The sequence below is a fragment of the Moschus berezovskii genome, chromosome 4 (assembly GCF_049115385.1).
Source record: "Moschus berezovskii isolate FMDL1 chromosome 4, NW_MosBer_1.0, whole genome shotgun sequence".
Classification (NCBI taxonomy): Eukaryota; Metazoa; Chordata; class Mammalia; order Artiodactyla; family Moschidae; genus Moschus; species Moschus berezovskii.
The window spans coordinates 90,181,778-90,253,866 of record NC_142463.1 but is presented as its reverse complement, the minus strand read 5'-3'; the positions used below and the strand labels follow the sequence as shown (position 1 = coordinate 90,253,866).

Below are 72,089 nucleotides of genomic sequence, written 5' to 3'. Positions count from 1 at the left end.
CTTAATTTAATTGAAACCTCTACTCATCTCAAACTGTGGTACTGGAGAAGACTCTTGAGAGTCCTGTGGACAGCAAGATGGTCAAACTAGTCAATCCTGAAGGAAATCAACCCTGAGTACTCATTGGAAGGACTGATACTAAAGCTGAAGTTCCAATACTTTGGCCACCTGATGTGAACAGCCCTGGAAAAGACGAGGGCTTCTGGTCTTTTGGAAAAGACCCTGATGCTGAAAAAGACTGAAGGCCAAAGGAGAAGAGAGTGGCAGAGGATGAGATGGTTGGAAAGCATCACCAACTCAATGGACATGAACTTGGACAAACTCCTACAGATAGTGAGGGACAGGGAGGCCTAGCGTTCTGCAATCCACAGAGTTGCAAAGTGTCAGACGTTACTTAGCAACTGAACAAAAACACTCATCTCCCAGATTATACAAAGACTTTAAAACACTTTAACTTCATATATACCTCTATTTAAATGCTATTGTTATATGACAATTGAGTATATCTTTTAAGTAAAATTTTAAAATTCCAGTAAACACTAGTATTATTGTTTCATACACTCATGTTCACTTACATTTTCCCACTTTCTTTTCTCATCATTAATTTGTACATCTGAGATCTTCTGTCTAGTATCACTGTACATGCTTTAAAGTACAAATCTCCCCAACTCCTCAGCCTCCCACCCCTTGGCAACCACTTTTATACTCTTTGTTTCAATGATTTATAAGAAAATATTTCACATATCAGTGACATCATACAGTATTTGTCTTTTTCTTTCTGTCTTATTATGGTTAGCATAATGCACTCCAGGTTCATCCATCTTTCTATAAACAATAGGATTTCTTTTTTTTTAGACTTCAATAATATTCTGATCTGTATGTGTTTATCACATTTTCCTCATCCATTCGTTCATAATGAATACTTAGGATCTAGGGTATTTACATACTTTTGCTATTGTAAGTAAGGCTGCAATGAACATGGGAGTACAGATATTTTTCCAAGATAGTGGGTTTGTTCCTTTACACATAGACTCATGAGAGGTATCACTGAGTCATATGATATTTCTAATTTCCTGAAGACCCTGCATACTGTCTTCCACCATGGTTTTACCTGTTTACATTCTCAGCAGCAGTCAGTGTGCAAAGATCCTCTTGTTTCCACATCCTCCTCAATATTTTTGTTTCTTGTCTTATGATAATAGGCATCTTAATAGACACAAAAGGATATATCAATGTGGTTTTGATTCACATTTCCCTGATGATTATTGTTGTTAGGCACCTATTTCTTGTACCTGATGTATTTTTTTTTTAATTTTTATTTTAATTGGAGGCTAATTACTTTAAAATATTGTAGTGGTTTTTGTCATACACTGATAAGAATCAGCCATGGGTTTACATGTGTTCCCCATCCTGAACCCCTTTCCCACCTCCCTCCCCATTCCATCCCTCTGGGTCATCCGAGTGCACCAGCCCCAAGCACCCTGTCTCATGCATTGAACCTGGACTGGCAATCTGTTTCACATATGACAATAGACATGTTTCAATGTTATTCTCTCAGATCATCCCACCCTAGCCTTCTCCCACAGAGTCCAAAAAACTGTTCTGTACATCTGTGTCTCTTTTGCTGTCTCACATACAGGGTTATCATTACAATCTTTCTAAATTCCATATATATGCGTTAGTATACTGTATTGTTGTTTTTCTCTCTGGCTTACTTCACTCTGTATAATAGGCTCCAGTTTCATCCACCTCATTAGAACTGATTCAAATGTATTATTTTTAATCACTGAGTAATATTCCATTGTGTATATGTACCAAAGCTTTCTTATCCATTCGTCTGCAGATGGACATCTAGGTTGCTTCCATGTCCTGGCTATTATAAACAGTGCTGTGATGAACATTGGAGTACATGTGTCTCTTTCAATTCTGGTTTCCTCAGTGTGTATACCCAGGAGTGTGATTGCTGGGTCATATGGCAGTTCTATTTCCAGTTTTTAAGGAATCTCCACACTGTTCTCCATAATAACTATACTAGTTTGCATTCCCAACAACAGGGTAAGGGGGTTCCTCCACACCCTCTCCAGCATGTATTGGTAGTAGATTTTTGGATAGCAGCCATTCTGACCAGCATGACATGGAACCTCATTGTGGTTTTGATTTGCATTTCTCTGATAATGAGTGATGTTGAGCATCTTTTCATGTGTTTGTTAGCCATCTGTATGAGTTCTTTGGGGAAATGTTTGTTTAGTTCTTTGGCCCATTTTTTGATTGGGTCGTTTAATTTTCTGGAATTGAGCTGCAGGTGTTACTTGTATATTTTTTAGATTAATCCTTTGTCTTTTGCTTCATTTGCTTTATTTTCTGCCATTCTGAAGGCTGTCTTTTCACCTTGCTTATAGTTTCCTTTGCTGTACAGAAGCTTTTAAGTTTAATTAGGTCCCATTTGTTTATTTTTGCTTTTATTTCCGCTTCCCTGGTGGCTCAGAGGTTAAAGCATCTGCCTCCAATGCAGGAGACCCAGGTTCGATCCCTGGGTCGGGAAGATCCCCTGGAGAAGGAAACGGTAACCCACTCCAGTATTCTTGCCTGGAGAATCCCATGGACGGAGAAGCCTGGTAGGCTACAGTCCACGGGGTCGCATAGAGTCGAACACGACTGAGTGACGGAACGGAACAGAACGGAACGGATAAGTGAGTCATAAAGGATCCTGCTGTGATTTATGTCAGAGGTGTTTTGCCTATGGTTTTCTCTAGAAGTTTTATAGTTTCTGGTCTTACATTTAGATCTTTAACACATTTTGAGTTTATTTTTCTGTATGGTGTTAGAAAGTGTTGTAGTTTCATTCTTTTACAACTGGCTGACCAGTTTTCCCAACACCACTTGTTAAAGAGATTGTCTTTTCTCCATTATATATTCTTGCCTCCTTTGTCAAAGATAAGGTGTCCATAGCTGCGTGGGTTTATCTCTGGGCTTTCTATTTTGTTCCATTGATCTATATTTCTGTCTTTATGCCAGTACCATACTGTCTTGATGACTGTGGCTTTGTAGTAGAGCCTGAAGTCAGGCAGGTTGATTCCACCAGTTCCATTCTTCTTTCTCAAAATTACTTTGGCTATTCAACATTTTTTGTATTTCCATACAAATTGTGAAATTATTTGTTCTAGCTCTGTGAAAAATACCGTTGGTAGGTTGATAGGGGTTGCATTGAATCTATCGATTGCTTTGGGTAGTATGCTCATTTTCACTATATTGATTCTTCTGATCCATGAACATGGTATATTTCTCCATCTATTAGAGTCCTCTTTGACTTCTTTCACCAATGTTTTATAGTTTTGTATATATGTCTTTTGTTTCTTTAGATAGATACATTCCTAAGTATTTTATTCTTTTTGTTGCAACGGCGAATAGAATTGTTTCCTTAATTTCTCTTTCTGTTTTCTTATTGTTAGTGTATAGGAATACAGGGGATTTCTGTGTGCTAACTTTATATCCTGCAACTTTACTATATTCATTGATTAGCTCTAGTAATTTTCTGGTAGAGTCTTTAGGGTTTTCTATGTAGAGGATCATGTCATCTGCAAACAGTGAGAGTTTTCTTCTTTTCCAATCTGGATTCCTTTTATTTCTTTTTCTTCTCTGATTGCTGTGGCCAAAACTTCCTAAACTATGTTGAATAGTAGTGGTGAGAGTGGGCACCCTTGCCTGGTTCCTGACTTTAGGGGAAATGCTTTCAATTTTTCACCATTGAGGATAATGTTTGCTGTGGGTTTGTCATATATAGCTTTTATTATGTTGAGATATGTTCCTTCTATTCCTGCTTTCTGGTCAGTTTTTATCATAAATGGATATTGAATTTTGTCAAAAACTTTATCTGCATCTATTGAGATAATCATATGGTTTTTATTTTTCAATTTGTTAATGTGGTGTATTACATTGATTGATTTGCAGATATTGAAGAATCCCTGCATCCCTGGGATAAAGCCCACTTGGTCATGATGTCTGAGCTTTTAAAGTGTTGTTGGATTCTGTTTGCTAGAATTTTGTTAAGGATTTTTGCATCTATGTTCATCAATGGTGTTGGCCTGTAGTTTTATTTTCTGTGGATTCTTGGTCTGGTTTTAGTATTAGGGTGATGGTGGCCTCATAGAATGAGTTTGGAAGTTTACTTTCCTCTGCAATTTTCTGGAAGAGTTTGAGTAAGATAGGCATAAGCTTTTCTCTAAATGTTTGGTAGAATTTAGCTGTGAAACAATCTGGTCCTGGGCTTTTGTTTGCTGGAAGATTTCTGATTACAGTTTCAATTTCCATGCTTGTGATGGGTCTGTTAAGATTTTCTATTTCTTCCTGGTTCAGTTTGGGAAAGTTGTACTTTTCTAAGAATTTGTCCATTTCTTCCATGTTGTCTGTTTTATTGACATATAGTTGCTGATAGTAGTCTCTTACGATCCTTTGTATTTCTGTGTTTCCTGTTGTGATTTCTCCATTTTCATTTCTAATTTTGTTGATTTGATTTTTCTCCCTTTGTTTCTTGATGAGTCTGGCTAATGGTTTGTCAGTTTTATTTATATTCTCAAAGAGCCAGCTTTTGGCTTTGTTGATTTTTGCTATGGTCTCTTTTGTTTCTTTTGCATTTATTTCTGCCCTAATTTTTAAGATTTCTTTCCTTCTACTAACCCTGGGGTTGTTCATTTCTTCCTTTTCTAGTTGCTTTAGATGTAGAGTTAGGTTATTTACTTGACTTTTTCTTGTTTATTGAGGTATGTCTGTATTGCTATGAATATTCCCCTCAGCACTGCTTTTACAGTGTCCCACAGGTTTTGAGTTGTTGTGTTTTCATTCGTTTCTATGAATATTTTTATTTCTTTTTTGATATTTTCTTTGGTTTGTTGATTATTCAGCAGTGTGTTGTTCGGCCTCCATGTGTTGGAATTTTTAATAGTCTTTCTCCTGTAATTGAGATCTAATATTACTGCATTGTGGTCAGAAAAGATGTTTGGAATGATTTCAATTTTTTTGAATATATGAAGACTATATTTATGGCCCAGGATGTGATCTATCCTGGAGAAGGTTCCATGTACGCTTGAGAAAAAGGTGAAATTCATTGTTTTGGGGTGAAATGTCCTATAGATATTAATTAGGTCTAACTAATCTATTGTAACATTTAACGTTTGTGTTTCCTTGTTAATTTTTTGTTTAGTTGATCTATCCATAGGTGTGAGTGGGGTATTAAAGTCTCCCACTATTATTGTGTTATTGTTAATTTTCCCTTTCATACTTGTTAGCATTTGTCTTACATATTGCAGTGCTCCTATGTTGGGTGCATATATATTTCTGATTGTTATATCTTCTTCTTGGATTGATCCTTTGATCATTATGTAGTGTCCTTTGTCTCTTTTCACAGTCTTTGTTTTAAAGTCTATTTTATCTGATATGAATATTGCTACTCGTGCTTTCTTTTGGTCTCTATTTGCGTGGAATATCTTTTTCCAGCCCTTCACTTTCAGTCTGTATGTGTCCCTTGTTTCGAGGTTTGTTTCTTGTAGACAACATATACAGGGGTCTTGTTTTTGTATCCATTCAGCCAGTCTTTGCCTTTGGTTGGGGCATTCAACCCATTTACATTGAAGGTAATTATTGAGAAGCATGATCCTGTTGTCATTTACTTTTGGGTTCGTTTTGGGTTCGAGTTTATAGACCCTTTTTGTGTTTTCTGTCTAGAGAAGATCCTTTAGCATTTGTTGGAGAGCTGAATTTGTTGGTGGTGCTGAATTCTCTCAGCTTTTGCTTGTCTGTCAAGCTTTTGATTTCTCCTTCATATTTGAAAGAGATCCTTGCTGGGTACAGTAATTTGGGCTGTAGCTTATTTTCTGTCATCATTTTAATTGTGTCCTGCCATTCCCTTCTGGCTTGAAGAGTTTCTGTTGAAAGATCAGCTGTTATCCTTATGGGAATCCCCTTTTGTATTATTTGTTGTTTTTCCCTTGCTGCTTTTAATATATGTTCTTTGTGTTTGATCTTTGTTAATTTGATTAATATGTGTCTTGGGGTAGGTAGTTCACCTTGGGTTTATCCTGTTTGGGACTCTGTGGGTTTCTTGGACTTGGGTGACTATTTCATTATCTCCTCAAGTATTTTCTCATGGTCTTTCTTTTTGTCTTCTTCTTCTGGGACTCCTATGATTTGAATGTTGGGGCGTTTCACATTGTCCCAGAGGTCTCTGAGATTGTCTTAATTTCTTTTAATTCGTTTTTCTTTTTTCCTCTCTGTTTCCTTTATTTCTACCATTCTATCTTCTACCTCACTTATCCTGTCTTCTGCCTCTGTTATTCTACTGTTTTTGGTCTCATTTATTTCATTATTCATTTTATACTGACTCTTTTCTATTTCTAAGTCCTTGTTAAACCTTTCTTGCATCTTCCCAATCCTTGTCTCCAGGCTATTCATCTGTAACTCCATTTTGTTTTCAAGATTTTGGATCATTTTCACTATCGTTATTTGGAATTCTTTGTCAGGTAGATTCCCTAACTCTTCCTCTTTTGTTTGGTTTTGTCAGCATTTATCCTGTTCCTTTCCCTGATGGGTATTTCTCTGCCACTTCGTCTTGCTTTATTGCTGTGTTTGGGGTGGCCTTTCCGTCTTCTGGCAGTTTGTGTGGTGTTTCCTCGCTGTGGGTGGGGGTGGACTGGTGACTTGTCAAGGTTTCCTGGTTAGGGAAGCTTGTCTTGGTGTTCTGGTGGGTGGAGCTGGATTTCTTCTCTCTGGAGTGCAACGAAGTGTCCAGTAATAAGTTTTGAGATGTCAATGGGCTTGGTGTGACTTTGGGCAGACTGTATATTGAAGTTCAGGGCTATGTTCCTGTGTTGCTGGAGAATTTGCGGGGTATGTCTTGCTCTGGAAGTTGTTGGCCCTTGGATGGTGCTCGGTTTCAGTGTAGGTATGGAGGCGTTTGATGAGCCCCTATCGATTAATGTTCCCTGGAGTCAGGAGTTCTCTGGTGTTCTCAGGATTTGGAGTTAAGTCTCTTGCCTCTGGTTTTCAGTCTTATTCTTACAGTAGCCTCAAGACTTCTCCATCTATACAGCACCAATGATAAAACAGCTAGGTTAAAGATGAAAAGTTTCTGCACAGTGAGGGACACCTGGAGAGGTACACAGAGTTACCTGGAGAAGAGAAGAGGGAGAAGGGAGATAGAGGTGACCAGGACGAGAAGAGGGGGAATGAAAAGAGGAGATAACAAGCTAGCCAGTAATCCCTTCCTTATGTGCTCTCCACAGTCTGGACCCCTCAGTGATGTTCACACAGTTCCACAGAGAAGAGGAGCGGGAGGAAGGGGACAGAGGTGGCCAGGAGCATAGAGGGGGAAATCAAAAGAAGCGAGACTGATCCAGTAATCAGTTCCCTAAGTGTTCTCCACAGCCTGGAACACACAAAGGGATTTGCAGAGTTGGGTAGAGAAGACGAGGGGGAGGGAGGAGATAGAGGCGACCTGGTGGAGAAAAAAGAGTCAAAAGAGGGAGAGAGCAATCAGGCCAGTGATCTCACTCCCAAGTAAAAATGGGTACTGAAGATTGGGTTCTTAAAGGTACAAAATTGTTAACAAATACCAAAAATCAAAGATTAAAAATCTAGAGTAGAGGTTGGCTTCTCAAAATTTCTATATTAAAAAAAAACCCAAAGTCACAAAAATTATAAAATATATATATGAAGTTTGTTTTAAAAAATAGGGTCTTTTTTTTTTTTTTTTTTTTACAAAGTCATCAGTCAGTTCACTTCAGTTCAGTCACTCAGTTGTGGCCGACTCTTTGCGACCCCATGAATCACAGCAAGCCAGGCCTCCCTGTCCATCACCAACTCCCGGAGTTCACTCAAACTCATGTCCATCGAGTCAGTGACGCCATCCAGACACCTCATTCTCTGTCATCCCCTTCTCCTCCCGCCCCCAATCCTTCCCAGCATCAGAGTCTTTTCCAGTGAGTCAACTCTTCGCATGAGGTGGCCAAAGTATTGGAGTTTCAGCTTTAGCATCAGTCCTTCCAATGAACACCCAGGATCGATCTCCTTTAGAAAGGACTGGTTGGATCTCCTTGCAAAGTCATAGTAGGTTATAAAAATGAAAATTAAAGGAGTAATAGAGGACTTAAAAATTAATTTTTTTTAATTTAAAGAATGAAAATAGTAAAAATATATCTAGGACCTTCTCTGGTGTTGTTGTGGACAGTGTGAGGTCAGTTCATTTTCAGATAGTTCTTTGATCCGGCTTCAGTTCAGTTCAGTTCAGTTCAGTCGCTCAGTCATGTCTGACTCTCCGCGACCCCATGAATGACAGCACACCAGGCCTCCCTATCCATCACCAACTCCCGGAGTTCACTCAAACTCATGTCCACAGAGTTGGTGATGCCATCCAGCCATCTCATTCTCGGTCGTCCCCTTCTCCTCCCGTCCCCAACCTTTCCCAGCATCAGAGTCTTTTCCAGTGAGTCAACTCATCCGGCTTATACTTCTCAAAATCTATAGGCCCCTTCCTGTGTAGTCGATGCTAACTACAGGGTTTTAATCTATTGCACCTGTCACTTCCAAAGCGGTTCCCTCTGTTTGTTTTAGCTTCTTCTGTTTGCTGGTCTCTTTAGTGTCTAATTTCCTCCCTGACTCAAGGGGGTGGTGGATACATTTTTAGGCGCACTTGTTCAGTTGTGCTGTGGGGAGGGAGGAACACTGCAAACAAATAACCCTGGCATGTGCTCGCAGTGTCTCGGCCACACTGGGTTTTCCCCTGCCCACAGCGTGTGTGCTTTCCCTTTCTATACTGCTTAGGCTCTAGGTTGCTCTGCCGGGAACTGTCTGAGGCCGGCCCTGGGTTGTATGCACTTCCCAGGTCTAAGCTGTTCAGGTTCAGGTACTCAGGCACTCCAAAACTCCACAAAGGCGCAGACTCGGTTGGGCCTGCATTTTGTGCCCTTCCCAGGTCCAAGCAACTCAGGTGACCAGGTGATTGGCGAGCGCGGTCACTGCGACTTATTGCCTTCCCTGTCCCAGCTGCTTGGTTTTCTGGGTGTACAACTGTGCACCTTCTCAGGTGTGCCGTGTGTCTCTTCTGGGAGTTGATCTCTGGCTGCAACCCTCCTGGTGAATGTCAACTGTACAGAATCCCAAGAAGTCTTGGTTAGCAATGAAGCCTGCTTGCAGTTTGGTAGATGATGCCTGTCTGGGGCCTCGATTGCCCCCTTCCGACTCTGGCTGCCCTCACCTGCCTGTCTCCGGTGGGGGATACGCTGGTCCACAGCCAACTAGCTCTGCTCAGTCCTTTGTTCTGTGAGCCTGCCTGGCGGTGTCTTAGGTTAGGGCTTTTCGCGGGATAGCTATCCCACAGTCTGGTTTGCTATCTCAAGTTAGTTCCCTCAGATTGCCCTCGGGGCATTCAAGCCCAGTCCTTACTCTAAGCAATGCAGTGGGCGCCTCTCTGCCCAGCCCCTGCTATGCGGACATATGCACTGCTTCTCCACTGGGAGTTACCATTGGGCACGTAATCTGTGGGTTTTAATTATTTCTTTGCTTTTCCTCCTAGTTATGTTGCCTTCTGAGGTGCCAAGACTTGCCACAGACTCACCAGTAAGAGTATTTCCTGGTGTTTGGAAACTTCTCCTTTTTTTAAGCCTCCCTTCCTAGGAAGAATTTCTGTCCCTACCTCTTTTGTCTCTCTTTTTATCTTTTATATTTTTTCCTACCTTCTTTCAAAGAGAGTGGGCTGCTTCTCTGGATGCCTGATGTCCTCTGCCAGCATTCAAAGTTGTTTTGTGGAATTTACTCAGTGTTCAAATGTTCTTTTGATGCATTTGTGGGGGAGAAAGTGGTCTCCCCATCCTATTCATCTGCCATCTTAGGACTGCCCCCCCCCTTTTTCTAACATATGTATTTAAGGTTGTAATTCTCTCCAAACTGTAGCTGCTTCCCATATATCTTTATATATCTATATATAGATATATATATAAAGTGTTAGCATTCAAAATATTCTCTAATTTTTAGTATGATTTCTTCTCTATTCCATGGGTACTTCCTAAACTCTGAATAAATGAAAGTCCTTTTTTGTCTTTCTTTAGTAGATTTCCAGTATAAATGGATTATGAGCAAAGGACATATTCTATATATATTCAGGTCTTTGTAATTTTAGATATTTCTCTTGTAAATAATATATAATTTGATGTTCAAAAAATTCAGTATGATACTTTGTCTTTTGACTAGTTCATATCATTCATTTACATTTAATTTCAGTTCAGTTCAGTTCAGCCACACCATAATGTCTGACGCTTAGTGACCCCATGGACCACAGCACGCCAGGCCTCTCTGTCCTTCACCAGCCCCCAGAGTCTAGCCAGAATCATGCTCATTGAGTCAGTGATGGCATCCAACCATCTCATCCTCTATCGTCCCCTTCTCCTCCTGCCCTCAATCTTTCACAGCATCAGGGTCTTTTCTTTTCTATCTTTTCTTCAAATTTTATTTTAATTGGAGGCTAATTACTTTACAATATTGTGGTGGTTTTTGCCCAACATTCACAAGAATCAGTCATGGGTTTACATGTGTTCCCCATCCTGACACTCCCACCCACCTAACTCCCCATCCCATCACTCAGTGTCATCCCAGTGCAACAGCACTGAGCACCCAGTCTCATGCATCGGACCCGGACTGGCAATCTATTTCACATATGATAATATACATGTTTCAATGCTATTCTCTCATCCCATCCTTGCCATCTCCCACAGAGTCGAAAATTCTGTTCTGTACATCCGTGTCTCTTGTTGTGTCTTTTGCTGTCTCTCACATGTAGGGTCATCATTACCATCTTTCTAAATTCCATATATATGTGTTAATATACGACATTGGTGTTTTTCTTTCTGATTTATTTCTCTCTGTAAAATAGGATCCAGTTTCATCCACTTCATTAGGACGGATTCAAATGCATTCTTTTCAATAGCTGAGTAATATTCCATTGTGTATATGTACCACAGCTTTCTTATCCATTAGTCTGCAGATGGACATCTAGGTTGCTTCCATATCCTGGCTATTGTAAACAGTGCTGCAATGAATATCGGCATACACCTTTCTCTTTCAATTCTGATTTCCTTGGTGTGTATGCCCAGAAGTGGGATTGCTGAGTCATACAGCAGTTCTATTTCCAGGTTTTTAAGGAATCTCCACACTGTTCTCCATAGTAGCTGTACTAGTTTGCATTCCCACCAAGAGAGTAAGAGGGTTTCTTTTACTCCGCACCCTCTCCAGCACTTATTGCTTGTAGACTTTTGGGTAACAGGCATTTTGACAAGCGTGAGATGGTACCTCATTGTGGCTTTGATTTGCATTTCTCTGATAATGAGTGATGTTGAGTATCTTTTCATGTGTTTGTTAGCGCTCTTAGCATCAGGAGGCCAAAGTATTGGGGTTTCACCTTCATCATCAGTCCTTCCAATGAACACCCGGGACTGATCTCCTTTAGGATGGCCTGGTTGGGCCTCCTTGCTGTCCAAGGGACGCTCAAGAATCTTCTCCAACAACCACAGATCAAAAACATCAATTCTTCAGCATTCATCTTTTCTTATAGGCCAACTCTCACATCCATACATGACTACTGGAAAAACAATAGTCTTGACTAGATGAATCTTTGTTGGCAAAGTAATGTCTGTTTTTTAATATGCTGTCTAGGTTGGTCATAACTTTTCTTCCAAGGAGTATGCGTCTTTTAATTTCATGGCTGCAGTCACCGTCTGCAGTGATTCTGGAGTCCAAAAACATAAAGTTTGACACTGTTTCCACTGTTTCCCAATCTATTTCCCATGAAGTGATGGTACAGGATGCCATGGTCTTAGTTTTCTGAATGTTGAGCTTTAAGCCAACTTTTTCACTCTCCTCTTTCACTTTCATCAAGAGGCTTTTGAGTTCTTCTTCACTTCTGGCCATAAGAGTGATGTAATCTACATATCTGAGGTTATTGATATTTCTCCCAGTAATCTTGATTCCAGCTTGTGCTTCATTCAATCCAGCGTTTTTCATTATGTACTCTGCATATAAGTTAAATAAGCAGGGTGACAATATACAGCCTTGACGTACTCGTTTCCCAATTTGGAACCAGTCTGTTGTTCCATGTCCAGTTCTAACTGTTGCTTCCTGACCAGCATGCAGATTTCTCAAGAGGCAGGTCAGTTGGTCTGGTATTCCCTTCCCTTTCAGAATTATACACAGTTTTTTGTGATCCACATCGTCGATGGCTTTAGCATAGTCAATAAAGCAGAAATAGATGTTTTCTGGAACCCTCTTGCTTTTTTGATGATCCAACAGGTGTTGGAAATTTGATCTCTGGTTCCTCTGCCCTTTCTAAAACCAGCTTGAACATCTGAACGTTCACGGTTCACGTATTGCTGAAGCCTGGCTTGGAGAATTTTGAGCGCTACTTTACTAGTGTGTGAGATGAATTCAATTGTGCAGTAGTTTGAGCATTCTTTGGCATTGCCTTTCTTTGGAATTGGAATGAAAACTGACCTTTTCCAGTCCTGTGGCCACTACTGAGTTTTCCAAATTTGCTGGCATATTGAGTGCAGCACTTTCACAGCAACAGCTTTTAGGATTTGAAATAACTCAGCTGGAATTCCATCACCTCCACTAGCTTTGTTTGTAGTGATGCTTCCTAAGGCCCACTTCACTTCACATTCCAGGACATCTGGCTCTAGGTGAGTGATCACAGCATCGTGATTATCTTGGTCGTGAAGATCTTTTTTGTACAGTTCTTCTGTATATTCTTTTCACCTCTTCTTAATATCTTCTGCTTCTGTTAGGTCCATACCATTTCTGTCATTTATTGAGCCCATCTTTGCATGAGATGTTCCCTTGGTATCTCTAATTTTCTTGAAGAGAACTCTAGTCTTTCCCATCCTATTGTTTTCCTCTATTTCTTTGCACTGATCACTGAGGAAGGCTTTCTTATCTCTCCTTGCTAGTCTTTGGAACTCTACATTCAATTGTGTTTATCTTTCCTTCTCTCCTTTGCTTTTCACTTCTCTTCACAGCTATTTGTAAGGCCTCCTCAGACAGTCATTCAATTTAATTACTGATAAATTAGGATTTCTTTCTACCCTTTTATTTTGTCCTTTACATTTATTATATGTGTTTACTGTGTTTTATTTCTCTTCTTGACTTTGCTTTAAATGACTAAATATTATCCTTATTATATTCATTTATTCAACATAATTATTTAATAATTATGTCCAATTATTATCAGTATTATAGTCTTTTGGAAGCTTAAAAATGTTCTTTCTGCTCTTATGGTGCCTACCCTAGAAATTATAACCTGCACACTTAAAAGTCTAAATTTAAAAATATTTACCCAATTTCTAGGTATAAAATGAACATTTAACTCCATTTATCCTCTTCTTGATTTGTTGTCTAGTGTTTTAAAACTATATTTTTTTCATCCCAACAATGCACTATAATAATTGCTTTATAGAATCAATGGTCATTTACATTTTCCCACATATTTACTAAGCTTTTTCTCCTTGATTATTTTTCTATTTCAGATCCTCCATCTAAGATCACTTACCTTAGGCCTAAAATTTATCCTTTGGAATTTTCTTTAGTGAATACCTGCTGATGACACATTCTTTTCACTATTATTTTCCTAAAAATATTCTTACCTCAGACTCAGCACTTTGAAGTCCACTCTCTTCTGGAGAGAGTTACTACTAATATGTCAATGGTCAATCTGTCATTTCTTCAGAAGTAAATTTTCTTTGACTGCTGTTAATATTTTTCTTCATCTTTGTTTTTCTTCAGTTTTCCTATGATACTCATGACTGCAGATTTATTTTTACTTATCCTTTAGATTAAATGAATCTTTTCAATCTATGCATTGGAGTCTTTCACTAATTCTCAGATACATTCTCTTCAAATATTTCCTTTGGTTCATTTCTCTCTATTCTTTCCAGGACTCAGATCAAATAGATTCAAACTATTTTTATCTATCTTTTATCCTCTCTACATTTTTGCTATGCTGCATTCTCAATATATTTTTCTGTTTTATCTTCCTAGTCACAAATTCCGTCTCTTATTTCTATTAAATCTATTGCCACATACATCTGTTGACGTTTTTAATTTTAATTGTTGCTTTTTTCATTCTAGATGTTATTTGATTCCTTTTAAAGTCTATGTTTTTTATGTTTTTTTTTATTTCCAGTGAAAAATTTTAAGTTTATGACTTACTTTTATTACACATTAAGCATAATTGCTTTTAAAGATGCATCTGAAAAGTTCAACATCTTAAATCTGTCTCTGCTGACTCTCATTTATGTTGGTTCTTGCTCGTGTTATGGTGTCGTTTTCTTTTATGGCTCAGAAATTTGAATTGCTTGCTGGCCATTGTCCTTTAAAAATTATCTGGGGGCATTTCCTGAGGCATAAGACAGATTTCCGCTCCTCCACAGAGGTTTTTGGTTTACCTCTGTTAGGTCTCTGGGCATGTTTAGCTGGGACAACTCAAATCAACATTCTGTGAGTCATTAGTCCACCTAGACCTTGTATACACAGCGTGCAAAGACATGTGAGACTTGATTAGCTGTTACAACAACACAAGTAGGTCTCTTTGCTTTTCCTGTTCTTTTTCTCTTCCTACTTGCTTCAAAACCTCAGCAACCCATTCCATAATTAATCAGAGTTTGTAGGAAATTTCTGGTTTGTTATGACTGAGGATGTGGTTCAATATAGAGGTCTCTCACCTTTACCCACCCCCTTACCTATAATGGTGGTCTTAGAGAATCTAAACACAAGTACTTGTGGCATTAGCGGGTATCTTCTGGACAAGGGAAAATTTGGTGTTCTAAATTACACATTTGTTTGCCCATTTCTGGAAATGCAACTTCTATGGCTATATTCAAGTTTTTTTCTTTGTTCTTAATGAGGGTCGCCATGATATGTCTAAGAATAATTTTGTATTTTCCTTCAGAAAATAATTCATTGGGCTTTAATTAGTAATTGTATTTTTCATCACTTCTGGAATATTCTCAGCCATTATCACTTCAAGTATCGTGTCTACCAATTTTTGTATCTCCTCTCTCTTGAACTCCAGTTACACTTATGTTAGACTCTCTAACTTAATCCTCAATTCAGTCAGTTCAGTCGCTCAGTCGTGTCCGACTCTTTGAGACCCCATGAATAACAGCACGTCAGGCCTCCGTGTCTATAACCAAATCCCGGAGCTCACTCAAACTCATGTCAGTCGAATCGGTGATGTCATCCAGCCATCTTATTCTCTGTCGTCCCCTTCTCCTCCTGCCCACAATCCCTCCTAGCATCAGAGTATTTTCCAGTGAGTCAACTCTTCTCATGAGGTGGCCAAAGTATTGGAGATTCAGCTTTAGAGTCAGAGATTCCAAAGAACACCCAGCTCTGATCTCCTTTAGAATGGACTGGTTGAATCTCCTTGAAGTCCAAGGGACTCGCAAGAGTCTTCTCCAACACCACAGTTCAAAAGCATCAATTCTTCGGAGATCAATTTCTTCACAGTCCGACTCTCACATCCATACATGACCACGGGAAAAACCAAAGCCTAAACTAGATGGACCTTTGTTGGAAAAGTAATGTCTCTGCTTTTTAATATGCTATCTAGGTTGGTCATAACTTTCCATCCAAGGAGCAAGCGTCTTTTAATTTCATGGCTGCAATCAGCATCCACAGTGATTTTGGAGCACAAAAAATAACGTCTGACACTGTTTCCGCTGTTTCCCCATCTATTGCCCATGAAGTGATGGGACCAGATGCCACGACCTTTGTTTTCTGAATGTTGAGCTTCAAGCCAACTTTTTCACTCTCCTCTTTCACTTTCATCAAGAGGCTTTTGAGTTCCTCTTCACTTTCTGCCATAACGGTGGTGTCATCTGCATATCTGAGGTTATTGATATTTCTCCCAGCAATCTTGATTCCAGCTTGTGCTTCTTCCAGCCCAGCATTCCTCATGATGTACTCTGTATATAAGTTAAATAAGCAGGGTGACAATATACAGCCTTGACCCACTCCTTTTCCTATTTGGAACCAGTCTGTTGTTCCATGTTCAGTTCTAACTGTTGCTACCTGACCTGAATACAGGTTTCTCAAGAGGCAGGTCAGGTGGTCTGGTATTCCCATCTCTTTCAGAATTTTCCACAGTTTGTTGTGATCCACACAGTCAAAGGCTTTGGCATGGTCAATGAAACAGAAATAGATGTTTTTCTGGAACTCTCTTGCTTTCTACATGATCCAGAGGATGTTGGCAATTTGACCTCTGGTGCCTCTGCCTTTTCTAAAACCAGCTTGAACATCTGAACATTCACGGTTCACGTATTGCTGAATCCTGGCTTGGAGAATTTTCACCATGACTTTACTAGCGTGTGAGATGAGTGCAATTGTGTGGAAGTTTGAGCATTATTTAGCATTGCCTTTTTTTGGGATTGGAATGAAGACTGACCTTTTCCAGTCCTGTGGCCACTGCTGAGTTTCCAAATTTGCTGGCATATTGAGTGCAGCACTTTCACAGTATCATCTTTCAGGATTTGAAAGAGCTCAACTGGAATTCCATCACCTCCGCTAGCTTTGTTCGTAGTGATGCTTCCTAAGGCCCACTTGACTTCACATTCCAAGATGTCTGGCTCTAGGTCAGTGATCACGTTATCGTGACTATCTTGGTCTTGAAGATCTTTTTTGTACAGTTCTTCTGTGTATTCTTGCCACCTCTTCTTAATATCTTCTGCTTCTGTTAGGTCCATACCATTTCTGTCCTTTATTGAGCCCATCTTTCCATGAAATGTTCCCTTAGAATCTCTAATTTTCTTGAAGAGATCTCTAGTCTTTCCCATTGTGTTGTTTTCCTCTATTTCTTTGCATTGATTGCTGAGGAAGGCTTTCTTATCTCTCTTTGCTATTCTTTGGAACTCTGCATTCAGATGCTTATATCTTTCCTTTTCTCTTTTGCTTTTCGCTTCTCTTCTTTTCACAGCCATTTGTAAGGCCTCCTCAGACAGCCATTTTGCTTTTTTGCATTTCTTTTCCACGGGGATGGTCTTGGTCCCTGTCTCCTGTACAATGTCACAAACCTCTGTCCATAGTTCATCAAGCACTCGATCAGATCTAGTCCCTTAAATCTATTTCTCACTTCCACTGTATAATCATAAGGGGTTTGATTTAGGTCATATCTGAATGGTCTAGTGGTTTTCCCTACTTTCTTCAATTTAAGTCTGAATTTGGCAAATATGAGTTCATGATCTGAGCCACAGTCATCCCCTGGTCTTATTTTTGCTAACTGTATAGAGCTTCTCCATCTTTGGCTGCAAAGAGTATAATCGATCTGATTTCGATGTTGACCCTCTGGTGATGTCCATGTGTAGAGTCTTCTCTTGTGTTGTTGGAAGAGGGTGTTTGCTATGACCAATGCGTTCTCTTGGAAAAACTCTATTAGCCTTTGCTCTGCTTCATTTTGTGCTCCAAGGTCAAATTTGCCTGTTACACCAGGTGTTTCTTGACTTCCTACTTTTGCATTCCAATCCCCTATATGAAAAGGACATCTTCTTTGGGTGTTAGTTCTAAAAGGTCTTGTAGGTCTTCATAGAAACTTTCAACTTTGGCTTCTTCAGCATTACCGGTAGGGGTATAGGCTTGGATTACTGTAATATTGAATGGTTTGCCTTGGAAACAAACAGAGATCATTCTGTCGTTTTTGAGATTGCATCCAAGTACTGCATTTTGGACTCTTTTTTTGACCATGATGGCTACTCCATTTCTTCTAAGGGATTCCTGCCCACAGTAGCAGATATAATGGTCATCTGAGTTAAATTTACCCATTCCAGTACATTTTAGTTCACTGATTCCTAGAATGTCTTCGTTCACTCTTACCATCTCCTGTTTGATGATTTCCTATTTGCCGGATTCATGGTCCTAACATTCCAGGTTCCTAAGCAATACTGCTCTTTACAGTATTGGACCTTGCTTCTATCACCAGTCACATCCACAACTGGGTATTGTTTTGCTTTGGCTCCATTCTTTCATTCGTTTTGGAGTTATTTCTCCACTGATCTCCAGTATCTTATTGGGCACCTGCCGACTGGGGAGTTCCTCATTCAGTATCCTTTCATTTTGCCTTTGATACTGTTCATCGGCAAGAATACTGAAGTGGTTTGCCATTCCCTTTCCAGTGGGCCACATTCTGTCAGATCTCTCCAGCATGACCCGCCCGTCTTGGGTGTCCCCACACAGCATGGCTTAGTTTCATTGAGTTAGACAAGGTTGTGGTCAGTGTGATCCTCACCATTTCTTAACTCCACCTTTATATTTTTCATTCTTTCTATGTGCTATTGTGTTCATTTCCCAGAGCTGTTGGAACAAACAACCACTAATTCCGTGTCTTCAAACCACAGAAGTTTTATTCTCTTGTAGTTCTGAAGGCAGAAGTTCTGTGTCTTCAGGGTTTATTCCTTCTGGATGCCCCCATGTCACTCTCTTATCTTCTGGTGGTTGTTGGCAAGTCTTGGTGTTCTTTGGCTTGTAGATTCATCACTCCATTCCCTACTTCTGACTTCACATGTGATTCACCTATGGGTCTTCCTCTCAAATCTATGTTTTGAATATTCCTCCCCCTTCTCTTATAAGGATGACAGACATTAGATTGAGGGGCTTCCCTAAAACTAATGTCTTTTGTCCTAAATCTAGGATGATCTCATCTCAAGATCATTAATTTAATCCCATCTGCAAAACCCTATTTCTGAATAAGGTCATATTCATAATACCAAAGGTTAAAATTTGAACATATCTTTTGTGGGATCAAAATTCAACAGGCTGCAGCTACATTCTGATTAATTTACTTTTATAAATCTGACTCGATGGACATGAGTTTGAGCAAACTCCACGAACTGGTGATGGACAGGGAAGCCTGCTGTGCTGCAGTCCATAGGGTTCCAAAGAGTCAGACACGACTACGTCACTGATCTGAACTCATATATCTTCCTGTTTATTAATCTATCTTTAGTTGTATTTCAAATCCTGAAAGATGATGCTGTGAAAGTCCTGCACTCAATATGCCAGCAACTTTGGAAAACTCAGCAGTGGCCACAGGACTGGAAAAGGTCAGTCTTCATCCCAATCCCAAAGAAAGGCATTGTCAAAGAATGCTCAGATTGCACTCATCTCACACGCTAGTAAAGTCATGGTGAAAATTCTCTAAGCCAGCCTTCAGCAATCCATGAACTGTGAACATTCAGATGTTCAAGCTGGTTTTAGAAAAGGCAGAGGAACCAGAGATCAAATTGCCGACATCCCCTGGATCATGGAGAAAGCAAGAGAGTTCCAGAAAAACATCTATTTCTGTTTCATTGACTATGTCAAAGCCTTTGACTGTGTGGATCACAATAAACTGTGGGAATTTCTGAAAGAGATGGGAATACCAGACCACCTGACCTGCCTCTTGAGAAACCTATATGCAGGTCAGGTAGCAACAGTTAGAACTGGACATGGAACAACAGACTGGTTCCAAATAGGAAAAGGAGTACATCAAGGCTGTATATTGTCACCTTGCTTATTTAACTTATATGCAGAGTACATCATGTGGAGCGCTGGGCTGGAAGAAGCACAGGCTGGAATCAAGATTGCCGGGAGAAATATCAATACCCTCAGATATGCAGATGACACCACCCTTATGGCAGAAAGTGAAGAGGAACTCAAAAGCCTCTTGATGAAAGTGAAAGAGGAGAGTGAAAAAGTTGGCTTGAAGCTCAACATTCAGAAAACAAAGATCGTGGCATCTGGTCCCATCATTTCATGGGCAATAGATGGGGAAACAGTGGAAACAGTGCCAGACTTTATTTTGGGGGGCTCCAAAATCACTGTGGATGCTGATTGCAGCTATAAAATTAAAAGACACTTACTCCCTCCTTGGAAGGAAAGTTATGACCAACCTCGATAGCATATTAAAAAGCAGAGACATTGCTTTGCCAACAAAGTTCCGTCTAGTCAAGGCTATGGCTTTTCCAGTAGTCATGTATGGATATCAGATTTGGACTGTGAAGAAAGCTGATCACCGAAGAATTGATGCTTTTGAACTGTGGTGCTGGAGAAGACTCTTGAGAGTCCCTTGGACTGCAAGGAGGCCCAACCAGTTCATCCAAAAGGAGATCAGTCCTGGGTGTTCATTGGAAGGACTGATGCTGACGCTGAAACTCCAATACTTTGGCCACCTCATGGGGAAAGTTGACTCATTGGAAAAGACTCTAATGCTGGGAGGAATTGGGGGCAGGAGGAGAAGGGGACGACAGAGAATGAGATGGCTGGATGGCATCACTCACTCGATGGGTATGAGTTTGAGTGAACTCCGGGAGTTGGTGATGGACAGGGAGGCCTGGCGTGCTGTGATTCATGGGGTCGCAAAGAGTCGGACACGACTGAGTGACTGAAGTGAACTGAACTGAATTGTATCAAATCTGCTGTTAAACATATTCATTTGTGTTTTGGTTTGCATTTTTTAATATATATTTTTAAAATTTCATTTATTAAATTTTCATTTTTAAAAATGCCTAGTCTTTTTTTAGTGTCTTCTCTGCACATATTTAAACATTGTCCTTAGTTTTTATAAACATATGAATACAATGCTGTTTATATTTTGTGTCAAGTTATTCCAATATCTGAAGTTTCATGAGCCCTCTCCTATCTTGTTGCTTCTCTTGGTTGAGAGTGCTTTGTTTTCTAATGCATTTAGTAAATTTTGACTGTGAATGGTTGAATTTCATAGAAAATTTGCTGTTTTAGATTCATGGAGATCTGTTATTATGTGTGTTCCTCCAGAAATTGTGTGCATTTTTCATCTGTGAGGACTCCAGATAACTTTTCATTTGGAACTATGTTAAACTAAATTTTTAGTTTGAGAGTCTGGATTTGGACACCGTAAATTTGCACCTTGAATCAATATGATAACCAGACTGTGAATTCAGGGTTTTTTGTTGTTCGTTTGTTTATAGTGTTATTTTTTGTTTTCTTTTGTTTTAATTTTATTTACTTATTGATTTTTCGCTGTGCTGGGTCTTTGTTGCTGCTCAGGCTTTTCTCTAACTGTTGCAAGTGCAGCTAGTCTCTTGTTGTGGAACCTGGGCTCTAGGGTGCAAGGGCTTCAATAGTTTCAGTTCCGAGGCACTAGAGAACAGATTCAATGGTTGTGATGCTCAGGCTTAATCACTCCTAGGCATGTGGGATCTTTCCTGGATCAGGGATTGAACCCATATCTCCTGAATTGGCAGGTGGATTTTTTTGTTTTTACCACTGAACCACCAGGGAAACCCCTGAATTCAGTTTTTTAGGGCTGTTGCCTTCCTCTGTTATACTGCCAAGTTTCAGGCAATTTTCATATAACCTTTGGTAAATGTGAACAGTATTTTTAGTACTCTCTTACACTAAAGTGGAACCCTTTGGTGTCTTTACTTAAAGGAGGGAAGATCGCTTCTTATACTCTCCACGTGATCCCCAAGTTTTCCTCCTCTACTCCATGTGCCGTGAGACTATGAAAATGATACCCAAGTTCATCTAGTTTGGCAAAGGTCCTCAAATTCCTCTTATTTCTCTGATTCAAACCATCACTATGTCTTCGACTTGAGAATTTCTTGCTTTCTTTGCAGCTCAACAGTGTTTGTTTGCTTTCTTTCTTTTTTTAATTGGAAGTCTTCATTAACTTTCATATCATCCTTACACAGAGGGCATGCTAACATTCCGTGTATCATTCCTATTCTAGCATTTGTGCTGCTGAAGACAGCACTCAACAATGCTCTTAATAAAACATTTTAAAGTTTTTATCTAGCATTTTAGTTATTTAAAATGGAAAGTTTAGTCTAGTAATATTCCTGTTGTCTAATCAGAAACAAAAATCCTCTTTTCTTTTTGAATCAATTTGGATGATTTCTGCTGTTTTAGAAAATTATCTCTACCACTATATTTTAAAAGTTGTTTGACCTATTTTTTTTTAACCATATTCCCTCAAGGACTTTATATCTGTGGTTATGGCCCAATTTTTATGTGTAGTTAATTTGTACCTTTTCCATTTCTTTTTCTAACATGATCAGTTCAGTTCAGTTCAGTCACTCAGTCGTGTCCGACTCTCCACGACGCCATGAATCACAGCACACCAGGCCTCCCTGTCCATCACCAAATCCCGGAGTTCACTCAAACTCATGTCCACAGAGTCGGTGATGCCATCCAGCCATATCACTCTCGGTCGTCCCCTTCTCCTCCTGCCCCCAACCTTTCCCAGCATCAGAGTCTTTTCCAGTGAGTCAACTCGTCGCGTGAGGTGGCCAAAGTATTGCAGCTTCAGCTTTAGCATCAGTCCTTCCAATGAACACCCAGGATTGATCTCCTTTAGAATGGACTGGTTGGATCTCCTTGCAGTCCAAGGGACTCTCAAGAGTCTTCTCCAGCACCACAGTTCAAAAGCATCAATTCTTCGGCGATCAGCCCTCTTCACAGTCCAACTCTCACATCCATACATGACCACGGGAAAAACCATTGCCTTGACTAGACGGACCTTTGTTGGCAAAGTAATGTCTCTGATTTTCAATATATTATCAAGGTTGGTCATAACTTTCTTTCCAAGGAGCAAGCGTCTTTTAATTTCATGGCTGCAGTCAGCATCTGTAGTGATTTTGGAGCCAAAAAAAATAAAGTCTGACACTGTTTCCACTGTTTTTCCATCTATTTCCCATGAAGTGATGGGACCAGATGCCATGATCTTTGTTTTCTGAATGTTGAGCTTCAAGCCAACTTTTTCACTCTCCTCTTTCACTTTCATCAAGAGGCTTTTGAGTTCCTCTTCACTTTCTGCCATAAGGGTAGTGTCATCTGCATATCTGAGGTTATTGATATTTCTCCCTGCAGTCTTTTTTCCAGCTTGTGCTTCTTCCAGCCCAGCGTTCCTCATGATGTACTCTGCATATAAGTTAAATAAGCAGGGTGACAATGTACAACATTGACGCACTCCTCTTCCTATTTGGAACCAGTCTGTTGTTCCATGTCCAGTTCTGACTGTTGCTTCCTGACCTGCATACAGGTTTCTCAAGAGGCAGGTCAGGTGGTCTGGGATTCCCATCTCTTTCAGAATATTCCACAGTTTATTGTGATCCACACAGTCAAAGGCTTTGGTATAGCCAATGAAGCAGAAATAGATGTTTTTCTGGAACTCTCTTGCTTTCTCCATGATCCAGCGGATGTTGGCTATTTGATCTCTGGTGCCTCTGCCTTTTCTAAAACTTGCTTGAACATCTGGGAGTTCACGGTTCACATATTGCTGAAGCCTGGCTTGGAGAATTTTGAGCATGACTTTACTAGCGTGTAAGATGAGTGCAATTGTGCGGTAGTTTGAGCATTATTTTGCATTGCCTTTCTTTGGGATTGGAATGAAGACTGAGGCCAATATAATTAATAAAGACAAATGATTGATTAAAAAAGAGAAATATGTGATAAAAGAAAATGTTATAAAATCTATGAAATTTCTATGTGTGTTATGGAAGTACACACAAGAGACATTTTGGCAAGATTTAAATGGGAAGAATTTAAATGTATGTAAAACTCTCATGCTTGGTAATGCCTCAAATAGATTGTGATACCAAAAGCTTGGCCTCTGTGCATCAGTGTCAAATTGAATCTCAAAGACAAGAGTTTTGAGTGAAGTAGAAAATACATTCCAGGCTTCAGCAATATGTGAAACGTGAACTTTCAGATGTTCAAGCAGGTTTTAGAAAAGGCAGAGGAACCAGAGATCAAATTGCCAACATCTGCTGGATCATGGAAAAAGCAAGAGAGTTCCAGAAAAACATCTATTTCTGCTTCATTGACTATGCCAAAACCTTTGACTATGTGGATCACAAGAAACTGTGGAAAATTCTGAAAGAGATGGGAATCCCAGACCACCTGACCTGCCTCTTAAGAAACCTGTATGCAAGTCAGGAAGCAACAGTTAGAACTGGACATGGAACAACAGACTGATTTCAAATAGGAAAAGGAGTACATCAAGGCTGTATATTGTCACCCTGCTTATTTAACTTATATGCAGAGTACATCATGAGGAACGCCTGGCTGGAGGAAGCACAAGCTGGTATCAAGATTGCAGGAAGAAATATGAATAACCTCAGATATTGCAGATGACACCACCCTTATGGCAGAAAGTGAAGAGGAACTCAAAAGCCTCTTGATGAAAGTGAAAGAGGAGAGTGAAAAGGTTGGCTTGAAGTTCAACATTCAGAAAACAAAGATCATGGCATCTGGTCCCATCACTTCATGGGAAATGGATGGGGAAACATTGGAAACAATGTCAGACTTCATTTTTGGAGTTCCAAAATCACTGCAGATGCTGACTGCAGCCATGAAATTAAAAGACGCTTACTCCTTGGAAGGAAAGCTGTGACCAACCTAGATAGCATATTAAAAAGCAGAGACATTACTTTGCCAACCAAGGTATTGGAGTTTCAGCTTCAGCATCAGTCCTTCCAAGGAATATTCAGGACTGATTTCCTTTAGCATTGACTGGTTTTATCTCTTTGAAGTCCAAATGATTCTCAAGAGTCTTCTCCAAACCACAGTTCAAAAGCATCGATTCTTCGGCGATCAGCTTTCTTCACAGTCCAACTCTCACATCCATACATGACCATGGGAAAAACCATAGCCTTGACTAGATGGACTTTTTTGGCAAAGTAATGTCTCTGCTTTTTACTATGCTCTCTAGGTTCATCATAACTTTTCTTTCAAGGAGTAAGCATCTTTTAATTTCATGGCTGCAATCAGAATCCACAGTGATTTTGGAGCCCCAAAAAATAAAGTCTGACACTGTTTCCACTGTTTCCCCATCTATTTGCCATGAATTGATGGGACAGGATGCCATGCTCTTAGTTTTCTGAATGTTGAGCTATAAGTCAACTTTTTCCACTCTCCTCTTTCACTTTCATCAAGAAGAGGAGTGGTGTCATCTGCATATCTGAGGTTATTGATATTCCTCCTGGCAATCTTGATTCCTTCTTGTGCTTCATCCAGTCCTGCGTTTCTCATGATGCACTATGCATATAAGTTAAATAAGCAGGGTGACAATATATAACCTTGATGTACTCCTTTTCCTGGTTTGGAACCAGTCTGTTGTTCCATGTCCAGTTCTAACTGTTGCTTCCAGACCTGCATGCAGATTTCTCAGGAGGCAGGTCAGGTGGTCTGGTATTCCCATCTCTTTCAGAATGTTCCACAGTTTGTAGTGATCCACACAGTCAAAGTCAATGAAGCAGAAATAGATGTTTTTCTGGAACTCTCTTCCTTTTTCCATGATCCCACAGATGTTGGCAATTTAATCTCTGATTCCTCTGCCTTTTCTAAAACGAACTTGAATAGCTGGAAGTTCACGGTTCATGTATTGCTGAAGCCTGGCTTGGAGAATTTTGAGCATGAATTTACTAGCATGTGAGATGAGCGCAACTGTGCGGTAGTTTGAGCATTCTTTGGCATTGCCTTTCTTAGGGATTGGAATGAAGACTGACTTTTTCCAGTCCTGTGGCCATTGCTGAGTTTTCCAAATTTACTGGCATATTGAGTGCCACACTTCCACAGCATCATATTTTAGAATTTGAAATATCTCAACTGGAATACCATCACCTCCACTAGTTTTGTTTCTAGTGATGCTTCCTAAGGCCCACTTGACTTTACATTCCAGGATGTCTGGCTCTAGGTGAGTGATCACACCATCATGGTTATCTGGGTCATGAAGATCTTTTTTGTTTAGTTCTTCTGTGTATTCTTGCCACCTCTTCTTAATGTTTTCTGCTTTTGTTAAGGTACATACAATTTCTGTCCTTTATTGAACCCTTCTTTGCATGAAATATTCCCTTGGTATCTCTAATTTTCTTGATGATATCTCTAGTCTTTTCCATCTGATTGTTTTCCTCTATTTCTTTGCGCTGATCACTGAGGAAGGATTTCTTATGTCTCCTTGCTATTCTTTGGAACTCTGCATTCAAACGGGTATATCTTTCCTTTTCTCCTTTTTTTTTTCACTTCTCTTCCTTTCACAGCTATTTGTAAGGCCTCCTCAGACAGCCATTTTGCTGTTTTGTATTTCTTTTCTTGGGGATGGTCTTGATCACTGTCTCCTGTACAATGTTACGCACCTCCGTCCATAGTTCATTAGGCACTCTGTCTATCAGATCTAGTTTGTTAAATCTATTTCTCACTTCCACTGTATAATAGTAAGGGATTTGACTTTGGTCATAGCTGAATGATCTAGTGGTTTTCCCTACTTTCTTCAATTTAAGTCTGAATTTGGCAATAAGGATTTCATGATCTGAGCCACAGTCAGCTTCCCATCTTGTTTTTGCTGACTACAGAGAACTTCTCCATTTTTGGCTGCAAGGAATATAATCAATCTGATTTCAGTGTTGAGCATCTGGTAATGTCCATGTGTAGAGTCTTCACCTGTGATGTTGGAAGAGGGTGTTTGCTATCTGTGAATAGTGTGGTCTCTTGGCAAAACTCTGTTAGCCTTTACCCTACTTCATTCTGTACTCAAGGCCAAATTTGCCTGTTTCTCCAGGTATCCCTTGACTTCCTACTTTTGCATTCCAGTCCCCTATAATGTAAAGGACATCTTTTGGGGGTGTTAGTTCTAGAAGGTCTTGTAGGTCTTCATAGAACCGTTCAACTTTGGCTTCTTCAGCATTGCTGATTGAGGCATAGACTTGGATTACTGTGAAATTGAATGGTTTGCCTTGGAAATGAACAGAGATCATTGTGTCATTTTTGAGATTATATGCCAAGTATTGCATTTCAGACTCTTTTGTTGACTATGATGGCTACTCCATTTCTTCTAAGGAATTCTTGCCCACAGTATTAGATATAATGGTCGTCTGAGTTAAATTCACCCATTCCTGCCCATCATAGTTCACTGATTCTTTAAATGTTGACGTTCACTCTTGCCATCTCCTGTTTGACCACTTCCAATTTGCCTTGAATCACCGACTTAACATTCCAGGTTCCTATGCAGTATTTTTCTCTACTATACAATACTGTTCTTACAATTGGACCTTGGTTCCATCGCCAGTCACATCTACAATTGGGTGTTGTTTTTGTTTGGCTCTGTATCTTCATTCTTTCTGTAGTCATTTCTCCACTGATATCCAGTAGCATATTGGGCACCTACTGACCTGGGGAGTTCATCTTTCTGTGTCCTATATTTTTGCCTTTTCATACTGTTCATGGCGTTCTCATGGCAACAATACTGAGGTGTTTTTCCATTCCCTTCTCCAGGTGACCACATTTTGTCATAACTCTCCACCATGACCCATTTGTCTTGGGCTGCCTTACATGGCATAGCTTATAGTTTCATTGAGTTAGACAAGGCTGTGGTCCATGTGATTAGATTGGTTAGTTTTCTGGGATCGTGGTTTTCAGTCTTTCTGCCCTATGGTGGGGAAGGATAAGAGGCTTATGGAAGTTTCCTGATGGGAGCGACTGACTGGGGGTGAAAACTGGGTCTTATTCTGTTGGGCAGGGCCAGGCTCAATAATTCTTTAATCCAATTTTCTGTTGATGGGTGGAGCTGTGTTCCCTCCCAGCTATTTACCTGGGGCCAAACTTCAGTATACTTGCCTTGAGAACCCCATGAACAGTATCAAAAGGCAAAATGATAGGATACTGAATGAGGAATTCCCCAGGTCGGTAGGTGTCCAGTATGCTACTGGAGATCAGTGGAGAAATAACTCCAGAAAGAATGAAGAGATGGAGCCAAAGCGAAACCAAACCCAGTTGTGGATGTGACTGGTGATAGAAGCAAGGTCCGATGCTGTAAAGAGCAATATTGCATAGGAACCTGGAATGTTAGGTCGATGAATCAAGGCAAATTGGAGTGTGGTCAAACAGGAGATGACAAGAGTGAACGTCGACATTCTAGGAATCAGTGAACTAAAATGCAGTGGAATGGGTGAATTTAACTCAGATGACCATTATATCTACTACTGTGGGCAGGAATCCCTAGAAGAAATGGAGTAGCCATCATGGTCAACAAAAGAGTCCGAAATGCAGTACTTGGATGCGATCTTAAAAACGACAGAATGATTTCTGTTCGTTTCCAAGGCAAACGATTCAATATTACAGTAATTCAAGTCTATGCCCCAACCAGTAACGCTGAAGAAGCCGAATTTGAACGGTTATATGAAGACCTACAAGACCTTTTAGAACTAACACCCAAAAAAGATGTCCTTTTCATTATAGGGGACTGGAATGCAAAAATAGGAAGTCAAGAAACACCTGGAGTAACAGGCAAATTTGACCTTGGAGCACGAAATGAAGCAGAGCAAAGGCTAATAGAGTTTTGCCAAGAGAACACACTAGTCATAGCAAACATCCTCTTCCAACAACACAAGACAAGACTCTACACATGGACATCACCAGATGGTCAACACCGAAATCGGATTGATTATATTCTTTGCAGCCAAAGATGGAGAAGCTGTATACAGTTAGCACAAACAAGACCAGGAGCTGACTGTGGCTCAGATCATGAACGCCTTATTGCGAAATTCAGACTGAAATTGAGGACAGTAGGGAAAACCACTAGACCATTCAAATATGACCTAAATCAAATCCCTTATGATTATTCAGTGGAAGTGAGAAATAGATTTAAGGGACTAGATCTGGTAGATAGAGTGCCTGATGAACTCTGGACGGAGGTTCGTGACATTGTACAGGAGACAGGGACCAAGACCATCCCCATGGAAAAGAAATGCAAAAAAGCAAAATGGCTGTCTCAGGAGGCCTTACAAATAGCTGTGAAAAGAAGAGAAGTGAAAAGCAAAGGAGAAAAGGAAAGATATAAGCATCTGAATGCAGAGTTCCAAAGAATAGCAAGGAGAGATAAGAAAGCCTTCCTCAGCGATCAATGCAAAGAAATAGAGGAAAACAACATAATAGGAAAAATAAGAGATCTTTTCAAGAAAATTAGAGATATCAGGGAACATTTAATGGAAAGATGGGTTCGATAAAGGACAGAAATGGTATGGACCTAACAGAAGCAGAAGATATTAAGAAGAGGTGGCAAGAATACACAGAAGAACTGTACAAAAAAGAGCTTCACGACGAAGATAATCACAATGGCGTGATCACTCACCTGGAGCCAGACATCTTGGAATGTGAAGTCTAGTGGACGTTAGAGAGCATCACTATGAACAATGCTGGTGGAGGTGATGGAATTCCAGTTGAGCTATTTCAAATCCTGAAAGATGATACTGTGAAAGTGCTGCACTCAATATGCCAGCAAATTTGGACAACTCAGCAGTGGCCACAGGACTGGAAAAGGTCAGTCTTCATTCCAATCCCAAGGAAAGGGAATGCCAAAGAATGCTCAAACTACTGCACATTTGCACTCCTCTCACATGCTAGTAAAGTCATGCTCAAAATTCTCCAAGCCAGGCTTCAGCAGTATGTGAACCATGAACTTCCAGTTGTTCAAGAAGGTTTTAGAAAAGGCAGAGGAACCAGAGATCAAATTTTCCAACATCATGAAGAAAGCAAGAGAGTTCCAGAAAAACATCTATTTCTGCTTCATTGACTATACCAAAGCCTTTGACTGTGTGGATCACAATAAACTGTGGAAAATTCTGAAAGAGATGGGAATACCAGACCACCTGACCTGCCTCTTGAGAAACCTGTATGCAGGTCAGGTAGCAACAGTTAGAACTGGACATGGAACAATGGACTGATTCCAAATAGGAAAAGGAGTATGTCAAGGTTGTATATTGTCACCCTGCTTATTTGACTTATATGCAGAGTACATCATGAGGAACGCTGGGCTGGAAGAAGCACAAGCTGGAATCAAGATTGCCGGGAGAAATATCAATAACCTCAGATATTCAGATGACACCCCCCTTATGGCAGAAAGTGAAGAGGAACTAAAAAGTCTCTTAATGAAAGTGAAAGAGGAGAGTGACAAGGTTGGCTTGAAGCTCAACATTCAGAAAACAAAGATCAAGGCATCTGGTCCCATCACTTCATGGGAAATAGATGGGGAAACAGTGGGAACAGTGTCAGACTTTATTTTTTTGGGCTCCAAAATCACTGTGGATGCTGATTGCAGCTATGAAATTAAAAGACGCTTACTCCTTGGAAGGAAAGTTATGACCAACCTAGATAGCTTATTAAAAAGCAGAGACATTACTTGGCCAACAAAGGTCCGTCTAGTCAAGGCTATGATTTTTCCAGTGGTCATGTATGGATGTGAGAGTTGGACTGTGAAGAAAGCTGATCGCCAAAGAATTGATGCTTTTGAACTGTGGTGTTGGAGAAGACTCTTGAGAGTCCCTTGGACTGCAAGGAGATCCAACCAGTTCATTCTAAAGGAGATCAATCCTGGGTATTCATTGGAAGGACTGATGCTAAAGCTGAATCTCCAATACTTTGGCCACCTCATTGGAAGGGTTGACTCACTGGAAAAGACTCTGATGCTGGGAGGGATTGGGGGCAGGAAGAGAAGGGGACGACAGAGAATGAAATGGCTGGATGGCATCACCGACTCGATGGACATGAGTTTGAGTGAACTCTGAGAGTTGGTGATGGACAGGGAGGCCTGGCGTGCTGTGCTTCATGGAGTCGCAAAGAGTTGGACACGACTAGCGACTTAACTGAACTGACTGAACTGAACCCAAAAATTCATGATGTGGCTGGTCACCTCTAAGACAGATCCCAGTGATCTCTACCCCATAGTTTCTGTATGCTGTATAATTTCCTCCTTTCAAGTGTAAACTCTTCAAGTTACTTCTAAGGAATAGTGTAGAGCAGGACAGTTGTGATGGCACTTCTGAGTTAGCTTATAAAAGGAGTTAATGGTTTGTTTTGGGCGCGGTATTTTATGCTGTCTCTTGAATGTCTTGCTCTTTGGGAGAGTCAGTTGCCATGTCATAACACAATGCTGTGGATAGGTACATGTGACAAAGAACTGATGCCTACCAGGAGCCATATTGAAATTGTGTAACTCAGACTGAGACTTGAAATCAATCTTTTAACTGAAATCCACACCCGGTTTCAGGAGTTAATGAAGTTCAGGTTCTTGATGTCTTATCACAGAAAGAATTCAGTGAAAGACAAAGTGATAGGTAAGAAGTGGATTTATTTAGATAAAAACACTCCACAGACAGAGTGTGGGCCACCTCAGAAAGCAAGAGTGGCCTCACAATGTGGTGTGGTTAGTTTTTATGGGCTGGGCAATTTTATAGGCTAATCAGTGGGAGGATTATTCCAATTATTTGGGGGAAAGGGCAGAGATTTCCAGGAATCAGGTCACCTCTCACTGTTTGATCTTTGATAGTCAGGCCCAGAACTGTCATGGCACTATTGGATGTGTCACTTAGCTTATGTTAAGGGATTACAATAAATGTACGATGAAGCTCAAAGTCCACTGGAAATTGAATATTCCACCATCTTGGACCTAGTTGGTTCTAATCAGTTTTTGTCATATCCTATGGTTATGTCATTCTTCTAAAAGCTGTGCCCTGCCCCTTTCCCTCCTGTTTCAATATGAGAACTTAGAAGTGTTCTTCTTCTAGTTAAGACTTGAGATGACTGCAACTGACATCTTGACTGTAGTCACGAGGGTGATCACAAGCCAGAATCAGCCAGTTAAGCTGCTCTCAGATTTATGATCCACCAAAACTGTGAGATAATAAATATTGTTTTCAGTGACAAATTTTATAGTAATTCATTTTTAGCAATAGATAACTAATATCCCTAACTTGCAGGCAGGACAATCAGGCTGGGTCATGAAAACTATATTTTAGACAAAGGAAAGAGAATATAGTGATTGAGAGATCATAAGCTATTTTATTTATTGAAGAATTAAAATATTACATTAAGAAAAAACTTATCTGAAAGAGAAATAACACCAGAACTCTTTTGAATGTGATTATTACCTCAACCACCAGAAATACTGATCCTGCTGAATTCCTTCATAATAATGTAAATCAAAGTCTAAGCAATTGGCTGAAATCAGGATGTGAGTCATTGGACAGTTCCTCTTGGAAAGACTTAGATGAATCAATAAAGAAATTGAAATGAAACCTAACCTTTGGAGAAAGAGTATTTTTGTCATTCCTGTAGCCAAGCTCCCTAGTCAAAAGGAAACAGAGGATTGTGATAATGATCCAGTGAATCTGCCCCCAGAGCTCCCTTAAGCTTATCTCTTGTTTGACCTTGGAGAGTGGACTGTGTGATTTAGAGGCCAGAGACTTTTTGGCAATGGAAAGATGCAGAAAGTCAAGCTACAGACCCATCCTTTGATTTTTAGCCATTAATACCACAGGTTCTCTTGCCCTTTCATGTCTGACAAGTGCTCAGGTATTAATGAATGATAAGGCTACTGCCATGAATGAGTAGAGGATTGTCTTGCTGTCTGATGGGAAGTGCCTGACCAACAACCTCTTCTCTGGTTGTGTAAGACAGGGACCCCATAGGGAATATATGGGAGGGAGAACAAAGACACCAATTCAAGAGGTGGTCATTTAGGACTTCATGATACAAGTTGTTTGGATTTCCAGCGAAGAAAGAAGTCTCTCCAGCATATGGCAGCAGCAGGTCAGAGTCCTAGGACCTGACTGGTTTTGTCAATCTGGCAGTTCAAGGTCAGTGCAAAGGACATCCCTAATACCTGAGGAAAGAGTTGGTAAAAAGTGAGGTCTTTACAGGTAAAACATCTCACCCACAGTCCCTAGGATGAGTCCCAGAGGAAAAGAAAGTGTCCATCACACTGAAACTACCCTTCCTAATATTACTTCTAATTCCTTCTCAAGAGTTTTCTCCTTTAGCTTTAGAATGGCAGTGGGAGAAAAATGAGGGTGATTGATGATGGCAAGATAGTAGAGTATTAAGTGCTGGTACACCTTTTGTCTCCTTAAGAGACCACAGAAATCCTGCTGATGGTATAGTCAAGTTCTACACAGGTCAATACTTTGTTCACTGAGTCTTCTCTATCCATGCCTTAGGCTTTCTTGGTTTCCAAGCAAAGAAAAATCATTTCTCTTTGAGCTTACTAAATAGATCTTAGCTAATCTGTGATACACTCAAGACACTTGGGTATAAAAATAGTAGGAATATCACATAATAAAAAAGAACAAGAAACTATCCCCATTCACCCCTGACTTGTCAAGATAAGCAGAGAAGCAATGAGGAAATTGATTATAGTTTCATCACCAACTCCTCCTTAGCACACGAAGCCAATTTTTCAAGTGAAATGTTTTATTTAACAGGCTTTTCCTGATGAGCTGAATGAAGGACCAAAGTAAGGTTCCACTTAGTGATTTTTAATTTGACCATGATACATTCATTTCTATTAGGGATAAACTGACCAGATAGATCTTACAGCATTATTTTCTGTATGCCTTAAACTGGTAATATAATTTTCTACTTGAATAGGGGAGCTCATATTTATCAAGCACATACTTTAAAAATTACATGACTTAACTCATTTAATTCTCAAAATAGTCCTCTGATTAAGCTCTTACCTGGATTACACATACACAGATAGTGGTGATTCCAATATACAGGAAATTAGAGTGAAACCACTGTTTTGCTTGTATATAGCAACCCTAGAAAAAATTACATGTACAAATGACACTACTATATTATTCAACTTTATTAAGAGGCTTATTTGGAATGATAGTTTGTCTTTTGCCAAGACACTTAGGACAGGCATTTTATATATATATACATATAAAGTAAAGTAAATAAAGTGGAAGTCTTATATATTTACACACTGCATTAAACTAGCTCCCAAGAGGCAGGTCAACAACATATGTCCTTGTATTTTTTTGAACATTCACTACTGTCTTTAGTTAGTTAGTTAGTTCAGTCGCTCAGTCGTGACCAACTCTTTGCGACCCCTGAATCTTGGTATTGACAAATAGGAATATAGGCTATGCAATCCTATGACTGGTTACATTTCAGCTTCTGCTTCAAAAGCCAGTAATCATATCATAGCCCTACCAAGCTGCAGGGCAGTTGCTGGTTGGTGGGTTTTCCATTCTTTCTTCACAGACTGCCCACCCGCCCAAATTCCAGAGACTTCCAAACAACATTAAGTGGGTGACATGGGTAACAGGACCTTAGGAGCTTGGTCTAGTTGGAAGATGATTTGGGCTTCTTCTCTGGGTCTAGTCAGAAGTTCCATCAACTCTTTCACCCCCAGCTCCTCACTCTTCACTTATAATTAATCCTGCTAAGGGGTTCGATGCTGCCATCTCCAAGAAAGTAGAGCAGGGAAATAAGTAGAAAAAGAAACTTTTCTGCTTCTACCTTACAACTTTCACTTTCAACCATAAGAAGACCTAATTATTACTCAAGAAAAATCTCGACACAGTCTTCTGCCACTATCACATAAACTTTTCCCCGCTAATGTAATAGTTCAGAGTAGCACGATTCTTAATGGCATCTCTAGTCTAGATAAACTTGTTCGTTTTTTTTTTTTGCTTATTTTTCTTTTTTGTTTTTCTTATTTTCTAGTTATATGTTTCCCTGGACTCTCTTTTGTTTGCGGTTTCCTGTTTATGGCTGAGAGGACTAAGCCCTGTATGACTGGATTTCTAAGGGAATTAAAGGTTTAATCACAGTGGCCAATAGCAGAAACGTTTCCAAAAATAAATTACCTTAACATTTGAGCCTTTGGGGCAAGATGCTGGTGGTCCGGAAGTCCAGTCACTTGTACCATTTATACCACAACATTGCAGCTGAAAGCCAAAGCCCCGAAAAGCAATGGTTAGTCAGATAACAGAAAGAAAACCATGGGCCTTGGAGAAAAGGTGAAACCTTCCAATTTGACTCTATAGCAGAAAATACAGAACTGACTTGTTTAGTATGGCCCCTTAGAACTGAGTACTTTCAAACCTGTTATATCATTTTATTCACAAACATGTTATACCATTTTATTCACATAAAACTTCTTGAAGTAGAGAGGGCATATTTAACTTATTCACATTTTACAGACCAAAAATTAGGCACACAGGGGACTTTATAATGTAGGGATCAGGCTAATCACACCTAGACCCACTGTATGTCTGTTAGCATAGCTGATGCCATCTTGGGCCCTTACAGTTTCTCCTGTCCTACACTGACCCTAACCCTGTGCAGTGAATCACTTCTATGTCATTAAGGGCTTTATAAATAATAGGTATTGTGGCCTTCATGCTCCATTAGTTCCCAAACAATGATGAAAACTTTTGCTGATGTATTTTTGGCACCCAGATGACTAGTTACCATTCATCTTGACTTAGGAGTGCATGTCCTGTTTCCAAGCACCTATCTCCATACACTAAGTTAACTATAAAATCCTCCTAACAGCCCCTTGGCAGTGTGGAGTGTAGATGTGAATGCTTCCAGATTGTTGTCCACCTGATCCTGATACCACCCTATGAGTAAGTTACTGTTTAATAAACTGACCTAGTGATTATATGGAGCTACCCAACTTGTTTTTGTCTCAAGATGCTTTCTCAGTTCACTGGGCATTTTCTGTTCCCTCCATCCTTAGACAATTGGCAAGCTAGGCAGGAGACTGAAAACGATGCAAGAATGGGTGAAGGGGTGAAGCAGGGTAAAGCTTGCTGTTGTGGGGGAATTCCCAGGTTGGCCAACCATTTCCATGTGGGGTGATCTGGATAAATTTATGGAACAATTCAGGCTGATGCAAGTGTACAGGGACACAATGGAAACACCAAAGGACTTACTAAATACATTAACCAAAGAGGTAGCAAAGCAAAAGTGGGGGGCAAAAGTGAGCAATCTATTGCAGCTGTTGCATGGCCTTTGTTATGCACTCTAAAATTTAGCACAGAAAAGGAATTACAGCTCAGTTGGGCACTAGAGAGAGATGTATGCATGGTATGTTTTCCAACTTAGGACATTATGTCAAAGACAGTACAACAGGAAGAACCTATTGAAATGATGGAATGTAAGATGGCTAAATGTAGGGCCCTAGGCTACTCCATTCAAAGGTGAGGACTATTATTTCACCGGACAACTGGCACCCCAAGAGGTGGAATTCTTGGGCTCATGACTCCTCAGAAGATGAGGACATAATTATAGAAGAAGAAGAGGACCTGCAGTCACAGCCTCTGTTTCAAACTAAAGTACAGTATGCTAGAGAACCAAGAGATAATAGGAAGGAAAAGGCAACTCACTCCAGTATTCTTGCTTGGAGAATCCCATGGACAGAGGAGCCTGGCAGGCTACAGTCCATGGGGTCATAAGAGTCGGATATGACTTAGCAACTAAACCACTGCAACAGCTGAAAAACAACCCCCTGAGATTTTTCCTCCCTGAACTAGTAGAAATAACCAGAATATTTAAACAAAAAAAGTAGAGAGGGCATTTCAGCATAGGTAAGATACTGGGGACTCCATTTGTGGGATACTGGGGACAACGGCACTGTGTTAAATGGGCCACAAATGTGTTAAATGGGCCACAAATGTGTAAAATGGCTTCTGTTACAGCACCAACTGCCTTCTGGCAATATTTGTATGGGACTGGGGTAGGAGAAAAATGAGGGCACCCAGCCAACTTAATTAAATGGATATTTGCAGGTATACCCTGGATTCTGAAGGATTAGGGATGGGATCAAGGGTGCTCCTTGGTGTGCAGGCCCCAGGTTGAACAGACTATTTATTGGCCCTGCACCAATAAACAGATTGTTCTAGCAAATAGTGTACAAAATGCACCATGATTTATTGAAATTCATCTAAGTTCCAAGGGGAAGTAGCAACCATTGATAGGATATGAGGTCAAACATTGTAAAGTGAAACAAGTGAGTTTGTATTTACAAATCAGAAGATTGCCTCCCCCTACTTTCCTGGTTTATCTTCACCCATATCTGAGTATATTTTGGGTGTGAATGTCCTATAGGACCTGGACCTTAAACCACCATGGGTGAGTTAGACTTATGGAGCAGACACTCAAGCTTATAATGGTTAGTCATGCTAAATGGAAATTGCAAAGTTGCTTATCTCCCCAGAGAGTAGTAGCAATAAAAAAACAATAATGGGCACCTCAGTCAGTCAGTTCAGTTCAGTCGCTCAGTCGTGTCCGACTCTCCGCGACCCCATGAATCACAGCACGCCAGGACTCCCTGTCCATCACCAACTCCCGGAGATCACTCAAACTCATGTCCATCGAGTCAGTGATGCCATCCAGCCATCTCATTCTCTGTTGTCCCCGTCTCCTCCCATCCCCAATCCCTCCTAGCATCAGACTCTTTTCCAGTGAGTCAACTCGTCGCATGAGGTGGCCAAAGTATTGGAGCTTCAGCTTTAGCATCAGTCCTTCCAATGAACACCCAGGATTGATCTCCTCTAGAATGGACTGGTTGGATCTCCTTGCAGTCCAAGGGACTCTCAAGAGTCTTCTCCAGCACCACAGTTCAAAAGCATCAATTCTAGGGGATAAGAAAAACTAACTTCTACCATTAAGGAATTAGAGAAAGTGGTGGTTATAATACCAGCACAAAGCCTGTTAAGTAGCCCCATGAAGCCAGTGAAAAAACCAAATGGTACCTGGTGTATGGCAGTAGACTATAGAGAATTAATCAAGGTAAGACCCCCTATCTATGCAGCAGTTACAAAAACTCTTGGATGTAATTGCCACTTCTCTCAAGGCATAACCTCTTCTCAAGACAGTGTCTTAGATTTGTCTGATGCCTTCTCTTAGCAAACACTTAGATAAGGGGTCCCAGGACCAGTGTGCCTTCATGTGGGAAGGGGGGACAATGGTCTTTTACCATCCTACCCCAAAGTCATCTCACTATATGTCATGGGATGGTGGCCCTGGACTTGAAGAAATGGACTCGCCTTCTTTCTATAGTTCTCTATCATTACATTGATGATACTAGGTTAACCTGTAATGACTTGTTTTCTCTTTCCCAAGCCTCTTCTGGAACATTTAAGCATAAAGATGGGAGTTCAGCACCAATGAGCTCCAAGGACCTGGATAGTCAGTAAAGTTGCTAGGAGTTATCTAGTCTGCTAAGACTGAAGGGATGCCCAAAGCTGCTATTGATAGACTATAGATAAACCATGCTCTACAATAGAAAAGAACTACAATCCTTTATAGGTGTGCTAGGGTATGGGTGGCCTTTTATTCTCCACTTTGTCCAAATATTGAGAACCCTATATTCTTTGGGGTTTCCCAGGTGATTCAGCAGCAAAGACTGCCTGCAATATAGGAGCCGTGCGAGTTGCGAACTTGGGTTCGATCCCTGCGTTGGGAAGATCCCTTTGAGGAGGAAATGACAACCCACTCCAGTATTCTTGCTGGGAAGATCCCAACGGACAGAGGAGCCTGGCAGGCTGCTGCATCCATCCAGGTTGCAGAGTCAGAACACTACTGAGCACACAGCACATATGATTTAGTGAAAAAGGGAAATACCTGGGTTAGGAATACCCCACCCCACAAGCCCATAAGAGGCTTTTGAAAAGGCCAAACTGATTGATTGTCAAATAAGTCCAAGGAATGGAGGTGTTAATGCCAGACACAAGTGAGTTGGATGTAAGTCTGTACCCAGGAGGCTTTGGATAAGGACTGTGGTAGCGACAAAATGGGAAATGAGTCAAACTAGGATTTTGGTCTCAATTTTGGGAAGAGGCAAAGAATTGATATAGTGCTATGGAGATACAATTGTCAGCAATATATCTAGACTTACAACAAACTGAGGGTCTAACCACTGACTTGCCTGTTAGTGTACAGACGTCCCTGCCTATGGGGGAATGGATTAAGTAGTAGTAGTAGTAGTGTTCTTGCCTGGAGAATCCCAGGGACGGGGGAGCCTGGTGGGCTTCTGTCTATGGGGTCACACAGAGTCGGACACGACTGAAGTGACTTAGCAGCAGCAGCAGTAGTAGTAGTAGTTAAGTCGCTAAGTTGTGTCTGACTCTTACGACCCCACAGACGGTAGCCTGCCAGGCTCCTCTGTCCATGGGATTCTCCAAGCAAGAATACTGAAGTGGGTTGCCATTTGCTTCGGATGGATTAAGGACATGTTTTTAAAGCCTATGAATGCCTGTGCACAACTGAGTACCTTACAAAGGTGGTACGCATACCTTCAAGAGAGAAGCACTTATAACACTGGTCCACTTACTCAGGAGTTGCATATAGTGACCTATATCTAGGTCACAGCAGAGATGCCAGTGACATCACCTGTTGGACCCAATTTACTTCAAGTACAGGAAGGTACCTGGATGTCCCTGTGGATACATGGTACACCAAGGGCAGCTATAAGGGTGGTCTACCTTGGTAATACATCATAGCTGTTCTTTTGGATTCAGATGTCATCTGGTTCAAGGAAGGGACTGGACATAATAGTCAATGGGCAGAACTCAGAGCAGAATGGCTGGTGATTGCTTACAATCCCACACCCCTCAACCTTGCCACTGACATTTAGGCACTATGGAAAGGCTTGACAATATGGATGTCTCAATGGCATCAAGATAATTGGAAATAGTAAATGAACCTCTGTGGAAGTCTGAGTTATGGGCTGATATCTGAACTGCTTGCACACAACCTGGTGCCAATGTGACCATATGGCATGTTTCCACTCACTCACCCTCAACTCTGTCAAGCAACTGCAAAGCAGATACACTAGCAAGGACAAGAGGCTTGTGTCTGCAAGAATGACAGACCTCCTCCAATGCAGCAGAATGACTCCACCAAAAGTCAGACATAGAATTCCCAAAGCAACTTGGGAAATAGTAAAAAGGCTTCATTTGCCTCTCAAATCTATGGGCCTCCAAGTTACAGATAAGGACTGCCTTATGCATCATTTGAGGTGGTGCCCTCTTCTGGTTACCAGATGGCGAGTGGACCACATAGGCTTTTGACTGTGTCAGAAGGGTATAAGTATGCCCTTTCCTGTGCTGACACAGCCTCTGGGTTGGTGCTAGCCTTTGCTAGTAGGAAAGCCAGTCAGACTGCTATTAATACAATCAAAGGCAAAATTGTCAAACTATCCAAATTGGAAGTTATGTGTGGAACACCAGCCCAAATTGGCAGAGGTCAGGTGACTGGACAGGAAAGATAAGAGTGAGCAGAAGCCCAAGAAATTCCTTGGACTCTCCATCTACCATATAACCCCACCATTGTTCAGTCGCTCAGTTGTGTCTGACTCTTTATGACCCCATGGACTGCAGCATGCCAGGCTTCCTTGTCCTTCACTATCTCTGAGAGTTTGTTCCAACTCATGTCCATTGAATTTATGATGTCATCCAGCCATCTCATCCTCTGTCATCCCCTTTTCTGCCTGCCCTCAATCTTTCCCAGCATCAGGGTCTTTTCAAATGAGTCAGCTCTTCACATCAGGTGGCCGAGGTATTGGAGTTTCAGCTTCAACATCAGTCCTCCCAATGAATATTCAGGACTGATTTCCTTTAGGATTGACTGGTTTGATCTCTTTACTGTCTAAGGGACTCTCAGGAGTCTTCTCCAACACCACAGTTCAAAAACATCGATTCTTTGGCACTCAGCCATCTTATGGTCCAACTCTCATATTTGTACATGACTACCAGAAAAACCATAGCTTTGACTATAGCTTTGTTGGCAAAATGATGTCTCTGCTTTTTAATATGCCAAGTTTGTCACAGCTTTTCTTCCAAGGAGCAAGAGTCTTTTAATTGCATGGCTGCAGTCACTGTTCAGTTCAGTTCAATTCAGTCGCTCAGTCGTGTCCAACTCTTTGCGACCCCATGAATCACAGCACGCCAGGCCTCCCTGTCCATCACCAACTCCCGGAGTACACTCAAACTCATGTCCACAGAGTCGATGATGCCATCCAGCCATCTCATTCTCTGTCGTCCCCTTCTCCTCCCGCCCCCAACCTTTCCTAGCATCAGAGTCTTTTCCAGTGAGTCAACTCATCTCATGAGGTGGCCAAAGTATTGCAGTTTCAGCTTTAGCATCAGTCCTTCCAATTAACACCCAGGATTGATCTCCTTTAGAATGGACTGGTTGGATCTCCTTGCAGTACAAGGAACTCTCAAGAGTCTTCTCCAGCACCACAGTTCAAAAGCATCAATTCTTTGGCGATCAGCTTTCTTCACAGTCCAACTCTCACATCCATACATAACCACAGGAAAAACCATAGCCTTGACTAGACGGACCTTTGTTTGCAAAGTAATGTCTCTGCTTTTTAATATATTATCAAGGTTGGTCATAACTTTCCTTCCAAGGAGTAAGCGTCTTTTAATTTCATGGCTGCAATCAGCATCTGCAGTGATTTTTGAGCCCCAAAAAATAAAGTCTGACACTGTTTCCACTGTTTTTCCATCTATTTCCTATTAAATGCCTTGGACCAATAATCTGCATGTGAATGGCTGGCTAGATGGACAATAAAATGGAAGCTGAGAGTGCAGGTTCAAAAGGGAGGTCTTGTCCTAACATATAGCACAGGAACTCTGCTCAATGTTATGTGGCAGTCTGGGTAGGAGGGGAGTTTGGGAGAATGAATATGTGTATATGTATGGTTGAGTCTCTTTGCTGTTCACCTGAAATGATCACAACACTGTTAATCAGCCTTGTTGTTGTTCAGTCATTAAGGCATATCTGACTCTTTGCAACCCCTCGGACTGCAGCATGCCAGGCTTCTCTGTCCTCCACTATCTCCTGGAGTTTGCTCGAATTCATGTCCATTTGAGTTAGTGATGCTATCTAACAATTTCATCCTCTGCCACCCCCTTCTCTTTTGCCTTCAATCTTTCCCAGCATCAGGGTCTACAACCCAAAATAAATTTAAAAGTTTTTTTAAAAAAGGAAGCCTTGGGCCTATCAGGTGGGATGAAGATCTTGTGAGGTTTTTGTTTTGTTTGTTTGCTTTTCAGGGGGATGCCACAGGACATCCCACCTGGTGTTGCTATAATTCATTGGCATTTAAATTGTTCTCCCCATTCCAAGTGGCTTGGTATCCTAACACCTTGGGAGATAGGATTTCCTTCCAGTATCACCTTCAGTCCAGATGGACAATAAAAAGTTTTATAGAAAACTTTTATATATAAAGTTTATATAGAAATGGGCCCCGTTCAGGCCCAAATCACCTCTCCAGAAGCATTAGCACAGTGAGCTAAACCCAAAAGAAGTAGGTTTAATCAGGTGGATTCCCACTGAGCCCCTATCTGCAATTTGAGTTTACCTCTTGGAGATATTAAAGGACAAATTGTGTAGTACTGTTAGGTAGTTAGAATAGGAAAAAAAAAGAGTCCAAAATGGCGGTGGCTAAAAGACAAAGAAAGGAAGAAGCCCAGGAAAATGGAACAAAAGAAAATCCAAGGACTGGAGTGAGAACCCCAGGTGAAACAAACAGCCTTCCTGGCTATCCCAGTTTACATAGGGTAGGTTCATGGGGAGGAGACAAAACATATAAAAAGAGAAGCCAGGATTGAGCCTCCTTTTTTGGGTTGGCCAGCCCTCATGCCTCAAGGATGTACTATCCTTCGCTTGCCAAATGAAACTGAACTGTAACAGAGCTGTAACACTTGTCCACTGTTTCAAATCTTTGCTGCAACGAGACAGAACCAAGGAAATTACACACTCCCCTGACAGTATCACCCACTGGGAAAAAAGCCAAAATTGGGGATAGTTTTCTCCAATGCTACTCATGAATGAAATTTTTCCTTATCTTTTACCCCTAAAACATTTCTGTTGTCACCCACAGTGTTTGCCTCATGGACTATTTGGCTCAAGTTACTGGAAATATGTTCCTCTCCTGTGGCTCAAACATATACGGAAGTCCACAACTATTATTACTTCTGGGTCTGTGGCCTGTCTCCAGTACCAAGGGGATTCTGTGAAAACTTCAGCCACTCATCTGCACCAAATGTAGACAGTGGCTTGGACTGGTGACCAAAAATCCCCTTGCTATATGACTCCTGTTTATGGAAGCTTTATGTTTAACTACAGTGACTCTAAATAGTATGTTTTTCCCCTGCTGTGAAGTAGATCAAATAATCTCCAGATTCCCACGGTTTGTCAAATTTGGGATGGCTTAGGGTAGATGGGCGGTGAGTATGGAGTCTTGATGTCCATAGCCCGCATCTACATAGAAAGGAACAGTCATACCCAAACAAGGGCTTCCCTAGTGGCTCAGATGGCAAAGAGTCTGCCTGCAATGCAGGAGACCTGGGTTCAATCTCTGGATTAGGAAGATTCCACTGGAGAAGAGAATGGCAACCCACTCCAGTATTCTTGCCTGGAGAATCCCATGGACAGAGGAGCCTGGTGGGCCATGGACCATGGGGTCACAAAGAGTTGGACACAACTGAGTGACTTTCACTCTCAAACTTTCATACCCAAACAAATAATAGACACATGGAGGTGTCCCTACTGTCTGTCAAGTAACTCACAAGATATTACATTCTAAATGGAAGGAAAAGAAGAAGCTCCCTACAAAGCAGGTGGCTCTCTGGTTCCCAAACAAGAGATCTGAATATGTGGAGTCTCTCTGTGAGCTTTTCTACCCTATGAGTGGACAGGTTGATGCACCTTGAGATTTCCTTCCCTCTGGTCTGCTATATATACCCCTTTACTGGAAGTTCCCCATAACCTTCCTGCTATTAAGTCCAGGTGGTAGGCCTGTGGTAGTATGTCATGGTGGGAATGGTCAACATTTATTTTCCTTCCCTAAAACATAGGTATAAGTGCTAAACTAGAAATCCAGGAGTTAGCATACCTCACCTCCCCCCAGGAACATATCAAAATTACATCTACATGTGGAACAATTCTCACTGAAAACTAACTAAAAAAAGGCAGAAGGACTCCTGTACAATCAAGGCTGTAAGAAAGATACACATGTAATCAGGTCAGGACCTGTGACCCTGGGAGGGGACTCAGAGTAAAAAGGAGTGTGCATGGGTAGGACACCACACACTCTGGGAAGTGAGCAGTTGAGAGCCACAAATCTGGAACCCCAGTCCTGGAGTCCTACACTGGGGAGACAAGGTCCTTTTGTTGATTGGAGGATTGTTTGAATTAGCAGGAGAGCTGCAGAAGCCTGGACTCCCCCATGAGGAGCACATGCATGCCAGCTTTCCTCTAAGGCAAGGTGGAGAGAGGTCTGCTTTAGTGAGTGCCAGGTTGCTTGCAACCACCTATGGCCATGCCCCAACCCGAGTCAAGCAAATGCTCTTTCCTCACTCATTCCATGTCACAGTGCAACAAGGGATCTGGGGTGGCCATGACCAAAGAAAAGATTCAAACCTTAGAATACAGAGGTGACCCATTATTGGCACAGAGCCTGGTTGGGGCAGCAGCTGCCATTGTTGGGGCTTACTCAAGCAGCACATCAGAAACATCCTAGGTCTCTGATACAGGCTGCTTCACCACAGCTTACCACCACCCCCCACACACACACCCTGAGAGTCCATGTGGACCTCACCTGTCCTGAGGTGTGGCTCCACAACAGGGCAGGGGAGGCAGAGGCTAGGGGCAGTGATTGGCAGTAAGGGAAAGGGGGATTTGCACCCAAGGCTGCTTCTAAGCAGAATGAGGGAAACAACTGCAGGTACCTGCAAAGCAGCACATCAAAGACAGCTCAGATTATACCCAGGTTGCAGAACATAAGGTTAATAATAAACATCAGTTGCTTTCATATATTACAATAATGAATAAATAGAATTTGAAATTAAAAACACAATGCCATTTACATTAGCATTCCCCAAAATGAAATACTTAGGTATAAATCTAACAAAATAAGTGCAAGATCTTTCTTATCATATATAACAGGAAAACTATAAAACTCGGATGAACAAAATGAAGTAAATGGGGAAGTATGCCATTTCCATGAATAGGAAGACTCAGTGTTATTAAGGGATCAGTTCTTCTCAACTAGATCTATAGATTCAATACTACCCAATCAAAGTCTCAGCCAGTTATTCAATGGATATCAACCAGCTGATCTGAAAGTTTATGTAGAGAAGGAAATGGCAACCCACTCCAGTATTCATGCCTGGAGAATCCTGTGGACAGAGGAGCCTGGAGGGCTGCTGTCCATAGGGTCGCACAGAGTCGGACACTACTGAAGCGACTTAGCATGCATGCATGCATGCGTTGGAGAAGGAAGTGGCAACCCACTCCAGTATTCTTGCTTGGAGAATCCCAGGCATAGAGGAGCGTGGTGGGCTGCCATCTATGGTGTTGCACAGAGTCAGACACAACTGAAGTGACTTAGCAGCAGCAGCATAGAGAAGCAAAAGACCCATAACTGTCAACACAATACTGAAGGAAAAGAACACAGTTGGAGGACTGATATTAGCCAACTTTAAAGCTGTAGCAATCAAGATAGTGTGGTATTGGTGAAAGAACAGACAAATAGATATAGAGAGCCCAGAAGCAGGCCTGAGCAAATATAGTCAACTGATCTTTGACAAAGGAGCAATACAGAAAGATAGCTCAACAAATGGTGCTGGAAAAATTAGACATTCATATACCAAAAACAAACAAAAATAAGCAAACAGAGACAGAGAACCTACACCGTTCACAAAAGTTAACTCAAAATAGATTATAGATCTAAAAGCAAAATACAACACTACAAAAATCTTAGAAGATAATATGGGAGAAAACCTACATGACCTTGGTTATGATGATATCTTTTTAGAAACCACACTAAAAGTATGCTTCATGAAAGAAATAATGGATAAGCTGGACTTGGCTAAAATTAAAAACTTCTATTCTGCAAGAGACAGTATCTGGAGAAATAGAAGACAAGCCACAGACTTGGAGAAAATATTTGCAAAAGACACATCTGATCAATGACTGTTACCTAAAAATCTATATATAAAAGAGAGAGAGAAACCTCTTAAAACTGAGCAATAAGGTAACAACTAACCTGATTAAAAAATGAATCAACAAACTTAACAGACACCTCACCAAAGAAGATATAGAAATGGAAAATAAACATATGAAAATCTACATCATATGTCATCAAGGAAATGAAAATTAAAGTAATGAGCTACCAGTACACACTTATGAGGATGGTCAAAATCTGGAACGCTGACACCAAATACTGGTGAGGATGTGGAGCAACAGGAACACTCATACATTGCTGGTGGGAATGGGAAGTGGCACAGATGCTTCAGAAGACCATTTGGAGGTTTCTTACAAATTATGCACACTTTTACTAAATGATCCATCAATCACACTCTGGTATTTATCCAAAGAAGTATACAACTTATGTCCACAAACAAAAATGCTGCTCATTAAAGATTATGGAAGCTTTATTCTTAATTGCCAAAACCTGGAAGTGATCAAGATGTTCTTCAATAAGTGAATGAGTAAGAAGCTGTCTGATGCCAGGAGGGATTGGGGGTAGGAGGAGACAGGGATGGCAGAGAATGAGATGGCTGGATGGCATCACCGACTTGATGGACATAATTTTGAGTGAACTCCGGCAGTTGGTGATGGACAGGGAGGCCTGGCGTGCTGTGGTTCATGGGGTCGCAAAGAGTCGGACACGACTAAGCGACTGAACTGAACTGAACTGAAAGTAAGCTGTGGTATATCCAGACAATGGAATATTAACACTAAAAAGAATTGAGCTATCAAGTCATGAAAAGACAAGGAGGAATTTTAAATGCATATTAGTAAGTGGAAGAAGCCAATTTGAAAAGCCTATGAACAGTATGACTTCAACTATATGACATTCTGAAAAAGACAAAACTATTGAAAAATAAAAGGATCAGTGGCTGTGAAGGATGAGGGGAGGAGGAGGAGGGAACACAGAGGGTTTTTAGGAGGGCAAAGCTACTCTGCATGATATTGTAATGATGCAAACATGTCATTATAAATTTTTGCAAATGCATAGAATGTGTAACTCCAAGAATGAACCCTAATGTAAACTATGGACCTTGGGTGATAATTATGTGTCAGTGTAGGCTCAGCCTTTATTTAAAAAAAGTACCATTATGGTGAGTGATGTGGATAATGGGGGAGACTATGCAAGTGGGAGTATACAGGATATCTCTGTACCTCCCTTTCAGATCTGTTGTAAACCTAAGACTGCTCTTGGACAATGGACATAGTTTGAACAGGCTCCAGGAGATGTTGAAGGACAGAGAGGCCTTGAATGCTGCAGTCCATGGGGTTGCAAAGAGTCGGACACGACTGAACAACTGAACAACAACAAGACTGCTCTTAAAAAATTGTTTTTTAAAAAAAGTTATTATCATTATATTTAACTTTGAAATTATATAATATATGTTATTTGCTTTAAAAAGTTCTAGCAAAAAATGCATACAGGATTAGCTAAAACAATATTGGCAAAATGTTAACTGTTGAAGCTAGATGATATGTACCCACAGATCCATTTTGCTATTATTCACTTTTCTTTTATATCAGCCTAGAAATTCTATAATAAAAGGTTTATAAACTGGATTTTTAAAAGAAAGAAGAATAGGGATCCAGAAAGTTAAGTGAATTTCCCAAAGCCACCCAATCCTGGTCTCTGGACTTTAATTCCAGTGCTATTTCTTTTACCCCACACTAAGCAGGCATGACAGGGCCACAGGTGGCTCCATGTGGTCATAATGGTATTGTCTGAGACACAAACTATGCCATTGTCAGATTGGCTCCCTGACCCCTGCACACCAAGGAAGGAATGCTGAGTTAAGATATATGTTTGTGGTGGGGAGGGGCATGAGAAATGGGGTTCTGGTGAACTAGGTAACAAGAATGAGTTGGGCTCCTCAGGAATTCACAAAAGATTTCCTATATTACACAATTTCTGTTTTCAGAAAAAAATTGGAAAATACATAAACTAATGCAGTATGACATGTTTGGGTCTTTCTTACATCTTAGTAGGGCTGAAACAATGAGCCTGAGTGGGTAAAGGGTAAAAGAGAGAATGTATTAATAGACAAATTTGTACCAATCAGGCTGATTCTCATGCTCTCCAGTCTCTGATAGCCAAGCGTTATTCTGAACCTAGGGGCTGTGGACCTTAGATTCTGAAGCTTCCATGTAAGAGAGACCCTTCCAGTGCCCAGGGACTGAGGCTGGAAAATTACATCTGGGCTGAGCTAAGGAGGATTTTGTACTCACAAATGACTGGATGGAGTCCCACGCTGCCTTGGTGCTGTTGTCTGAGTTGTATCGCTGGATGCTCTTGGTCAAACCCTCAGCCACGTATTCTTTCAGCTGTATGGGGCCCATTCCAGCAGAGGAAGCATTGTAAAAAGCAAGTGAGTTCAAGGAACAGGGAATTTCTAATGCAGGCTAATAAAATAGTTCCATTTGCTCCTCCCTTCCAAATGATCTCTTCAGAACTAAGTCAGGGCAGGGAACTTATATATAGGAAGAAATGCTGAGGATGGGATGGCACTGAGGAAGAAACACACAGCATTTTCTTGACCTTTCAAAACCCTGGGTTTACAAAGGATGCAAAGGGGCAAACCAAACATGGGTTCTCCTAGGCACTGAGACAGATATTCTTTACTGCCGGATAGATGGAGAAAAGTAAATAGGTAAATAGGGGGAAGATAAACTTGATTTTTACTGTTCTTCCCATTCATCCTTCAAAGCACCACTCAAATACAATCACCTTCATAATTTTGTTTCTCCCCAATTACAGTCAATCTCTTTTTCCTTCATCCTTCCACTTTGACTCTAGCTCTATCATAGGACTTCCTTGTGCCAACTTCTCCTCCCCACAGCTCCCCACAGCCCCCTCCACTCTTAGCAATCCAACAATGAATTGTGTTTTCTGTAACTTACCCTCTGTTCGTACACAAAGAGCAGGATGGCCAAGGTCACCTCAGCAAGGAGGATAATCAGCAGCAGGACAAAGAACTGGGGTAAAGCAAAGATATGCTCACAGCACTGAGCCCAGATACTCCCCCACTCCCACTCCACCCTGGGAGCATAAAGGCAGATCTCTATACATGGGCAGGAGTTCCCACCTACTCGAGGTTTCATAGGCTTTTTCATGTTTTGTGAGGAACATCTGTCCTTTTCCTACAACCAGACTTCAAGACTCTAGAGGGCAGATCAGCTATCTTCCAGCTTTTCTCTCTTCTTCCCATTGCGCCTATTGAGTTCCAGGTGTATAGTGAACATGGATCACCATTTATTGAATCAGTGAAGCAGTTTTGGCATTAGCTAACTGAAACAGTTGAGCAAAAGACTAGTAAACTAAATCGTGTGTCTTCAGAGTTTGGGGCCTGGTTCTTTCTGCAAGCAGAGGACTATTTTGGGGTAGAGGAAGGTGATAATAGAGGTTGAGAGGAGCCCTGTACAGACAGGGAGAAGAGGTACTCTAATAATGATCTTCACTCATATTCATCTTCAATTTTAGATGTTTGTGCTAATCACACTTAACAGCAAACACATTTTCACTTTTTCATTTTCTTTCATTGTTTTACCCCAACACAGACTTTGATTACTTAAAACCTTTTTCCCAAGTCTATTATCTTCCATCTTTTGCTAACAGTCTGGCAATTATCTGAGAACAAGGACTTTCTTATTCTATCTTTTGGCTCCAGTTTAACACGTAAAGGAAAGAAGATTAACCACATGACTTGAAGAAGAAGAAAAGTGATTGGGAACTTTGTTTATGGATAGAGTGGTGCTTTATTATCGAGCTCTGTGTGGGCATACCAGAGAAATGAGAAACTCTTCTTTCATAGAGCTTATAGGCAAAGCCTAAGTCTAAAGGTGCTCCTGAGGCTAGTTAGCTGACAGGGAGAAAGTGAAAAGCTCTAGCATCTCTCACATTAGACCTCGATGGCCTCAGCCTAGGCTCTCACCCAGATGGGTCACTCACACTGTGGTGTAGCTAGTATAGATCTGAGATACATATGTATCCTCTGCCATCTTAGGAGGGTCACAATACTCAGAAGAATCTAGAAATTAGATTTTCCACAAGTTAGTGACTCTGGGTCAGATCCTGGAAATATATACTAATGTGAGGAAGATTTAGGTAGATGGATGACACTTTATTTCAACCATATATAAAGAATAAATAAAAAGCTATGAATGCAAATTATAATGATAAGGGTCATCATTAACAGCGTAAAATGGATACTAAGGAAGACAGTGATATCTTGTCTTATTTATCCCTCTCAGAAACAAAACACTATGGGCCTAGACAGACTGGACTGAGCTGAGGTGCCAATTTCATGTTCCAACAATTTCTTGGCACTAATAGATGAGCTACCAGAAACGTCTTGCCTGTGATTTAAGGCATCATGCCCACCTCCCCCACTTAGGCACATCAGCTGTAAGAGTCACTCACCGACATAAGCAGGCACTTATTCTCCTTGATGGATCCCATGCAGCCCAGGAAGGCAACCACCATGATGATGGAACCCACAATGACAAGCACATTGCCCAGAGTGAGAGAAGGGAGGTTATGGAAGAGTACTCCAAACTTGCTGTGGATCAGGAGGTAGATCCCCAAGCCCAAAATGCAGCAGCCACAGAACTGAAAAGAAGAATCACATAACATTCTGAAATGCAAGGTGGTTCTTAAATATCTCCTCATACCTCCTTACTTGACATTAGAATTATTTTTTCCCATTGGTTCTAGCCAACAAACTCTTTACCCAGATTTCTCCAAGTGCCTTAAAAAAAGGTATCATCTCCTGTGATGTCCCACGCATACCTCATCCTATCCATATCAGATATCAAAAAGGTCATTCTTATGGATAACAGTATTTTCATGATTCAGATTCCTACTCCTTTTTCTAGATCTTCATGATTCAGATCCCTACTCCTTACTGGCTCAACTGCTTATATGTGGTCTTCCCTTTGTAAAGGGAATACACTGGTTGAGAAGTTCATCTTTCTTGGCAGAAAACTAGAGAAGCTAAACTTTTAAGAATCTTCTCATAGAAACATGAGTAACAACTCATCCTATGTCTGAAAGTGTTAGTCTCTCAGTCGTGTCCAGCTTTTTGTGACCCCATGGATTATACACCCCCAACACTCACCTCCCCCAGACTCCTCTATCTATCCACAGAACTCCCCAGACAAGAATACTGGAATGGGTTGTCATTCCCTTCTCCAGGGATTGACACAGGGATTGAACCTTGGTCTCCCGCATTGCAGGCAGATTCTTTACTGTCTGTGTCACCAAGGAAGCTTTAATATGGTGAAACCTCCCCAGAAAAGGGGACTTCCTTTTTGATCAGCTATTTTTCCCAAGGATTCAGGGTTGGGGTCAGGGGAGCAAGAAAAAAAGAGGCATTCAATACAGGGAGTGTAGAATCTTAGGTTTCTCAACCACAGATGTCAGCAGTGAGCAGTAATAGCCTAAAGCTCCCAGAGAAACAGCCTCACCAACCACACTGGTGTCTTTCAATTTTGCAGGCTTTTCTTATGGCAGGATGGGAAGCGGGGAGAAAATTATCATTCCCTTCTTCTTAGGCTGGGTGTACTGCACATGACCTTTGCATGCATGAATTTTACTCCACACCAGGCTCTTCAGGAGAGGAGAGAGAAGTAAAGTGTAGCTAGGAAGAGGTGAGCTTAACCATGCTCAGAACAGACACACTTACCCAAAAGATCAAATTGAAGAAAAACAGGACATACTTCAGCAATTTCAAGCTACTCATGCCCATGCTTGAGATATTCTTGCCCTAAAAAGTAGAAGGAAGAAGAAAGGAAGTGAGTGACCTGACTCTGTGAAGTGGCATCAGAGATCAGAGGACACAAATGTCCAGGGTTCAAGGGTCTCCAGCATCACTGTGAGTTTGAGCTGTGAATCTTCTCTGGAAAGTTTCCCCAAACTTCGTGCTCTTTTAGTCTCTGAATTGAGGTACCAATTAGCTCATCTTGGACATTCACTTTTGCTTCAGTTCAGCAATCCAGGGTGCTTAATGTTGAATTAAGCACTCTAGAAGTAAGTAGTAAAGCCATTCTTAGAGGAGGGTGAATTACAGTGACACAAAGCAGGCATCTGGGGGATCAGGGATAATCTGGTCAATCATCTGGGGAGGTCAGTGACTTGATCAACCAATTTCTTCAATACCCTGAGATGCATATACACTCTGCATTTGGTCTATGAACTTCTCTACATGAAAGTGGAGGGAGCATACCTATGTCTCAGTATTCTTTTACCAAAGAAACATATATGGTGTTTTCTGTTCTAGGTGCTATGGGAAATACAACCATTACTAAGCAATAACTGTCTTCCAGAGAATGTCAGTCTTACAGCAGAGATAAAACTGACCAACAAATATCCAATGAAGAAATGAAGAGAGATTAGCAATGAGAGCTTGAATTTTTTTAAAATATAATTTCATTTTTCAGTAGAGGACATCAATATTCAAAGTCTGGTCCTCAATTCTAGAGACCCAGATACACAATTTTTAATTTTCTTTCAGAATTAATGAGGTTATATAGAGGGACTCATATTTTAAAACTGTACATAAGACTGATATATAAAGCAGAATGCCAATTTATTTTTTTCTCCCAATATAACTGTGCATTTTCTAGTTCATGGATTGCTTTTATAATCCATCATACTGTCCTTGCAGTGTCAAGATGCCTAGAAATCAAATGATCTTAAGGAATAGTTCATTTAGGCTGTAAATAAGCCTAACGGTTTTATAGTATCTGGTCTTACATTTAGGGCTTTCCTTGGGGCTCAGCTGGTAAAGAATCAGCCTGCAATGCAGCAGACCTGTGTTTGATCTCTGGGTTGGGAAGCTCCCCTGGAGAAGGGAAAGGCTGCCCACCCCAGGATTCTGGCCTGGAGAATTTCATGGACTACAGTCCATGGGGTCACAAAGAGTTGGACAAGACTGAGCAACTTTCACTTTTTTCTTATATTCAGGCCTTTAATCTATTTTGTGCTTGTTTTTGTGTGTGGTGTTAGGGAGTACAGAGATTCCTTCAAAAACTAAAATAGAACTGCCATATAACCCAGAAATCCCACTACTGGCATATACCCAGAAAAAAATCATAGTTCCAAAGGACACATGCACCCCAATGTTCACTGCCGTAGTATTACAATAGTCAGAACATGGTAGCAACCTAAATGTCCATCAACACAAGAATGAATAAAAAAGTTGTAGTACATATATACAACAGAATATTACTCAGCCACAAAAAGGAATAAAACTGGGTCATTTGTAGAGACGTGGATGGACCTAGAGACTGTCAAACAGAATGAAGTAAGTCAGAAAGAGGAAAACAAATATCGTATATTAATGCATATATGTGGAATCTAGAAAAATGGTATAGATGCTCTTATTTGCAAAGCAGAAACAGAGACACAGATGTAGGGGGCAAACATATGGGCACCAAGAGGGGAAAGGAGGGTGGGATGAATTGGGAGATTAGGACTGACATGTATACATTATTTTTTTTCTTTTTATAAAATGTATTTTTTAATATATATACACTATTAATACTATGTATAAAATAGACAACTAATGAGAACCTACTGTATACCTTGGATAACTCTACTCAGAGCCTTGTGGTGACCTAAATGGGAAGGAAATCCATATAAGAGAGGATATATATACACATACACATATATATACATGTATAGCTCATTCATCTTGCTGTACAGTAGAAACTAATACAACATTTCAAAGTAACTATATTCCAATAAATTTAATTTTTAAAAAGTGTGATGATTTACTACACAGACTTTGATGTCAAATTTTATTTCAACTCTCACATATGCCACTAAACAGGTATGTGAGATTTGGAAACCTGCTTAACATTTCTAGTCACAATTTATTCCTATGTAAAATAGGACAATACTTATACCTCACAGGGTAGAAGTGAAGATTAAATCATCTTATCACAGAGACTGATACACAACCAGTCTCGGTAACCATTTACTCGGTAAATGGTAACCACCCATTTACTTGGTAAACGGAATCCATGCTTATTAACATGGATTTGAGTGTTTTCCAGGCCTCATAATCGAAGGTTAGCTGCCCAAAAGGACTACACTTATTTGAATGTGTCCATGGGAATGTTACCTCCTTTATCAATGCAGCTGAAAATCTTTGAATTTCCATAGTATTTAGTGCTGTTCTTTGGGATTTGATAGCCACAAACTGGAAACAACGTGTGATATTGTGATTTATAAGAAACATAATATGATGACTAAAATATATTTCTCAGAAACATTTGATCTTCATCCATAGTTCCTGGCTCACAGCTCCCAAAACTCTTGGGAATTCACTGAGCAATAAGAACAATCAGAACATTTTTTCATATATAATATTTGGTCTCGCATCCTCAATTCCTGAAAATAATTCAGAACCATAAAGGTATCTTGTTATTTATAACAAGCCCTTACCACCACAACTGGGTTAATGTTAATGAAGGTGACTTATTTTTTATTGACGTATAGTTAATATAGAACATTGTTTTAGTTTTACATGTACAGCAAACTGATTCAGTTATGATATATATATATATATATACACTTCAGTTTCTTTTCCATTATTCTAAGATATTGAGTAGAGTTCCCTATGTTAATAGTAAGTTCTTGTTGTTTACCTATTCTATATATAGTAGTGTATATATGTTAATCCCAAACTACTAATTTATATCTCTCCTTTCCCTGACTGTATCATATTAAGTGAAGTAAGTAAGATAAAGACAAATAACATAGATATCACTTTTATGTGAAATATTTTTAAAAAGATGATATAAACTAACTTATTTACAAAAGAGAAACAGATTCATAGACATAGAAAACAAACTTTGCAAAGAATGTTCAAACTACCGCACAATTGCACTCATCTCACATGCTAGCAAAGTAATGCTCAAAATTCTCCAAGCCAGGCTTCAACAGTATGTGAACTGTGAACTTCCAGACATTCAAGCTGGATTTAGAAAAGGCAGAGGAAACAGAGATTAAATTGCTAACATCTGTTGTATCATTGAAAAAGCAAGAGAGTTCCAGAAAAACATCTATTTTTGCTTTATTGACCACACCAAAGCCTTTGACTGTATGGATCACAACAAACTGTGGAAAATTCTGAAAGAGATGAGAATACTAGACTACCTTACCTGCCTCCTGAGAAATCTATATGCAGGTCAAAAAGCAACAGTTAGAACTGGACATGGAACAACAGACTGGTTCCAAATTCGGAAAGGAGTACATCAAGGCTGTATATCATCACCCTACTTATTTAACTTAAATGCAGAATATATCATGCGAAATGCCAGGCTGAATGAAGCACAAGCTGGAATCAAGATTGCTGGTAGAAATATCAATAACCTCAGATATTCAGACGACACCATCCATATGGCAGAAAGCAAAGAACTAAAGAGACTCTTGATGAAAGTGAAGAAGGAGAGTGGAAAAAGTTGGCTTAAAGCTCAACATTCAGAAAACTAAGATCATGGCATCTGGTCCCATTACTTCATGACAAATAGATGCAGAAACAATGGAAAGAGTGATAGACTTTATTTTCCTGAGCTCCAAAATCACTGCAGATGGTGACTGCAGCCAAGAAATTAAAAGATGCTTGCTCCTAGGTTGGTCATAGAAAAGCTATGACCAACCTAGACAACATATGAAAACGCAGAGACTTGACTTTACCAACAAAGGTCCGTCTAGTCAAAGCTATGGTTTTTCCAGTAGTTATGTATGGATGTTAGAATTGGACTATAAAGAAAGTAGAGCGCTGAAGAATTGATGGTTTTGAACTGTGGTGTTGGAGAAGACTCTTGAGAGTCCCTTGGACTGCATGAAGATCAAACCAGTCCATCCTCAAGGAAATCAGTACTGAATATTCATTGGAAAGACTGATGCTGAAGCTGAAACTCCATACTTTGGCCACCTAATGCAAAGAACTTTCTCATTGGAAGAGACCCTGATGCTGGGAAAGATTAAAGGCGGGAGGAGAAGGGGACGACAGAGGATGAGATGGTTGGAGATGGATATGAGTTTTAACAAGCTCCAGGAGTTGGTAATGGACAGGGAAACTTAGCATGCTGTAGTCCATGGGGTTGCAAAGAGTCAGACATGACTGAATGACTTAACTAAACTGAGGTCCATTCAAGTTGCCACAAATGGCGTTATTTCATTCTTTTTTGTGGCTGAGTAATATTCCACTGTATCCATGTGTCCAATCTTCTTTATCCATTCGTCTGTTTATGTACATTTAGGTTGCTTCCATGTCCTGACTATCATAAATAGTACTGCTAAAATCACTGAGGGGCATGTGTCTTTTATGAAGGTGAACTTTGCAAAGCACCCAAAGATAGAGCCTAGTTGCCAGGAGAACCAACTGTGAATAGAGGATCAAAACTTACAGTCTCATTCCTTGATTTTCAAGGAGGGGAAAGTGGAATAGAGGTTGAATCAATCACCAAGTGAGTTAGTCAATCATGCCTCCACAAAAAAACAAAAAGGAGAAGTTCAGAAAGCTTCCACTTGGGGGAGAACCCAGAACATTTTTATATGCTGACTCCAAGCTTCACATGGACAGAAAGTCCTTTTGTTAGGACTTCATCCTATGTATCTCTTGATCTGACATTACATATTGTTTGTATTAAAGCAGTAGCCTAGTGAGTAAATGGATTCTCCTGAGCTCTGTGAGCCCTTTTGGTAAATTAGTTGAACCCAAGGATGAGGTTATGCAAACCTCTGACTTATAGGAAATAGGTAGGTCAGAAGCTTGGGTAAAAACACTTGGACTTGGGGCTGGTATTTTAAATGGAAGGCAGCCTTGTGGGACTGAGCCTTTTGCTTGTGGAATCTGATTCTATTTCTAGGTAGACAGTGTTAGAATTGAGTTGAATTATTGGACACTCTGCCGGTATCCAAGAATTGCTTGCTGGTTTGGAAAAGCTGCCACCCACATATATATTGGAATCAGGTCCAGGAAGCTAATCTACAGCCTAAAGCTCAAACAATAGGTGAATGGATGAATAAATGGTGGTAAAACTATATAATGGTATACTACTTGGGAATAAAAAGAAGGAACTGTTGATACATGTTAGAATGTAGGTGAATCTCCAAATGATTAAGGTAAGTGAAAGAAGTTAGCCAAAAAGGAGTAACTAATGTGTGATTAGAGTATATAAAATTTTAGAAAATGAAAATTATAAGAGCAGAAAGCAGATGAGTGATTCCCTAGGATAGAGGAATATGAGAGTGGGGGTAAATAGAGCAAGGAAGAACAAGAGGCAGGGATCACAAAAGACCATGCATAATCTTTTGTGAGTGGTGAATATATTTGTTATTTTGATTGTAGTGATTTTTTTTTTAATTTTGAGGAAAACTTACAATTTCATTTTTCTTTATATGTTTGGGGGTTTTTTTGTATTGAAATATATTTGCTTTACAATGTTTGTAGACATGGTTTTATGTGTATATATGTATTTCAAAAGGCCCTTCCTAATTTTCTCCTCTTCATCTCTCCAAATTCATAGCAACATTCTGAGGCTTATACTTTACAATCTAGCAAGTAATTTTGGATACTTTTCTCTGTGCTTCCTTCCTTTCAATTGTTCGGTGGCACTTTCTTGGAATTTGCCCCTTTCTTTTCCTCTGACCCCACAATTTGATTAGTTACTCATCATTCCAAGATTCAGCTCACTGGAATGTCAGCTCCTTGAGGGTAGGAGGTAGTTTATTCATCCTTGAATCCTCGAGTCTTAAAACAGTAACTGATTACACTAAAAAAGTGAGATTGTTGAAAGAACAAATGACTGGAACTTTGCTCATTAATTCTGAATAATCTGGTGGAGTGGAATGAACATGACACTGTAGAGTGAGGAGCTTTGGACTTGAGATTTACTGTGCCACTAAACTAATCTTCTGAACATGAAAAAATAACTGACCCAGAAGGAGATTGGGCCGGGTGCCTCCTAGAGTCACCTCGTGTCCAATATACCCAGATCCTGTGACAGCTGCTTCAGGCCGTGTAATCTCATTGTCCACAGAGCACCCAGTAATGAGGTGCCCACAAGCCAGGGGGTATTCCCACTGATACCTTCCTTCACAGACAGGAAAGAGAATTTCTTTCTCCTTCCCTGATTTTCCATGTAGTCTTGCACTGAATTAAAGGAGAAAAACTGCCCATTTTGTGAAGATATTTAATACTTTTACTGTATTCAACGATGATCCCAGTTTTCACAGAGAGAGTGCTACCTCTTTCCTTTTTTCACTGTGGTTGGTCACTTACGGACTTACCACCCCTGCCAAGCCCACTGGAAAAACTGACACCCTTCTGCAGTCAAAATTTGTGACTCATGTGGTCCTGTGAAGAAAGTCCCTGATGTCAGCTTCCAGGAAACCTCGGAGACTGAACTGCAGTTACGTGTGGTACCTCCCACACCCAATGTGGAGGCCAAGAAGGAAGTTCACCCTTTAGTTTTCTCCAAGCAAAGAGCTCTTGTACTGATAGACTGTCCCACTAATTTCTAGTTCAATCTCTCTTTTTTCTCTGACCCATACTTATGGGTCACTGAATATAGTCTTGAATCTAATCAAGCCTAGAAGTGGCTAAGGTCAGACAGGAGTCCCAAGAAAGTACCACTTCTTGCTCTCCAGCCTTATCTGATTCAAGTTCAATTTGGATACACCCAAAACAGAACTGGACATGGAACAACAGACTGGTTCCAAATGGGAAAAGGAGTATGTCAAGGCTGTATATTGTCACCCTGCTTATTTAACTTATATGCAGAGTACATCATGAGGAACGCTGGGCTGGAAGAAGCACAAGTTGGAACCAAGATTGCTGGGAGAAATATCAATAACCTCAGATATGCAGATGACACCACCCTTATGGCAGAAAGTGAGGAGGAACTAAAAAGCATCTTGATGAAATTGAAAGAGGAGAGTGAAAAAGTTGGTTTAAAGCTCAACATTCAGAAAACTAAGATTATGGCATCTGGTTCCATCACTTCATGGGAAATAGATGGGGAAACAGTGGAAACAGTGTCAGACTTTATTTTGGGGGGCTCCAAAATCACTGCAGATGATAATTGCAGCCATGAAATTAAAAGACGCTTACTCCTTGGAAGGAAAATTATGACCAGCCTAGAGAGCATATTAAAAAGCAGAGATATTACTTTGCCAACAAAGGTCCATCTAGTCAAGGCTATGGTTTTCCCATGGTCATGTATGGATGTGAGAGTTGGACTGTGAAGAAAGCTGAGTGCTGAAGAATTGATGCTTTTGAACTGTGGTGTTGGAAAAGACTCTTGAGAGTCCCTTGGACTGCAAGGAGATCCAACCAGTCCATTTTAAAGGAGATCAGTCCTGGGTGTTCATTGGAAGGACTAATGCTAAAGCTGAAACTCCAATACTTTGGCCACCTCATGCGACGAGTTGACTCATTGGAAAAGACCCTGATGCTGGGAGGGATTGGGGACAGGAGGAGAAGGGGACGACAGAGGATGAGATGGCTGGATGGCATCACCGACTCGATGGACATGAGTTTGAGTGAACTCTGGAAGTTGGTGATGGACAGGGAGGCCTGGCATGCTGTGATTCATGGGGTCACAAAGAGTCAGACACGACTGAGCGACTGAACTGAACTGAACTGAAGACAGCTTTGGTGTTCAGTTCAGTTCAATTCATTTCAGTCGCTCAGTCGTGTCCAACTCTTTGCAACCCCATGAATCACAGCACGCCAGGCCTCCCTGTCCATCACCAACTCCTGGAGTTAGACTACTATATTTATGAGATGCTAGTAAGTATTCCTAAAACAAAAACAAGCAAACCCATAGAGGGTGAGAGGAATCTATGGCCAACCATTTCAGAAGTGAGATTGAATAAAATAAAACATAAAACAATGAAGTTTTTTTTTTCTAATCAACTTCTGAGAAAACTGTTATATACTAATGTACATTGTGGGTCTCTAAGAGAAATGTCTACTTATATAACTACAAACCTATTGATGTATTACAGATTACTTATTAATAGCTCAGAGAATATTGCATTCCATGGAACATAGTTTGGCAAACTCTTGTACTGGGCTTAGGTAGGTTTAGTTTTGAATTCTAACATTGGTGCTTACCAGAAGTATGGCCCTGGCAATTTCCTTAACCTCTCTGACTTTCCCAATTTTTTCTTCTTTAAAATGGTGATACAATAATTCATAACTTATTAGCTAAATGACATACTATTTCCTGGGTGGCTCAGTATCAGACTGAGGAAAGATCAAATCTAGAACTTCCCTAACAGTCTATTCTTAAGGGTGACTCTGAACTTTCTGCTAGATCTTGAAGAATAAAATACATTAGGTGCCAGGAGTCCTTTTAGTAATCCTTTGCCTGTTTCATTTTTTTGTAAATATCTAAGTTTTGTGTGCTCTTGTTAAAAAAAAAATTTCAAACAATATAGAGAATACAAAAAAAGGAAACATAAAATCTCTGCAATGCCACATCCCAGTGATAACCACCTTTAATATTTTTGGTGAACATCTTCCCAGACATTTTTAAAATATACAGATCTATTTGACAATTTACATAGAAGACCATGGTATTCAGCAAGTAATTATTGGTTTCCCATTTATTCCTACACAGAGTCTGTGGATGTCTTTGATTCATCATGGGGGCCATAACTAACATAAGTTTTTTTCTAAATAAGAGAGGAAATCTGTTCTCCATAAGTACTCCCAAATTATGGCCCTCACAACAAAATAAATTTAGATAAATGATATGGTTCATCAAACCCTGCAAAAGGCCGAGCTCTTCATAAATAAATTTTATTTATAAATTTAACCCCACTTTTCAAACAGGAAGTCCAAGGCTCAGACAGCCTATGTAACCAGCATAAGATCTCCCAGCTAATAACCAACAAAGACAGGGCATAGACCAAGGTCTTTCATCCTCCCAAGCCTACATTCCTTCCATTGTCCCATGGCCTGGATACTCATCTCCCACTTCACCATTTAACTCCCTCCCTGAAATGTGATGAACCTCCAGGAGGACTCTTTCCACTTTTTACAGTTTGAACCCCTGTGAGCAGTGGCTAAGGTAGGATGTGGGTTTGCAAGTATGTCCGTTTATGGAGTAATAAGCAGTTATAAGTGGAGAGGTGTTACTAAAATCAGATCAAATCAAACCATCAACTTTATATATTAATTTCTTCTCATGTCTACATCACTTTGTAAAAAAAAAAAAATGTGTCTGTCAGCTTATTCTTTCCTTAAATTGTGTTCTGGTGAAAATTTCCTTTCAAGGCTGCTCTCCAGAGAGAGGAATTGGTGATTTATAAAGGAAAGAAAGAAGGAAGAAGCAAAGAGAAGAGAAACAAATGATGAACACAAATCCAGATGATCCTGGGGCCTCATTTTCCTCCATTTGGGAGATTAGCAAGGTCATCACTCAATAGAAAAACCACAGATGATTCTAGTGGCTGAGCTGAAACAGGACCTATATAACAAGGTGGCTCTCAAAACCAAACGGTTACATAAAACAGCTACAACTGCTCCAGAGTCAATGGACTAGTAGTTCTCTTTCCTTAGCATAAAATATGTAGAATTTTGATACAGAGGGTCCCTGTCCTAAAGACTTGTCCATGATGTGTTCAGCAAGCTATGTCCTCAGTGGGCAAGACTCTCTGTGAGATAATGAAAGCTATTTCTATAAGTATTCCTGTCAAAAGTTGGAATAGCCTGAATCTAGTCATGAGGAAACATCAGACAAACCAAAACAGAGAGACAAGCTAGAAAATACTTGCCAATAGCAGTGAAAAGGTTGGCTTGAAGCTCAACATTCAGAAAACAAAGATCATGGCATCTGGTCCCATCACTTCATGGGAAATAGATGGAAAAACAGTGGAAACAGTGTCAGACTTTATTTTTTTGGGCTCCAAAATCACTGCAGATACTGATTGCAGCCATGAAATTAAAAGACGCTTACTCCTTGGAAGGAAAGTTATGACCAACCTTGATAGTATATTAAAAAGCAGAGACATTACTTTGCCAACCAAAGTCCGTCTAGTCAAGGCAATGGTTTTTCCCGTGGTCATGTATGGATGTGAGAGTTGGACTGTAAAGAAAGCTGATCGCCGAAGAATCGATGCTTTTGAACTGTGGTGTTGGAGAAGACTCTTGAGAGTCCCTTATACTGCAAGGAGATCCAACCAGTCCATTCTAAAGGAGATCAATCCTGGATGTTCATTAGAGGGACTGATGCTAAAGCTGAAACTGCAATACTTTGGCCACCTCATGCGACGAGTTGACTCACTGGAAAAGACTCTGATGCTGGGAAAGGTTGGGGGCGGGAGGAGACGGGGACGACCGAGAAGGAGATGGCTGGATGGCATCACTGACTCTGTGGACATGAGTTTGAGTGAACTCCGGGAGTTGGTGATGGACAGGGAGGCCTGGCGTGCTGTGATTCATGGGGTCGCGGAGAGTCGGACACGACTGAGTGACTGAACTGAACTGAACTGAGCCTTCAAGAATATAAATGTCATGAAACAAAGAAAGACTCAGGAACCATTCCAGATAGGAGAAAATTACAGAGATGACACTTAAAAGCAATGTGTGGTCAGAGATTCTAATAGCAAAGAACAGCAATGGCAAAGAATGTTCAAACTACTGCACAACTGCACTCATTTCATGTGCTAGCAAGATAATGCTCAAAATTCTTCAAGTTAGGCTTCAGCAGTACATGAACCAAGAACTTCCAGACATACGAGTTGGATTTAGAAAAGGCAGAGGAACCAGAGGTCAAATTGCTAACATTTGTCAGATCATAGAGAAAGCAAGGGAATTCCAGAAAAGCATCTACGTCTGCTTCCCTGACTATGCTAAAGCCTTTGACCATGTGGATCACAACCAACTGTGGAAAATTCTTGAAGACCACCTGACCTGTCTCCTGAGAAATCTGTAAGCAGCTCAAGAAGCAACAGTTGGAACAGGACATGGAACAATAGACTGGTTCCAAATTGGGAAAGGAGTACATCAAGGCTGTGTATTGTCACCCTACTTACTTAACTTGTGTGCAGAGTACATCATGCAAAATGCCAAGCTGGATGAAGTACATGCTGGAATCAAGATTGCCGGGAGAAATATCAATAACCTTAGATACGCAGATGACACCACCCTTATGGCAGAAATCAAAGAGGAACTAAAGAGCTTCTTTATGAATGTGAAAGGAGAGAGAAAAAGCTAGCTTAAAACTCAACATTCAAAAAACTAAGATCATGGTATCCAACCCCATCACTTAATGGCAAATAGATGGGGAAAAAGTAGAAGCAGTTACAGATTTTTTTCTTGGACTCCAGAATCACTGTGGATGGTGACTGCAGCCATGAAATTAAAACTCTTGCTCTTTGGAAGGAAAGCTGTGACAAACTTAGACAGCATGTTAAGAAGCAGAAATACCACTTTCCCAACAAAGTTCCATATAGTCAAAGCTATAGTTTTTCCAATAGTCATGTACGAATGTGAGAGTTGGATCATAAAGAAGATTGAGCACAGAAGAACTGATGCTTTCAAACTGTGTTGCCAGAGAAGACTCTGAAGAGTCCTTTGGACTGCAAGAAGATCAAACCAGTCAGTCTTAAAGGAAATCAACCCTGAATACTCACTGGAAGGACTGATGCTGAAACTGAAGCTCCAATATCTTGACCAACAACTTTTGGTCATAACTATAATGTACTTTCATTGGAAAAAAGCCTGATGCTGGGAAAGATTGAAGGCAGGAGGAGAAGAGGGCGACAGAGGGTAAAATAGTTGGATGGCATCACCAGCTCAATGGACATGAATTTGAGCAAACTCTGGGAGATAGTGAAGGACAGGGAAGCCTGGTGTGCTGCAGCTTAAGACTGCAACTCTCATAAATAGTTGGATACAACTTAGCAACCAAACAACAACAATATAGAATATTAGTGGGCCAAAAGGGAGAGGATAAATGTATACATATAGCTGATTCACTTCATTGTACAGTGGAAGCTAACACATCATTATAAAACAATTAAACTCCAACAGGAAAAAATAAAAAGAAAGAAAAAAAGAGTATGAATGGGGCAATTGGGGGAATCTAGTAAAATCTATGCAGTGGTAATACTATTATATCAGTGTTGAAATTCTGATTTTGATCATTGTAAAGAGGATATATAAGAAAAGGATTTTGTTTTTATACACCCTAAACACTTAAGGGGGAAAGAAATCATGTCAGCAATTGTTCTTAAATGAGAAAACTGTAGAAAGATAAAGAAAATGTCACAAAACATTAATATTTGAGAAATCTGAATGAAGGGGGTTCAGAAATTCTTGGTATTGTTTTTGTGACTTTTCTGTAAGTACAAATTTTTGTCAAAATAAAAAGTGAAAAAGCAAGTTAAATGTAAGTAGATGATCTGAGGAATTCTGATCTCAAAATCATTATAGTTTATGCCCTTCATGGTATAAATATTGAGATTCTACAATAGTTATTTTCAAAGGAATAAACCATGGGGTAATTCTTTATACCTCTAGTTGTTCCTAATATAGAATAAATATGAAACCATGAGATCAAATTTACCTGAGCAAATTTTAAAACACATGCAATATCAAAATCATTTCTCACTTTTATTTCTCCATCAAGTTCTGAAATATAAAATGTCAAAAAAGTTGACAAATTAAATATTTTACTTGCTAGCCTATTGATTTCAGATATTTAGGATTTACAGTTAAGTTGTATTCTCATGTCTGCTTATGTTAAAACGCACTGGAAATTTCTTTATGTGAGCAAATAACACAGCTCAGTGATGCCTATTTAATAAGTCTGAAAGAACAGGGTGTAATGTGGAGAAAAAACATTTCTTAGAGAATCAAGAAACATTCTAGATAACTAGTTAAGTAATTTTGTGATTTTGAACGAGTTGCCTGACCTAAAAAATACGCAGATTGGAGTGTTATGGTAGCAAAACTGGGCTCTCACTATGAGGTGACATTTTATTTGAGCATTTATATAATCTCTAAGTTCCCTTTAAGAATCAACATTCTAACACTTGGAATATGTCACATTTATTTTAACTTGTTAGAGAAATGTATTGCCGTGGTGAAGCAACTTTTGGCCATAGCTATGATGTGTTGATGCTACTGCTGCATTGGGAACTGTACCATGAAGTAGGAAATGAAGAGGACTTGCCTCTGTATCCCAACACAGAGATGCGTGGCCTCCCCTCTAAGTGCCCACACACTCGCTTTGTAAATGCATTGTCTTCCTCTTTCTGAAAGCCTACTTCCAGACAACTTTCCCAAACTGACCACAGCCTCCAGTTGCACTCCTTTCGTTCTGTGTCCCAGAGACCACCCTGGAGGCCCACTCTGCACGACCATCTAATATCTCTGCATTTGTTTCAGTGCTCTGCACCTGATGTGGCAGCTGGGTCCTGGACCTTCCTGAAGCCAGGTATCCAGCCTCTAGGCCCAGGGTGATCTGCTCACACTGAACGCTCACTTGATACAGGAAGTACTGTGTGCTGACTAATTCAGGAAAGTAAACCAAACCACTATAAGTAAATCAACACAGTATTTCCGGAAACAAGCTGAAAGAAAGAGAATGGTTGTAACCTTGCAGAAAAGCTCCACCTTTCACTAAAATCTAGGGGGGAAACCTAGGTCAAGGAGGAAGAATCTGCCTCTCATTCTCATTTCAACCCATATTCTATCAAGTCTGTCAAGTGGATATTTCAGGCATAGCTCTGTCTGTGCCTAGCTTGGAATTCACCTGGTTAGTGAACTTGCCTTCCATTTTAGGTTCTGGAGTTCTAGAACCAAGTAGAAAAAATTTCCTACTTGTGGTCTTGCAACCATGGCTTGTTGTACTCCAGTCTCATTTGCTTACTCTCATTTCTAACATGCCTGGGTGTTCACATTTCTTTGAGTTTGCATATTCTGTTTGAAATGCTCTTACCCCTAAGTCCCCATAGCAAATTCATCCTTCCTTGAAAATGAACCTGAGCAATCATCTCTCCCAGGAAGTCTTGGGCACACTCCTGAACTCCTCCTACATTTTGTGCACAGGATTGTTCCATTATAGAAAAGATTATATCGTGTTACATTTGTATATTTCTGTGACTGTCTTCATGCTACTCTGCAAATACCACATCAGTTATCCCTGTGTCTCCTGTGCTTAGCACATGCCTAGCTCCTGGTCTGTTGCAAGGTAAGAGTGAGGAAGGTGAACAGACTTCACGTGCTAGTCTGAAGCCCCCTGGACAGTCAAAAATCAATCTGAAGTCATAAGAAGCTAAAGACCAACAGAGTTTGAGGTTTCCAGTGTGTGCCTCTTGTCAATTACCAAGTGTGAGGTCACTTAGGTAGTAGTAGATGTGAAAGGTGAAACGCTTGGCTTTGACTAATTCCTTGCTGGTTTAAAGGTGTCTAATCCTCTTATTTCAAGGCTAAATACTCTTAATTTCCCCACACAGGAAGCATCACAGGAAATCATGCTACAGTTCAGCCTCTGCTCTAATTTAACCGCAGTTTCAAAATAGTGCAGATTCTAGTGGAGATTGAGAAAGCAAAACTTTGTTTAGCCAGCAGCTAAGATTCTGTTTTGTTCAGTTCTGTTCCCTTGCAAGCATATCTGATATTTCTTATCTCCCAAGGGAGTTCCTTAAGGGCCAGACTGTTTGCAGGACAAATACATTCCTTCTATTATCCCCCTACCCAGCCTCCTCCCACCCTTACCAGGCATAGTACCACCCTAGGATGTGCTTAACATCTGATTATTAAATGAATTCATTACAAAGTCTGGTGTTTATTTTGAAATTCAAAGGTCAATAGCCCCTAAGATGCTTATAGAATCTATAGCCCTTTGCCCCATTCCCATGCCTCATCATTAGGTGGATGAGTGTGGTTCTACAGAACTTCCCTTTCCATTCCCTGTATGATTCTTGCAGATCTTGGAAGGAGAAAGCTTTCATCTAGAGTTCCTTGTGGTAATATGACCCCCAACAACTATAGTCATTACAGAAAGCCAGGACCGAAGCTTGGCTATCACTTTTTGAGTCCATAATATCACAGTCATTAGTTATGGGGCCTGAATTAGAAATCCTTGCAATATCATTTTGTTTTCCAAGTCATCCAGATTTAGTACATGTCATATGATATTTATCAATATTCTTGTTTTGAATACTAAGGGGAAGCGTTAGTTGCTCAGTCGTGTCTGACTCTTTGTGACCCTGTGAACTCTAGCCCACCAAGCTCCTCTGTCCATGGAATTCTCCAGGCAAGAATACTGGAGTGGGTAGCCATTCCCTTCTCCAGGGGATCTTCCTGACCAAGGGATCAAACCCAGGTTTCTCACACTGCAGGTAGATTCTTTACTGTCTGAGTCACCAGGGAAGCCCATTGAATACTAAGGATAAGTTTATTTGGGGGAATCCTGAGGATCACGGTGTTCTTCCTGCTCTTTTAAAACAACTAATCTAAGCAACTCTTAGCTATGTCTATCTTTTACCTCTTGAAACACAGGTTCTGAGCATGTCCTGTGTCCTTGACTCTAAACTGGGTGTGAAGATTAATCACCATCCTTCTGTTTAGTGTCTCTAAGGTGTCACTAACTTTACTTTTGAAAATTTCTCAAATTAAGAAGATCTGCATCTCCCAGCTGCCTTTTAGAATAGTTCTAACTGTTGGTTCTCTGCTCACTTTAAAATTACAAGACCAATCTTCTAAAGACCAGATCAAGTAGGAAACCTTCCTGTTTCATTTCACACAAATGGCTCTAGTCATCAGTATGACCAGACAGAGAAGTTCAAGTTCTGAAGCAATTTAAGCACATGAAAACCATGACCCGTCAAATAATTGGAACCCAGTTAACTGAAACTCTTTCTGGCCAGATTGCCTTTTAAGGGCCACTAGGACCTTGCCTGGAGGATCCCAGGGACAGGGGAGCCTGGTGGGCTTCCTTCTGTGGGGTCACACAGAGTTGGACACAACTGAAGTGACTTAGCAGCAGCAGCAGCAGAATCTTGCTGATAATTTACCTACAGTAAACATTTGCAAAAGCTTCAGGAAAGTTTACAGTCCACTAGAGAGATACACGGCAAGCCACTCCAGTACTCTTGCCTGGAAAATCCCATGGATGGAGGAGCCTGGTAGGCTGCAGTCCGTGGGGTCGCTAAAGGTCGGACACGACTGAGTGACTTCACTTTCACTTTCACACGTTGGAGAAGGAAATGGCAACCCACTCCAGTGTTCTTGCCTGGAGAATCCCAGGGACGGGGGAGCCTGGTGGGCTTCCGCCTATGGGGTCACACAGAGTCGGACACGACTGAAGTGACTTAGCAGCAGCAGCAGAGAGATACACAGAGACTCCTAAGAAGATACCTTAGCCCATAAAATATGGTTCAGTTCTCTGCTTCCAAGCCAAATTAAAATGTCTCCAATCTTACCTTTAAGCAGGCACTTTCCTCTCTCCTTTAGACAGAACTGGTGATTATCAATGAAGCACCAAGACAAGACTGGTAACACGGATGTCAGGGCTATTTATGTAAAAGGAGAAGTGAAGGGGGAATAAATGTGATCACACTGTGACGACAGGAAGCCCAGATGAGGAGAGGGAGGAAGTGAGGCTGGGCCCGCCCTCTTTAACCTCAGAAATGCAATCATTCCCCTGTGGCTTTTCAGACACCTTCTCTCACAGCTCACCCAAATATCTAAACCAGTTTCCATGAAAAACAGGAAAACTCGAAGACCAAGTTGATTCAGGCAGGGATCTGTGAGAATTGGTGGATTCTGGAGTGATCTGACATTGATTTTTATATAGAAAAGGACAGGGCTTCTCAATCAAAATGACATCTCAGAATTACCTGTGGGTCTGCTCAAGAATAAGTATACCTGAACCCACCATACTGATTCAGTCCCAGTTAGGTAGATAGACAGGAATGGAACCCAAGAATCAATATTTTGAGAAGTTTCCAGGAGTGAGAATTAGGAATGTCTCCTAAGCCACTACACCTTCTCCCCATTCTCCCTCTGGCCACCTTCTGGAATCTTTGTAGTCTCCAGTTTGATTGAGTCACTACTTTCAGACTTCTATGTCCCAGAAGCTGGACTGCCCTTACATAAGTGTATTGTCGGGGCAGACTTCAAGGCATAGTCCAAGGGCACTAGTAGAATTGATTTGATTAGTAGAGAGAGCCCCAGATTCAGAGTCCCAAGATCTGGGTTTCAGTCCCAGCTTTACTTGTGCTAACTGTGAGATACTGAGAAAATCTCAACCTCTCAGCTTCAGCTTATTAACAGTAACATCCAATAAATACTATCTTCCTTCACCCTAAGACTTTAAAATTCTAGTATAACTTCTGAGCAGGGTTGGCTTATGCAGAAAACTGAGTTAAAGAAGAAAAGATTCTTTACTGCAGACTGTGTCTTGACACTCTTTAATATTCTCTTGTGTGTGTGCATGTTCTTAGTCACTTAGTCATGTCTGATTCCTTGTGACCCCATGGACTGTAGCCCACCAGGCTCCTCTGTCCATGGGGATTTTGCAGGAAAGAATAGTGGAGTGGGTTGCTACACCCTCCTTCAGGGGATCTTCCCAACCCAGGGATCAAGCCCAGGTCTCCTGCATTGCAGGTTGATTCTTTACCATCTGAGCCACCAGGGAAGCCCAAGAATGCTGGAGTGGGTTGCCTATTCATTCTCCAGGAGATCTCCCTGACCCAGGAATCAAACTGGGGCCTCCTATATTGCAGGCAGATTCTGTTCCAGCTGAGCTACCATGGAAGCCCAATATTCTCTTAACATTCTCTAAATATGTATATTTCCCCAAATTTGTTTGATCTTGGAACAGTGTGTGTGTATGTGGGAGAGAGAGAGGGAGAGAGAAAGATTTCTCTCTCTTTGTTTTTTTAATAGCTTTTCTTCAAAGGAACAAGTGTCTTTTATTTTTTAATATAAATGTATTTATTTTAATTGGAGGATAATTACTTTACAAAGATTTCTCAGGAAACTATTTTTCAGTGTAACTATACTTCAGGAAGTGCTGTTACAAACGCTCCTCTCTTCAGCTGGCATTTCTCTGAGAAATCACTCCCCCTCATCTGGGACTGCTGTCATATTGACAGGCCCCTGTAGTGGAGTAACTGAGGAAAGACCTCTTGATGGTTTTCATTACTATCTCTCTGTGTCAAAGATGCACATCCCTATGTACAACCTGGTCTCTCATTTGAACGCCACATAGGCTCCTCAAGTACAGATCCAAAACTCAGATAAGTAAACTCAGCAACCTCCCACTCAGCCTGATCTCCACCCCCACCACCCCCATACCATCTCATGGAAAGCTTGACTAAACTCTCAGTTGCCCAAATCAGAAACAAGGCATCCTTTTAGGTTACTGTCTGTCACATATCACCACATGTTATTGTTAATAATGATTAAGGAAGACAATTTAGATGACAAGGACAAACTTTATCTAAAACTTCATAAAGTAGACTGTCTCCATGCAGAGAACTGCAAAGTGGGACAGAAGGCAGGAAGTTTTTATAGAACAGAAAATAAAAAGGAAGGAAGAGAAAAAGAGAAAATATCTGATTGACTGTGGCCACATAGTCAACCTTGATTGCAGTGAGAAGGAACAAGGAAATAATTATAGCATCTACAGTTGATGTGTTGACTGCTCAAGCAAAGCATTTACAAGAATACAAAAGTTATAAAAAAACTTCAGTGTGCTGATGTGGTGCTTGGGACAAGAGCAGCTCCATCCTGGGCCTTAAGAACTATGTCAAAATTATTAACCACTCAGTCTTTCAAATTATTGCTTTTGTTGTTTAGTCACTAAGTCATATCCAACTCTTTTGTGACCTCATGGACTGTAGGTCCATGAGGCTCCTCTGTCCCTGGGAATTCCCAGGCAAGAATACAGGAATGGATTGTCATTTCCTCCCCCCAAGGATCTTTTCAACCCAGGGACTGAACCCATGTCTCCTGCATTGCAGGTGGATTCTTTACCACTGAGCAACGGGGGAAGCCCAAAACATACCCCATAAAAGAGGATTATGCAGCAGAAAAAAAGAGAGAATTTTAGGAATATCAGGCGACTAGAGCATAGAGTCTAGTCAAGACTAGAGTTCTTCATAGCAGAAACAATGATCAGTTTAATTGAAAAAACATTTTCTTTAATGTACTCCTCTCTGTCATCACACTGTGAAAGGCTAATCCAAGTGTTCCACCACCAAAGGCAACTGTCCCTGGTAGTCAGAAAAGGATAGGGAATTGTAAACCCACTCAGACCCAAACCTACAAGATTTCCTTGAGAACTAATGTCGTTTCCAACCATTAGATGTTTACTATCCATTTGGAGAAACAAGGGGAAAAATGGAGAACAAAACAATGTCAGGGCAGACCATGTTGTCAAATAATCCAGAGGAGTGTTCAAAAACTTAAAAAAAAAAAAAAACTAAATTAAAGAAGGGATTTAGCAGAAGGTCAGACTCATGGCTTGGTTTTCTCAGTGTATGATATTGATCAAGCAACATAGGTGATAATGGAATCCAGAAATTTAGGAGACTTATAGTTGGCTTAAACTGAGGAAAGTAGGGAAAACCACTAGACTATTCAGATATGACCTAAATCAAATCCTTTATGATTATACAGTGGAAATGAGAAATAGATTTAAGGGACTAGATCTCAGAGATAGGGTGCCTGATGAGCTATGGACGGAGGTTCATGACATTGTACAGGAGACAGGGACCAAGACCATCCCCATAGAAAAGAAATGCAAAAAAGCAAAATGGCTGCCTGGGGAGGGCTTACAAATAGCTGTGAAAAGAGGAGAAGCAAAAAGCAAAGGAGAAAAGGAAAGATATAAGCATCTGAATGCAGAGTTCCAAAGAATAGCAAGGAGAGATAAGAAAGCCTTCCTCAGCAAACAATGCATGTTACAGGATGCTCGAGGCTGGTATGCAGGGATGACCCAGAGGGAGGATAAGGGGAGGAGGGAAGTGGGAGGGGGGTTCGGGAGGGGGAACTCGTGTACACCCGGGGCAGATTCATGTCAATGTATGGAAAAACCAACCAATATCATACTGTAAAATAATTAACCTCCAATAAAAATTTTAACAAAAAGAAATAGAGGAAAACAACAGAATAGGAAAAACAAAAGATCTCTTCAAGAAAATTAGAGATACCAAGGGAACATTTCAT

General features: G+C 40.6%; 1 protein-coding gene and 1 non-coding gene across 2 annotated transcripts; both read right to left on the bottom strand.

Annotated features, from left to right (window-relative positions):
* Positions 1-21,689: 21,689 nt before the first annotated feature.
* Positions 21,690-21,796, bottom strand: LOC129541870 (U6 spliceosomal RNA). The gene has a single exon (XR_008682925.2). It is a non-coding gene; the product is annotated as a U6 spliceosomal RNA (small nuclear RNA).
* A 10,056-nt stretch (positions 21,797-31,852) lies between these two features.
* On the bottom strand, positions 31,853-68,476 carry CD53 (CD53 molecule). The gene is made up of 8 exons (XM_055403222.2): positions 68,336-68,476; positions 51,558-51,638; positions 50,294-50,482; positions 48,775-48,849; positions 48,103-48,198; positions 34,689-34,769; positions 33,549-33,632; positions 31,853-32,695 (listed from the first exon to the last, which is right to left on the bottom strand). Exons 2-8 carry the CDS (start codon positions 51,618-51,620, stop codon positions 32,624-32,626), a joined length of 660 nt encoding a protein of 219 aa, XP_055259197.1. The 5' UTR covers positions 51,621-51,638; positions 68,336-68,476; the 3' UTR covers positions 31,853-32,623.
* Positions 68,477-72,089: the final 3,613 nt, after the last annotated feature.

Bases quoted from the DNA above. Each gene is read 5' to 3' on its own strand.
- CD53 (XM_055403222.2), bottom strand. From the start codon at position 51,620: ATGGGCATGAGTAGCTTGAAATTGCTGAAGTATGTCCTGTTTTTCTTC. The intron at 48,850-50,293 runs GTGAGTGACTCT...GCTTTACCCCAG, and splicing joins ATAAGTGCCTGCTTATGTCG to TTCTTTGTCCTGCTGCTGAT. The intron at 34,770-48,102 runs GTGAGTACAAAA...TTTGGCTTTCAG, and splicing joins GGGACTCCATCCAGTCATTT to CTGCAATGTTGTGGTATAAA.